General features: G+C 48.7%; 2 protein-coding genes across 2 annotated transcripts; both read left to right on the forward strand.

The window, feature by feature from the left end:
* Positions 1 to 1,530: 1,530 nt before the first annotated feature.
* On the forward strand, positions 1,531 to 11,719 carry PRRT4 (proline rich transmembrane protein 4). Its single transcript, XM_007946731.1, has 4 exons — positions 1,531 to 2,173; positions 2,256 to 2,360; positions 2,987 to 3,112; positions 9,888 to 11,719. Exons 1-4 carry the CDS (start codon positions 1,531 to 1,533, stop codon positions 11,717 to 11,719), a joined length of 2,706 nt encoding a protein of 901 aa, XP_007944922.1.
* Positions 11,720 to 18,271: 6,552 nt separating this feature from the next.
* RBM28 (RNA binding motif protein 28) lies at positions 18,272 to 46,409 on the forward strand. The gene is made up of 19 exons (XM_042781776.1): positions 18,272 to 18,389; positions 22,444 to 22,613; positions 22,929 to 23,012; positions 23,482 to 23,557; positions 24,197 to 24,289; positions 25,061 to 25,132; positions 26,300 to 26,492; positions 26,813 to 26,955; positions 28,340 to 28,415; positions 30,745 to 30,854; positions 33,875 to 33,948; positions 34,750 to 34,885; positions 35,770 to 35,834; positions 37,464 to 37,622; positions 39,422 to 39,571; positions 39,870 to 39,944; positions 41,295 to 41,551; positions 42,086 to 42,185; positions 46,275 to 46,409. Exons 1-19 carry the CDS (start codon positions 18,272 to 18,274, stop codon positions 46,407 to 46,409), a joined length of 2,286 nt encoding a protein of 761 aa, XP_042637710.1.
* The last annotated feature ends 13,193 nt before the right edge of the window (positions 46,410 to 59,602 follow it).

The raw sequence follows: 59,602 nt of genomic DNA on the forward strand, positions 1-59,602 counted from the left end.
CGAGCCGAGGGGCGTCGGGGGCTGCGATCTGCAGTTGGGGTGCCAGAGAGGACAGTGAGACTCGGCGAAGCGTTGCCCACCCGGGTGCTGGGGCCGCCTTGGCCGCGCCTCCTCGGGGGACTCGGCCGAGGAGCCTGCAGGAGGGCTCAGTGGAGCAGGTCGGCGGGTCCGGGCTGGGGGGCGTGTGTGTGGGGGTGCGCGAGAGGTGGGGTTCGTGCAGGGTTGACAGCGTGTGATGTGTGTCTGTACAGAGTGTGAATGTGTGTAGGGGGTGTGTGTGCCTCTGTACATGCTGCATGTGTCTGCTGTGAGGCGTGTGTGTGTGTGTGTGTGTGTGTGTGTGTGTGTGTGTGTGAGAGAGAGAGAGAGAGACAGACAGAGAGAGAGAGGACGCTGGGAGCCACAAGCTTGGATCTGAACCCATGTAGGAGGGAGAACAGAATATGTGTGTGTTGCGTGTGCGTGTGTACGTGCATGTGTGTGTGGTCATGTTTGTGTGCAGGGGGTTGTGAAGGGTGAGTGGGTGAGCATGTCATGGGTGCTAGGTGTGGCCTTGTGTGTGATGTAAGTGTGCCGGGTGCACGTGTGTCCCTGGCTCAACCCTCCCCTTCCCCCCACCAGATGTTAGTGCTGTGGGGAATGCTGGGGGTTGTTGGGACTCTACCCCACAGCCCCTGCTGTGCCTGCCTGCCTGGCCTTCCTCACCAGGAAGCCTGAGACCTCCCAGCCACCCCTCCCCAAATACTCCTAGGGTCCGAGGAAGGGAGCCCTGCTTGCCTGGGGCACTTGGCTTCTCTGGTCAGAGCCTGGGCTGCCCTCCCAGCTCTGCAGTCCTTCAGCCCTCTCTTCTGTCCCTCCTAGGACCTGTGCCCAGAGCCATCCCCAGGCCAGGTCTCACAGTGGAGTGGGGTGGGAATGGGGGGTGGGAACAGGTTGAACCCCATCAGGGAGGATTTGCTTGTTCACAGTTGTAGTTTACATGGGGTGCAGGGCATACTAAGTCATTGCTGTCGAATCCATCCCGACTCATAGTGACCCCTCCTTGGGTTTCCAAAGCAGTATCTCTACAGAAGTAGATTGCCCAACCTTCCTTCCGAGGAGTGGCTGGTGGGTAAAGGTTTGAAGGGAGTTCCAGTCCATCCTGTCCGCCATAAGTTGGGTGAAAAGGGGAGCTGAGTGCAGTCAGCCCCCAGCCCTCAGCTGGGCAAGGTTGGGGCAGGGGTTTACAGAGAGGGTACCTGAATGAGGAGCTGCTGGGAAGAGGTCTGTCTGTGCTGGGGCCTGAATATAGACTCAGTGTGTCACCCTGTCCTTGGATGGAACTTTGCATCCTGCCCCCCTCCCCATGCCCCAAGGCTCTCTGGCATCGGAAGCCCTTCCCCAGGGCATTGCATCCTGAAAAGGGATGAGCGCAGCGGCCAGGGCTCATGAGGCCTCTCCTCTCTCCAGGACCCTCGCACTCAAAGGTGCTGAAGACCTGAGCCCCCTGCCCACCGAGGCCGGGATTAGCTCCTGCAGGAGGTGTGGGCCATGGCAGGCTGTGGCTGTCTGGGGCTGGGGCTCTTCTGCTGGGCCCTGCTGGCTGTCCCTGTGGGCCCCCAGCTTGCTTCTCCTGTCCCTCTCACCACCTTGGGCCCCCCACCTCAGAGTGAGGCCTCGATGCTGTCACTCAACTTGGGACTTAACTTCAAATTCCACCTTCGGGGACCTGCTGCTGCCTGGGGGAGCCCTGTCACAGAGACCCAGCGGCTGTCCCCGGGGCTGGGCCGGGAGCCAGAGGAAGAGGTGGCCAGTGGGCTGAGGACGGACCCTCTTTGGGAACTGCTGGTGGGCTCCCTCGGGAACTCTCCCCCTGAATGGGGTTCGGCTGAAGGCAGCTCTGTGCCCTGGGCTTCCTCCCTGCCGCTGGCATCCACGTCCCCCCTCTCTGGGCCCACAACTCAGCCCACGGCTCCCTATCAGCCTCGGATGGGCACTGTGACCTGGGGCACTGCCCTGACAGCCACGGGGCCTCCATTCAGTGCCCCCAGGCCTCACCAGAGCGAGCTGGAGCTGAAGTTGGGCGTGGCACTGAGAGCGGGTGCAGCCCCCACACTCGGCCACCGAACGCTGCCCCTGCTGCCCAGCCTGCGGGCCAGCCTGGCCGAGATTGCTGGGCGTCTGGGCCCCTTTGGTGAGTAGCAGCCCCTTCTGAGGGGAGCTTTGCTGCTTGGCCCTGGCAGCAGGCGACAGCTTCAGCAAGGCACCTTTTACAGGGTTCTTTGGCACTACTCTGACACCACTCCTGAACTTCTCAGGCCCGAGCCCCCGGGGCACAACTTTACCACCAAGCTCTGTCTCCGGAGTTTCAGAATCTCCAGGTGAGTGTTCATTTCAACACACGTCTGTGGGGCACTTCCACGTGCCGGGAGGGCAGTGGTGGGTTAGTGGTAGAGTCCCTTCACTTCAGTACAGGAGATCTGGGTTTGCTTCCTAGCCAGTGCACCTCCTGCACAGCCATCTGTCAGTTGCTATGATGCTGAATAGGTTTCAGCAGAGTCTCCAGATTCAGACAGACTAGGGAGAAAGGCCTGGTGGTCTACCTCTGAAGATTAGCCGGTAAAAACCCCACGGATCATGATGGTCTGTTCCTGCTGTACATGCAGTCTCCCAACTAGACAGCAACCAACAATAAGTACTACATGCCAGGCCCTGTGCTCAGATCCTAACCATCATCTTCCTTTCCTCCTTAACTCAGCAGAGGCCTGCATGGCTCTCCCAGGCTCTGGGACATGGGCCGCTGCTTCCATGGAGAAAGGTTCTTTCTGCCGTGTTCGCTCTAGTTTATTCCTTCCTGGCTTAGATCATGGTGTGCATGTGGCTACCATTCCTGGGACAGTGGCTTCCTTGGGACCAGCTTTTGGCAAGGACAGGATGTTCTCCAAAGCCCCAGAGGCCCAGCCTGGCTTGAAGGATGGCACTCAAGCCTCATGTGCTCCCTTTGCAGGGTTCTTTGGTACCACTCCGTCCCCATCCCCGTCCCCAAACCCCTTGGAGAGGAAGCTGTCAAGGCCACGTCTGCTGGACCCTGCTGCTTCCCTGAGCTCTGCTGTAATTGCAACAGAATCGCTAGGTAAGTGTTCACTTCATTTGCACTCAACAGTTACGTATTGAGCACATATTACTACATGCTAGCCCATGATTGGTGTTCTGGGACTCGTTGCCCCCATAACAATAATCACCATTATCTTCTTCCTCACCATGGAGATGTATATTCATAGTCTGAGAACAAGTGTGGTTGGGAGAGAGTTAAGTCATGGTCCTCTGGGAGTTTTGCAGTCACAGGCAGAACAGGATGCAGAAAATGAGTCTTGGCCAGAAGCAACAGCAGTAGCCTCACTGTCACTCCAGTTGGCCTGGCCTGCCTCTCCACTCCCTCCCCAACCTGGGCACTCTCTCCTTTGCCTCTGATCTGACATGACATGCTATCAGCTATGGGCATAGCTGGGCCCCTCACTGGGAAGATGTTGAAGAGGAGACCTTGAGCAGACAAGTGCCACCCTTGATCAAGGAAGTCTTCCAAAACATTCACATAGACAAGCCGGTGGAGCAGAAGAGGCTCTGGGCTCTGGAATCTTGCAAACCTGGCTTTGAATCTTAGTAGCTGAGTGGCCTTAGGTAGGTTATTTAACCTCTGTGAGCTCAAGTCTTTTCATCTCTAAAGTAACCCCAGTGCCATCAAGTTGATTCCAACTCATGGCAGCCCCATGTGTGTCAGAGCAGAACTGTGTTCCACGGAGTTTTCAACAGTTTGTTGTTTGGAAGCAGATCACCAGGCCTTTCTTCTGAGGTGCTTCTAGGCAAACTTGAACTGCCAACCTTTCTGTTAGCATCCAAGTGTGTTAACCCAGGGACTCCTTCTATACAATAGGGTTTAATCATAGTAGCTATTTTGGTGCTATTTGGTGTGGAAAGCTTCCAGATAACGTAAGCAAACTGCTGGCCTGATGCTGGACACAAATTAGAAACCTAGTGTTAACCTCGTTTTTTGTCTCGCTGCATCCAAATACACTTCCAGACCCCACCTGTCAGAATCCCAGCCCTGGGCCCCAGGATGCAGTGGGACATCTTGTCCACTCCAGAATGCAACCGTGGGGCAGAGGGCACAGCTGCTGTGAGAGAGCTTCTGACAGGTGAAGCCGAGGGAGCCATACCAAGGGACTCCAGGCCCCACTTTGCTTCTGCGAAAGGTTGACTGGTGGGAATCCCTTGGGCACCCCATACTTGGAGCTGGCTCAGAGAAGAAACCACTGGCATCCCAGCTTCAGACTTAATACCCAACACTTTCACTGCCAGAGCGTGGTCCGCGCAGTCCCTCTGCGTGTGGCCAAGGAGCCTGCAGTTCCTGTGTAGCCCCAGTGTGTGGCAGTGGTGGGTCTGCTGTGGGATGGAGGGCAGGCGCTGTGCCTCAGGGGAAGGATGCTGGAGGCCGTCTGTCAACCTGGGTGACAGCACTGGTCAGGCAGGTTTAATGAGTCTGGACACTGTCAGAGGCAGTCCAGCTCAACAGGCTGGCAGCCCTGCCCTTCCTCCCCTCTTCCCTGGCGGCTGCAGGACCCAGTCTCTTCCTGCCTGCTCCCCTTGGGTAAACCCAGGAAGGCTTTGCTCAGCCAGCAGTATGCATGTGGGGAGGCGGAGATGTGCCAAGCAGTTGGGGGTTTAAGGAAGTCTGTTGGCGTCTCCTCTAGATCGTTCTGCATAGGTGATGTTAACCTTTGGCCCCTGGGGTTTCTCCTGCATTAGGTCCCCTTCTCCAAGTGCCTGTGGCCAGAGCTTGGATTCAGCCAGTACACACTAGGATGGCATCCAGGTTGTTAACATGTTGAAAGATTCCCAGATCAGCTGATGAACATCCATTGCCCCTGGCACTCCCACACCCCCCCTGCACTTGACTACCACCCTGGCTGGCGTGTGTTTTGATTGGCTGATGTCTGTGACATTCCAGTTGTTAATTATTTTAAACGTTCCCCTGTATAAAGAGTATCAATCTCAATGACATGGAGGTGGGCGTATGGAAAGGATGGAGCCAAGCCACAAGTCAGGCAGCCATTTTCAGCATCCAGAGCAGATCTGGGATTCTCCAGCCCTGTGATCCAGGCAGCTAGTGCATCACAAGGCCTGGCGTTTTTCATGAAGTGAGCCTCCCTTCAACACCTCCTCCCTAGCCAGCTCCGGCCTCACTGATTAGATTACTCACACTGACATCCCATCTCCACTACCTTCACCCATGAGGTCAACAGAGGCTTCAGGGCCAGAGAGGGGGCACCTTGGAGGGAAGACCTGCTCAGGAGAGGGATCCTTCTGGGAAGATTTGAATGGGGAGACGGAAGACAGATCACGTGTCCATACCCACACCTGGCCCAATCCTGAGTACTTGGGGTCTTGCTCTAAGCCCTGGAAGTAGGGCTCCTTATTCAGAATGCCCTTCTCTGAGGCCTGGGCTGTGCCAGAGTTTTGTCTGGAGTCCCTGGGTGATGCGAATGGTTAAGCACTTGGCCACTAACTGAAAGGCTGGTGGTTTGGATCGACTCAGAGGTGCCTCACAAGGAAGACCTATGATCTGCTTCCAGGTCACACCCTTGGAAACTCTGTTGCTATTGTTGTTATATGCCTGTCGAGCCGGCCCAGCTCATAGCGACCCCTCCTTGGGTTTCCAAGGCAGTATCACTACGGAAGTAGATTGCCCAACCTTCCTTCAAAAGAGTGGCTGGTGGGTTTGAACCGCCAGCCTTCTGGTTAGCAGTCAAATGCCTTAGGCACTACACCACCAGAGCTCCTGTTGTTATTGTGTTGTTGTTAATGCCTGTCGAGCCGGCCCAGCTCATAGCGACCCCTCCTTGGGTTTCCAAGGCAGTATCACTACGGAAGTAGATTGCCCAACCTTCCTTCCAAAGAGTGGCTGGTGAGTTTGAACCGCCAGCCTTCTGGTTGGCAGTCAAGTGCCTTAGGCACTGTGCTACCCGAGCTCCAGGTCACACCCTTGGAAACTCTACAGGGTACATTTCTACTCTGCAACACATTTCTCTGCACTCTGGTTCTGTTTCATTTCCTGGCTTTCTGTGACTGTTGGAATTTGCTTTAGTTGCCACAGTGCTTTGGGACAGAGATGAGGGATGGGGTTCCCTATGGGCCACTGGTGAGAAGTGGAGCTGGAAGAGGACGAGATGGACCAGACCTCTGCCTCTGAGAACTACCCTTGTCTGTACCGTGAGATGAGGCGGGGGGGAAGGGGAGGTGACGATCGGCTAATGCCGATCGTGAGGCTCCTGGTCAGGGTCTCCTTGCCTCTCTGCAAAGCCCACATCCGCCCAGGAAAGGCCAAGCAAATTCTCCCACTTCACCACAGACATGGTTTGGAGATGGCAACTGAGACCCAGGAATGGGGGGTGAGGAAGATGTGTGTGTCTGATCCTGCTATTATCAGACCAGTGCCCACCCTTAGTCAGCAAGCTGTTTGTTCCCAACTGAGTGGTTCCCATGAACTGGTAGCTGGCATCTTCGTTAGTTGATTAGAGTTGGTTAGTCCATCATAATGATGTTCTTTTAAATGCAGCTCAAAAAGTGAGACAATGTGTTGGTGTTCACTCATTTGGCTAATTTTGTCTTTCTAAGCAAGTTTCAGAAATGCTGAGAGCTTTTAGGGGCATTGGTGGTTCAGCAGTACAATTCTTGCCTTCCTGGGTTTGATTACTTCCGGCCAGCGCACCTCATACACGGCCACAACCCATCCGTCATGGGAGGTTTGCATGCTGTTAGGATGCTGAACAGGTTTCATCAGAGCTTCCAGAGTAAGATGGGGTAGGAAGACAGGCCTGATAATCTACCTCTGATAACCAACCAATGGAAACTCTGTACATCACAACAGTTCAATCCACAACCCAAAATCAACCAATGGAAACCCTGCACATCACAATGGTTCTATCCACAACCCAAAATCAACCAATGAAAACCCTATAGCTCACAATGGTTTGGTCTGCAGCCCATCATGGGGATGGCACAGAACCTGGCAGCATTTTGTTCCATTGTGCATGGGGTTGCCATGAGGTGGGGTGACTAGACTGCAGCTAACAACAATGAAGGGGTTTTACCATAGACTTTAGTTAAATCAAGAACGAGTTTGAGGCCAGACATGCTCACACTCATGCAAACACAAACTGGTAATTGATTTGTCGGTGATGAACATCAGCCAATAATAACTATGCTAATAACAATCATATATTGATTATTTATCATGCACCAGACACTCTCCCCCACTTGACTGTCAGCTTGTTGACTGTGGTGGCTTGCGTGTTGCATGACGCTGGAAGCTATGCCACTGGTACTTCAAATACCAGCACGGTCACCCATGGTGGACAGATTTCAGTGGAGCTTCCAGACTGACAGACTAGGAAAAAGGATGTGACCACGTCCACTTCTGGAATAATAATAATAAATTAGCCACTGGAAACCTTATGAATAGCAATGGAACACTGACACAGTGGCTGCAATGATGGGCTCAGCCATGGCAATGATTCTGAGGATGACACAGGACCAGGCAGTGTTTCATTCTGTTGGACACCGGATTGCTATGAGTGGAAGCTGACTCAACAGCACCTAACAACAACAGGCCTCCAAAGAGCTTTTCTCATGTCCTCTCATTTATTCTCCTAACAGCCCTGGGCAGTAGGTCTCCTGCGCATTTCAGACTTGAAGAATGTGATGGAATTGGAACCGTTTTTGTGCAGTCGGCAGTGGGCTGTATTTAGTTTTTTGACACCATCCTCTCTGCCCTCCTCATGTGTCCAATTCCTTCATCCCCACCTCTTGCTCCAGTGCTCCTTGTTCTCAGGACTGCTCGCCTGGGCATGTCCCCAGCATGAGCTGGCCCTGCCTGGGGTGGGGGGTGTTCCTAGAGCCTTCCTGCGTCCAACTGAGGCATGGCCAGCAGGAGTGTGGTGGTCAGACCTTCCCTCCATCAATTCACATGTGCCTCTGGTCCACCTTGTCACCCCCGAGGCTGTCCCCATCCTTCTCCACCTCTATTTCTCCCTCCATTCTTGCCTGCAGTCTGCTGAGCCTGCTAGATGGGATAGGGAGAGATTCAGCCTCCAGCATCTTCCCTGGCTGCCTGGCCAGGGGGGAACTCTTGGGTCTAACTCTCTCTCTCTCCTCTTGTTCCAAGAGAGTAGAATCAGGGCTCTTATTCCTCACCCTGTCTTTGTTGACTCCCATTTCCCCAAGGGAAGATGTTGGAGCAAAAGGTGGGGCTGAAGGCCTCAGTTAGTACCTGAGGGGCTCACTCAGGTGGCGTTTTATCCCACTGTGAACTCCCCAATTGCTCCTTCCTGGGGAGCTCTGGTGGCATAACACCTTAGGCATTTGACGGCTAACAGAAGGCTGGCGATTCAAACCCACCAGCCACTCTTCAGAAGGAAGACTGGGCAATCTACTTCCGTAGTGATACAGCCTCAGAAACTGAAAGAAGGGTCACTATGAGTTGGGATTGACTTGATGGCATTGAGTTTGGTTTTTTGGGGTTCAAGGGCAGCCTCTTGCAGGGGCTGTATTCAGCCCAGGGAAGTTCATCTCAATGTCACCTTTTGTAAAAGGGCCTAAGAACCCAACCCAACCCCATCAAGTTGATTCAGACTCTTAGTGACCCCTATTGGGTTTCCAAGGTGGTAATCTTTATGGAAGCAGATTGCCCTGTCTTCTGTGGAGAGCCTGGTGGGTTTGAACTGCCAACTTTCTGGTTAGCAGTCAAATGCCTCAGGCACTGTGCCACCAGAGCTCCTTAAGAACCCCCTCCTCCCCCCAAAAAAAAAATCTCTGCCATTGAGTCAATTCCAATGCACAGCGACCCCCATTGGGTTTCCAAGGCGGTAAATCTTTATGGAAGTAGATTGCCCTGTCTTTCTTCTGAGAAGTGGCTGGTGGGTTTGAACTGCCAATCTTCCAGTTAGCAGTCAAATGCTTTAGACACTGCACCACAGAGAACCAAAGGAGAACCTATGTAAACAACCTTTGACAAATGTCCAGATGGAGTCCACAGCCATGGGTAAAGCAAACCCCTTGAGGTTGAGAGTGTAGCAGGCAGGAAGGCCAGTGAATGACAGTCTGTGCCTTCCAGGAGCTTGGGAGAGTGGCTTCCTCACCCCTTGCTAAGTGTGTGTGTGTGTGCGTGTGTGTGTGTATACAGGGGCTCTTCCTGGAAGAGACTGGGAGAAGAGGGAACAGTTGAAAAGGGCAGCAGAAGTGTGTCCTAGTGCAAGGGTTGGGAATGAGGGGTGAACAGAGCTATGCCAACTAGTGTGAAAAGGTTTTGGAATTGTGGGAAGGGATTCGGACTGGTGCTCAAGTCTGGATTCTAGTTGTGGCTCTACCAGTCTGTGACCCTGGACAAGTCATTTTGCCTACTGGAGCCCCAATATCTTCATGTGGCAAATAAGAAGATTCATTTATTCAATAAGTACCTGCTGAAGGCACCATTTTAGTCACAGATTCAGAAGTGAGATAAATAAACACAAACCCATGTTCTCATGAAGCTTTTCTTCTGGGAGGGGGATCGCAGTAGAAGGGGCGTCTACAGTTCCTTCCAGTTCTGGAATTCTTTGGCTTCTTCAGAAAAACCCTTTTTAGCAGAATCACAGTGATGAGGAGACACGAATCACACAGGGAGCTGAAGGGAGGCGGGTGGGTGCTCAACCTGCAGCAGGAGAGTTCTGGATGGTGAGTCCAGAGATGGGCTGCGTCAGATTAGAAAAAGGCTGCAGGAGCCAGAGGCTCCCCTTCCCTGGCTTACAGGCCGACTGGCAGGGGTGGGCATGGGGAGGGGTACACAATTGCCTCAGATTCTTCTTTGTCCACAGACCCCAAAGTCCTCACCTCTGGCCCAGATGACCCCTCTCCTGCCAGCCCAGGGAACCCTTCTATGCGGCCAGAATGTGGGCTGGAGTCCTGTGGCGTTGGCATCAGAGAACTGCCTGACCTGGGTGGGCAGCCCCCTGCGGCGCCGCTGCCCCTCTTCTTCCTGACCCTGGAGGCTGACTGGGCAGAAGCCAGGGCTCGCTGGGGGCTGGCCTGGGAGGCCCACGTGTACGGTGTGGGTGCGCTCTTCGGCCTGGTGGCCCTGCTGGCGTTGTTGGCTCTGGTTCTCTTGCCCTGGCGCTGCCCGCCAGGCGCACCCTGCCTGGCACTCCTCGACCTGCTCCTGCTCTCGGCGGGGACCACGCGGGCCTTCCCTCTCTTCTACGACGCCTACGGGCACCGCGCCCGGCTGCCGGCGCTCGCCTGGCTGCTCCTGCAGGACCTCCCGCTGCCCTGCCTGGCCGCGGGTCTGGGGCTGGCCTGCCTGCTCATGGCCCGGCCGCGCCCGCCGCGGTGCCCTGGCGGCCTGGCCGCGCTGCTGCTCATGGGGCTGGGACTGGCCGTCGCCGCCGCGCTGGGGAGCGCCGCGCACCGCCCGCTAAGGCCCCTGAGGCTCGCCGCCCGCGGCCTGCATGCCTTCCTGGCCGCCCTGCTCTCGGGGCTCCTGCTGGCGCTCTCCTGCTGGCGGGGCCGGCGGCGGCGGGCTGGGGCGCCCCTGGGAGGATCCGGCTTCAAGGGCGCCACTCCGCTCCGACAGGCGCGCAGCCCTTTCGCCCCTCGGGAGTCGTGGCGGCGCGCAGCGCGCACAGCGCCGGTGGCAGGCACCTTCGGACTGTTGAGCGGAGCCCTGCAGGGCTACGAGGTGCTGCACGCCCTGGGCTACGGCGGCCAGCCGGGTTTGGAGGGGCCGTGGCCCTGGTGGGCCTTCCAGCTGGGCTTGCGCCTCGGCGAGGTGGGCGTCGCGCTGCCCTTGGCGCTGCTGGGCCTGTACCCCGCGCTCTGCAACCCCCGCGTGCCTCCGCGCTGCTGGGCCAAGCTCTTCCGTCTGTCCCCGGGCCACGCGGCTCCGCTGCTGCCCGGGGGCTGGGGCACCGGGCTCCGGGAGAAGGAGCCCCCGGCCAGAACCGTAGCCCGAGGCGAGGCAGAGCTGCTGCAGCTGTGCGCTCTAGCGAGCCCGGGTCCCGACCTTCTCCTCCAGGGAGGCGGCTGCAAGGGCTTCGAGGGCGAGGCCGCGCTTCCGGCCTCTTCGCCCGCCTCCTCCCCCTGCAGCGATTGCACTGTGGACTTCCGGCCGCCCTCCCCGATCAACCTGCGGCGCAGCATCGAGGAGGCGCTCTGCAGCGAGACTCTGCTGGCTCCCAGCCTCTTCCAAGGCCCTGCCTTCGGGGAAGCCTTGCCTGGACTCGGCCTCTATCGCACCATCTCGCTGGGAACCAAGACAGGGACCGCGTCCAGTGAAAGGCCGGAGGAGGCCCCTGGGTCCCCCGCGTCCCCAGAGCCGCCCTCCCCCGGGGCCTGGCCCGCGGGCAGCAGTGCCTCTTCCGGCTCCCTGTATGGACTCTCGCGGGACAGCTCGTCCATGCTGCTCTGCTCCAGCCCGGACAGGCCCCCGCGCTGTCCGCTGGTCTGCGTCCTCAGCCCCTCGCGGCCCTTGGCAAGCAGCCCCAGTCTCCCGGCCTCAGGGTCTTACCATGCCCTCACCCCCCCGTCCCGCGACTCCCCGGAGCCTGCTCCTGGGCTGCGGGCTGAGGAGGCCTTACTGCAGGAGCAATTCCTGGACGCCTGCCGCCAGATTGACGAGCTGAGCGTGGGAAGCGACACGGTAGACCTGTGAAAGGGCGTCCCCCCCTGGCGCCGCCCAGCTCAAGACCTGCACACTGTAACCGCCCCCCTCCCCCCCAATCCCGCCTGGCTGAGATGCTGTCCTGGCTTCTTTCCCTATCCAGGGGCTCCTGGGTGGGAGGAGGGGTCAGCAGCCAAGCTCTGATGATTGGGGACTAGTGCCACCTTCTCTGGAGCCCTGGGCATGGATGCCCGCAGCTGCAATTCTGGACTGGCAAAGGGTCCTACTGCCCTTGGCACTCACCAGCAATAAAGGTCCAAGGTGCTCCACTCTTGATCACCACTCCCCACTCTGGTGCTGAGCAAGAGGGGCTGTCTTCAGAAGACCTCCTGACCTGCCTCGGTCCCCTTACCCACCTCCATTTGTGTGAGTGAGACTCCCTGTCCAAGTGGCCCCTCCCCACAGAGGGGCTCATGGCCCACCTAGGAGATGTTAGAACAGTTGAGTGGGAGGGGAGCGCTTTCAGAGTTAATTTATCAATAAAATATTTTCCGAAGACAAAGGTCTGACCTTCTTGGAAAGGCTTACATGAGGTAACAGAGCTGGAGGTGGAAGAGGAGCCACTGTCAGGTGGATGGGTCCACATCAGACCCCAGCAACCTTAACTCCTGACAGGTCAGAGGAGTCTTGTCCTGTGGCTGTGATTAGTGACGGTCCTGGGAGCAGCCCTTAAAGACTTTCTGGGAAGCGGCTGTTTATAAAGGTGGAACACAGCCCTTGAGAGGCTAGGCAGAGACTACAGTCCACAGTGGAAATGCCTGAATTCACGAGAGCCTGGCTGCAGTTCCTGGTGGGCAGCTGGCTGGGGACTAACCAGTTGTCGTGGAGTTGACTCTGACACGTGGCAACCCTATCCCCGTGTGTCAGAGTAGAACTGTGCTCCGTAGAGTTCACAATGGCTGTTTACAGAAGTAGGGCTCCAGGCCTTCTGAGGTGCCTGTGCATGGACTCGAACCTCCAGGCTTTCAGTCAGCAGCCACATGCTTTAACTATACTCCCACCTTCCTGGCCAGAGATGAGTTAGTTCTTAACAGAGATGCTGATCCACACAGAAAAGGGCCTGATGGCTTTGAGTGGGGATCCAAAGCACCCCCCTGCCAGCTTCCCGCAGTTTGGGATTCATAAAGGGAAAACTGCCTTCTTCTCCACCAACAGGGTCTCTTCAAGGTGGGGCTCCCCACCCCTGCCACCCCCACACACGTACACAGAGCATCATCTCCTGTGGGTTCAGGTCCTTCCTGGAGAAAGCCTGTTTTCCCCAGCTGCCTGCCCACCCCCCACCTGCCAGTTCCGAAAACAGAACTCAACCCAGAGACCCGTGAACAAATCAGCCACCGGGCACTCTATCACCCCTCCATTGCCCAGAGCATTTGGCTCTGAGCTCTGCGCGCGAGAGTTGAAAAGGAAAGCCCAACAGTGTTTTGGCAGGTGTCCTGCACATGACAGGGAGCCCTGCAGGGCTCACACACTAGGCCTGAAGTGCAAAGACACGAACTTGAGTGGGTTTTCTTTCAACTCTGATGCGTGGCAACTCCATCAGCTTGTCAGGCTCTAGGAGGGGGGCTGGGGAGCTGGGGGAGCAGTCTGGGAGGCCTGGAGGGGGTGGGACCTGTGCCAGACCCAGTCCTAGGCTGACACCGGTGGAAAAATGAAGACCCTGCTCTCCTGGAGGAAGAAGCTTTGCCTTGGCTGAGAGTGTGTGGTCAGGAGTGTCCTTGGCTGGAGGGGAATGGGAGGAGAGAGAGTCGGTCACATTTGGGAGAGAACAAGGGTGGAAATAGGGAAGAAAAACGAGAGGGGGTGGTGCAGGTGCTGGCGTGGCTCAGGGACGGGGCTGTGGCTTCCTCCGTCCCCTAGCTCAGCTTCCCTCAGAAATTCTTGCTGCGTCGTCACTCTGGGCTGAGGCCCAGAGAACTGCCAGCCTCCTAATTATGGGTATATCTCACTGGTGTCATAGTGGTGTGGCTGGCTGCCTCAGTGCTGCTTCATGTCATGGACAGAGGGCTGGCTGCTCTGAAAACATCACTCCCTTTCTTCACCGCTTACCCTTCCATCTGCCTCATCCCCCCTCCTCATACTTGACTCCTCTCTGTCATCTTGTCCTCATCCAGACCCTTGTCAGCTGTTCTCTCATACACTCTCCCGATAAGGGTCCTTGATTCACAGGTACACTTCTCTCGACAGACAAGGCAGTTCAAGCCCCACACCTCTCCGAGGGGTGTCTCTCTGCTCACACGCGCGCACACACACCCACACACACACACTTTTTTCTGGAAGCTGTGGATGGGGCTGGTTAGGGGTGTGTACGTGTGTGATTACAGCTCCTTGTTTGCCAGCCCCAACACTTCTTTTGAGTTGAGCTCTGATTTTCCTCTGTGTTTTGGTTACTTCGTGCTGCTCTAACAATAAATACCATAAGTGAGTGGCTTTAACAAACGGGTTTATTCTCTTACAGTTCTGGAGGCTAGAAGTCTGAGTTCAAAGTGCCAAGCTCTAGGGGCTGGGTGAAAGCCCCTTGGCCTTGGGCTTCAGCTCTGCCTCTTGCTCCCAGACCAGTGGAACTAGCGGCATCTTCGCTCAGGCAGCTGCTGGCTGCCGAGGCTGACAAGCTCCAAGTTGACAAATAAAATGGCACAGTCCCAATATTACCAAACAACATGGCAGGCCACTAATTGAAGTCCAGAGATAGTTCCAAGATCAGCAGGAAACATGGCAGGCTGCTAAATGAAGACTCGACTACATGCAGGGTCCAAGTATGTGCCAAAAAGCTGCAGAGACCTTTCTCAAAACTTCTCCTATATGCTGGAAGCAGACCACATCCTTAAGGCAGCTACTGAGCTGCTCCAGTAGATTCCACCATGGAGTTGATTACCCGTCTCCTCATGGGGAATAACTACATCCAGCTGCCCAGCCACTCAAAACCAGTTCCCGACAAGTTGACACATAACCTTAACTATCATACTCTGCGAGAATTACCTTAACCCTTTAACTTCATGAAGAGGCCAAGACTTTGGCTAAACAACCCTCCCCTTTTGTCTCTTGCCTCATCCCATACCCAAAGCAGGTTCCTAGGAAGCCATCCATGTAGATTCTACTGCCATTCTTAGATTCTGTCTCAACTCTTAGCACTGCAGGGGACTGAGAGACAAAAAAAAAAAAATTCATTCATTCAATTTCTTAAAAAAATATTCGAATGCTTACAGTGTGCTAGGTGCTGAAGATAGAGAGGCCAACGCCAGTGCCAAACTTAGGAAATTGAAACGACTAATCACATGAATAATTAATTATAATAGCACAAGTGATTAATTAAGGAACTCTGGTGGTATACAACCTAAGGCATTTGACTGCTAGCTAGAGGGTTGGTGGTTTAAACGCACCAGCCACTCCAAGGAGGGAAGTTGGGGCAAGCAACTTCTGCAAAGATTTACCACTTGGGAAACCCAAGGGGGGTCGCTATGAGTCACGATCAACTTGATGGCAGTAGTTTTTTCTTTTTCTTTTTTTTTAAGTAATTAATTAAGGTTGTGAGAAGTGCTGATGATGGGAAGTATGTGGTGTTCTAAGAAGTCTTAGCTTGCAAACGGACGGGGCCTGGGAGAGGCTGGCTGCAAAGAGCCCGGGCTTCCTTCCCCAGCTCCTGCACAGTGATGGATGAAGGGTGGCGGCAGTTTATTTCCCCAGGAAGCCACGTAGCTGGTGTGGGGCAGGGTTTCGTGGCTCCTGCTATTTAATAAAGAACGCAGCATGTGTCCTGGGTAGATGGATGAGCAAATATTCCTGATTGAAGAACCACGTGTCCTCTTGGAATATGGGCGGATGGGAAAGGGTGGAGCTGAGGTTGAGTCTGGGAGATTCCACGGGGGAGGCAGGCGTGAATCTGGAGGGAAGGGTCAGTTACATAGTGGTCCTCCCTAGAAGCCGGAACTCAGCATGGTGGGTAGCTACTGCCCCCTGATGGGCATAGAGACACAGTTTGGTTTTGTCCTTAAGGAAAATTTGGGTCCAAGGCATTTAAAGCCTAGCATTGTATGTAGGTGGGGGGAAGGAGGTTGCAAAAGGGGTGTGGAAGGGGTTCTTTTCCCTGAACACACTGCTCCAGAACTGGGCAGGCCTCACCCCAGCTAGGGCACTGCTGATTGCAGCTTAGCCTTGGGGGATGAAATTTTGATTCCTAAGGGGGGGGTGGGGGGAATGAGGAGAGGAGAAAAAAGAGGGAGGAATGTGGAATCCCAAACCAACTTTATTCACGTGACCCATTCCATTTCCTTTGTCTATTTGTCTCTTTATCCTTCATAGGATTAACCCAGTAGCCTTAAAAATCTGTTTTGTATTTCAATGCTTCTTCTCTTGGGTTATACTTTTAAAAATAAAAAGAACTATGTTACTTTCCCAGAGCTAGGTATTTATAAATCTGGTGTTTTGTGCTCCCACCCCACATCATTATCAATCAGGCATCCAGCCATACAAAATGACTTGAATTGGATGGGGTTTGGGGAGAAAGAGAAACTTACGTTTCACTGTACCTTTCATGCTTTTTGAATTTCCTACCCACCATGTGCTCACGTAACTACCATTTATAAGTAATTATTTTAGAAAGGCATTGAGTCCTTTTGTCAGCAAGGCATTCTGTGAGGTTTGGTGGTCTCCCACACAGAACATTTCCTGAGCCTGATGTGATAGCAGACACACTGTGTGCCAGTACTGTGAACACCCAGATTCTGGCCAGGGGGACCCTTCAGTTTTGAGTCTGATAAACTGACCTCGGGGAACCCCTGTTCCCCAAGAGGACTTGGATTCTAGGTCTGTGTATGTGTATAACAACCAAAACCACTAGCCTTCTGGTTAGCAGTCAAATGCCTTTAGGCACTGCGCCACCAGGGCACCTTCCTATAGGTGTAGAAGCTGGATATTATGTCTGCTTTGGGCGTGTCAGCTGTGAAACCCTCTGTGATTTATTTGTAAGATCCTTTTGGTTAACTCCTATCTCCTCCACTGGATTATTCTTCATGATGGCAGAGAGCAGTTTTAGCTCGCCAGTTTTCTCCCTCAATGCCTGGCACATAGTAGGAGTAAGTATTTACTGGAAGGATAATTGTGTCTGATCTATGATTATGTGTACTTCACATGCCTTAGGCACTACGCCACCAGAGCTCCCATGTATACTTTAGTGTCTGTAAATTTTTTCTGTGAACTGGTACAGACTGAGTGTTACAGATGCCCCATATTCTCTGAGAATAGACTGGTCTGAATGATTTATCTGGTATGTTTGTATCTACGGCTGTACATTCTGGCTGTTTTTTTTGTGCATGGAATCTGGGAATTGGAGTTCTCTGGTGGTGCAAATGGTCAGCTGCTAACGTAAGGGTTGGCGGTTCAAGTCCACCCAGAGACATCTCAGAAAAAAGGCCCGGTGAAATACTTGCTCTGGTGGCGTAGCGTCTAAGGCATTTGGCTGCTAACAGGAAGGCTGGTGGTTCAAACCCACGAGCCACTCCTTGGAAGAAAGTTTGGCCATCTGCTTCTGTAGAGATACTGCCTCAGAAACCCAAGGAGGGGTTGCTATGAGTCAGGTCTGACTGGACAGCACTGCGTTTGCAAGGTCCCTGGGTGGTGCAAGTAGTTTGTGCTAGACTATTAACCTAGTGTTGGCAGTTTGAACCCACCCAGTGGTGGAAGAAAGGCCTGGAGACCTACTTCTGTAAAGATTGGAGCCAAGAAAACCCTGTAGAGCAATTCTATTCTGGAGCCCGTGGTTGCCATTAATCAGAATGGGTTTTGGTTCAATCTGGGAATCTATGAGGACACTTCAGAAGCTTTTTATTGAATTTTTGTATTTATGTAGTTATTATAGCCCAGTTATTATAACCCACCAGCCACTCCTCTGAAGGAAGGCTGGGCAATCTACTTCCGTAGTGATACTGCCTCGGCAACCCTATGAGTCGGGTCCGACTTGACGGCATATAACAACTACAACATAGCCCAGGAAATGCGCTGTGTGGGAGACCACTGAGCCCTGCAGAACGCCTAGCTGATAAAAGTACCCAGTGCATTTCTAAAATAATTGCTTTTAAATGGTAATTGCGTGGGTACATGGTGGGTAGAAAATTCAAAAATCACGAAAGGGACAATAAAACGTATTTATTTGTTTATTTAAATAAATAAGAAAGATTTTTATTTATTTAAAGTTTTATTCAAGTCGTTAATAAACGACTTTCCCTGCCCGCCTTGGTTCTGAATTAGTTGTGAGGTGACTTGTTAAGCAGGTTACGAACCAGCGAAGCCAAGTTTCCCCTGGGAGACAGAGGTGGTACTGGGACTGGAAGTGAGGCCAGTTTCAAGAAACTCCGCCCCCAGAGCGACTTCGGCTTTTCGTTCCGGAACGATTTTTCCGCACCCCACTACACTTTCCTCCGGACCATTTTGAGCAACGAACACTTGCACTTCCGGTGTCTTCCGGCACCTTGGCGTGGTTGTTCTGTTCCTTCACTTGGGTGCGCGGGCCTGTTCTCTTGCGGCTTCGCGCACCTCGGGTTTCCCAGTCTCATGGCGGGCTTGACCCTGTTTGTGGGCCGCCTCCCGCCCTCTGCCCGCAGTGAGCAGCTGGAGGAGCTGTTCAGTCAGGTGGGGCCAGTGAAGCAGTGCTTCGTGGTGACTGAGAAAGGTAGGGGGCGGCGGGGAGGCGGTCCAGGATAGGGCTGGGGTATCCTGGAAACGGGACAAGGGAGTTGACATTCTCCGAAACTTAAGGGAGCCGTATAATTGTTTACCTGCCCCTGAGAGAAGGGACTGGGAATTGAGTTTCTTTTTCAAACGGACTCTGCTGTAGATGTGCCCATAGAGTCAAAGCATTGCCTTGCGTTTCTAAAACGCGTTCATCATTAGCATCTTACTTGGTAACAATGATAATGGCTAACTTTTAATAAAGCCCCAGTAAGGTTTATTGCCTTCGACGAGATGGATTGACACGGTGGCTCCGACAATGGGCTCAAGTATAGCAAAGATCACCGCGCCAGCGGGATCGGGCGGTGTTTCGTTCTGCTGTGCATGGGGGTCGCTATGAGTCGGAAATGACTCGATGGCACATAACAACAAGAGTCAACTGATTGCCAGGCACAATGCTGACTTTTACATGGGTTAATCTCCTGTAATTTTCTCAAGAATCTTGCAAGGCGGGGCTTCTAAATCCCACTTTCCAGGCCAGGAAGCTGGGTCTTAGAGAACTTTAGTAGTTTCTCTTTTAGCTCAGTCTCTTACAGCTGGTAAGTTGTGGATCTTGAATCAGTGTGTTAGTCATTCATACAGTTACTTACTCTGCTTTTGGGTGCCTGCTGTGTGTCAGAGACTATTCTAGGTCCTGGGAATATAGCAACAAACCAAACCAAACAGCATTGCTCTTGTGTTTTCAGGGAGCTCTGGTGGCGTTACCCAGACTGTTTGTTACCCAGAAGGCTGGTGGTTCAAACCCACCAGCCACTTCTTGGAAGGAAAATTGGGCAACTGCTTCCTTAGAGATACCGCCTGGGAAACCCAAGGGGGAGGTTACTATGAGTTGGGTACAATTCCGCAACAGTGAGTTTGGTTTTCCGGAGCCCTGGTGGCGTAGTTCCTAAGGCATTTGACTGCTAACCAGAAGGCTGGCAGTTCAAACCCACCAGCCACTCCTCAGAGGGAAGGTCGGCTGACTACTTCCGTAGTGATACCGCCTCAGAAACCCAAGGAGGGGCCGCCATGAATCGAATCTGACTTGACAGCAGTGAGTTTGGTTTGGGTTTTATGTTTTCAAGAAGGGATTAATGGAAATAGATAGTGATAATGGTGATAATTGCTAAGGAGAAGGACCAGGGAAGAAGGCAAGTAGTCTGTGCACTTGTCTGTTGGGGTGGGAGGGGGCTGGGTTGCCTTACCCATTGGGTGTCCAGGGAGGACCTGCTGGGGTGAGAGTGAGGATGTGGCTCTCAAAGGGAGAAGCAGTCCAGGCAGAGGAAACTACAAGTTCAAGGATGTTGAAATAGGCATATGCCTGTGTGTTGGAGGGATAGCAAGAAGGCCAGGCTGATTGGATTGAGGTGAGTGAAGGGAAGAGAATTAGGAGAGGAGATCAGAGAAGTAATAGGGTACCTGATCACGGAGGACCTATAAGCCATTGCAAGTACTTTGGCTTTTACTGAGTTGGGAAACCACTGGATGGTTTTGAGCAGAGAGTGATATGATCTAACTTACATTCTGGAAGATTCTCTCTGGCTGCTGTGATGCAGATAGATTCCTGGAGAAGAGGGCAGAAGCAGGGAGATGGTTAGGCTGTTGCAGTAATCCAGGTGAGAGATCACATTGGCTTGGACCAGGACGATAGCAGTGGAGGTGGTAAGAAGTGGTCAGAATACGGATAGTTTTGAGGGTAGAGCTGAGAGGATTTGCTGATGGATGAGATGTGGGGTATAAGGGAAAAAGAGAAGTCAGGTTTTTGTCTTGAGCCACTGGAGAGATTTGTTGACTCGCAGAATATCCCTGTATGCTTCATGTTCTGTGTGACCCTCATCACCGCGGGGCAGGGTTGGTGTTGATTAGAGGAGAGGACGATCAGAAGGGTGTTAGTTGTGGAAGTGTTCTTTCCTCTTCCCTGGACTATCATGAGGCACCTGAGGTAGGGACCTGGCCTTATCCAGACCATGCATGTGGCCCTTTTCCAAGTCATCAGCTTGTCTCTAGGTAGTTGCCCCTTTGCCTCTCAGCAGAACAACTGTGGGCACTGGCATCTCTTAGACTCCCTCCACCCCCTGGATCTGAGTGTGTGAGTAGGCAGCCTAACCCCCAAAACAAAATCCACTGCTGGCAAGTTGAGTCTGACTCAGTGACCCTGTGGGGCAGGGTAGAACTACCCCATGGATTTTCCAAGGCTATAATCTTCCCGGAAACAAAAGGCTGCCACATCTCCCTCATGTGCCTGGTGGTTTCAAACCACCAACATTTTGGTTAGTAGCTGAGCGCTTAACCACTGCACAACCAGGGCTCTGGCAGGCTAACAATATGCTAATAATTGACCCATCCTTAGATTCTATTTTGTTAATAACAGAAGTTATAGTTAGGATTGCCACCGTGGCTCTGATTGCTGCACAAGCCATGGCAGCTGCCTGGTTCTTTGTCGTTTTAAGTAGATAAGGGTGAAAGGGAGTGGGAATGCCTTGGTCATGCGTGGGACATGACTAGAATTCTTTTTTTAATGAGCTAGAATAGACTAGAAGGAGTATATCCATGTATGGTAAGAGACTAGTATTCACAAAACTTCTATTTCCATTTTGTATAGAGGATGTACGAGCTCTGGTGGCATAGAAATCCAAGTTTAAGGAAACTTCCTTGTCAGAGTGAAGATATTGGGCTGGAGGTACTAAATGGATGAGATTAAGACGCTGGGCTCCTTTGCATTCCAGCTGCTCTGTGTCTCGGTTCTTCTGCTCAGGTGGCCCTTGTTTGTATTTTCTTGTTTCTGAAGGATGAGTGGGCAGGCTTTTGTAAGAAAACCACGTCCAGATACCAGTATGCTTTCATGGGGCCAGGGGGTGGCTTTAATCCGTTTCCGGGATCGGTGTCATGTGTTAAAAGGCTTGCCATGACACAAGTTCGAGGACGGTTGAAAAAGCAGCAGTGCAATCTGCCCTTTTCCTTTTTGATGAATAAGTTACTTCAGATTTTACTACATAAAAATGTTAAACTCAAAAAGCCTATCGAAAAAGAGCAATGCATTCAGTGGATTACGGTTGGTCTTTGTAACTATTCGTCAGCTGGTTTCTGTTTATTTTTGTCTGTGGCCATTATATTTGTGGGGCCATGGGGAAAGAGCAAAGGAGCCCTGGTGGCTCACTGGTCAAGTGCTTGGCTGCTAACTAAAAGGATGGGTGTTCAAATTCACCAGCTGCTCAGCAGGAGAAAGACATGGCAGTCAGCTTCCATAAGATTACAGCCTAGAAAACCCTGTGGGGCAGTTCTCCTCTGTCCTATGCAGGACTGCTGTGAGTCAGAATCAACGTGATGGCAAGGAGTGTTTCTTTGGGGGGGTGGGGGGTTGATTTTGGAAAGGTTTGATTTGATCTTGTATTGGACAGTACTATGGTCACAGCGTCCTTGAACTCCTGAAGAAGTGTTTATTATTGGCTGTTCTTTGGTCAGGGCCTCAAACATTCATTGCTTAACTTTCCTCCCTGTTTGCTTTGATGTGGAATCCTTTGGGGGCCTAATGTGTGTATGGATCCTCCATAGTCTTGACGTTATCAGGCAAGGGAAAGCAGGTGCTGACAGCAGAGACACTGGATTGGAAGAGAGAGGAAGCCAGTGGTTTCTGAGCACAGTGAGGCCGGGGCCTTGCAGCCTTCCCTCCTAAGGATTCTGGCAGACCGGTGGCAGGATGGCCTGTAGCACAGGATGGTTTGTTCTGTTCGCTGCCGTGAGTTGGGCCTTTGTGAGCTGTAGGGTTTTCAGGGTCTGATCTTTCAGAAGTAGGTCACCAGGCCTTTTTCCCTAGTCTGCTTTGTTCCAGAAACTGGTTCAATATCATAGCAGCACACTAGCCTCTGCTGACAGACAGGTGGTGGCCGTGTCTGAGGTTATTGGCTGGGAACTGAGTCCATGACTGCCAGTTTAGGCTTCGTGAATTTATTGCTTTGGGACTCTTGGTTTAGAGGCTCTCTCCTTCTCCCCACCCACTCTCTTCCACGCTGTTCCAGGGAGTAAGGCATGCCGAGGCTTTGGCTATGTCACTTTTTCGATGCTGGAGGATGTTCAGAGAGCCCTCAAGGAGATTACCACCTTCCAAGGCTGCAAGATCAACGTGACCGTCGCCAAGAGAAAACTGAAGAACAAGTCCAAGGAAAGGGGGAAAGATGGTGAGTTTCTAGTAGCTGAAGGGGTTTCCACCCCTGGTGAGGAGGGGCATTGGCGATGATGATGATGATGAAGAAGAAGAAAGAGAATGGCATAGCAGTCGCTTCTAGAACTTACAGCTTCCTAAATTTCTTTTTGCTGTCCTGAGTCTTACACTGTATTTTGTTACTCATGTAAGTCTGGAAAATCTGGTGTTCCTGGGTGTTGCCACACTTAACCCCGTGGTCAATGTCATCTGTAGCTGGAGCTTCTCGCCAGCGGAGGGTGGTTTGGGAACACAGACTTACTCCATTGCACACATTTATTTATTTATTTATTAAATCCAGAGTCCCCAGAGAAGGCACTGAAGCCTAAGAAAGCCAAAACAGCAGACAAGAAAGCCCGATTAATTATCCGGAACCTGAGCTTTAAGGTAAGTGGCGGAAGAAAACCAGCAGTGTGTGTCCTGAAGGCTGCTGGAGCCTTGGCGCGCTGCTTAGTGGACTCCTCACCAGGACGGTGTAATTAGGCTTAATTCCTTCGCAGTGTGAACCTTAGCCCTGTTGAAGCCAGCAAATGGACCCGTATAAATAAGACTTTATTAAGGACACTAAGTGTAAAAATGCATTCCTTTTTTTTTTTTTCCTCTTTAAAAATGCATTCCTTTTGAGAGGATGATTTTGGAGAAACGGAGGGGAGAAGAAGCTTTCTGACTTCCGTTCTTTATGTGTCTTAGATACAAAGTAAGATGTTCTCTGTTCAGACGTGGTGTCCTCGTCTCAAAAGCCAAAAAGGAGTAAAAATAGTTGGGCTCTTCCTGCTGAGCTACCTTGCTGGTTGGTGGTTCATGTGTGTTGGCTGTAACTGTATGTATCTGTCTCTTTCTTCACCTTCGGCTTCAGTGTTCAGAAGATGACATGAAGAAAGCCTTCGCTCAGTTTGGAGCTGTGCTAGAAGTGAACATTCCTAGGAAACCAGGTATGGGCAAACTTCCATTCAGTCTTGGTTGGATTGAGACTTTAACATACCTTTTCCATATGACCCTTGACCTAAACACCATGTGAAATGGAAATACAAGTTTAAGGAGACTTCCTTGTCAGAGTGAGGATATTGGGCTGGAGATATTAAATGGCTGAGATTAAGATTATTTAACATTACAGTGCTCTCGAACTAAGCACCATTTGAAATAGAAATACAAGGCCTGTGCCGCTGTCCTTGGGAGCCCAAGGTGACACGATGTATACAAAGTAGCTGGCACAGCGCTTAACAAGCGATAAAAGCGCAAGTAATGGTGCTTATTTCCCTGTGGGTCACTGTGAGTCGGGATTGACTTGACGGCAGTGAGTTTGGTTTTTTTATTCCTCTATGGTAGTTTTAGTTAGATCAGAAGTCGTCTTAGAAGAAGAGTTGTAGTTTGAAGAAATGCATTCGTCTTCCCAGACTTGAGTCAGGGTGTGCTCAGCAGGAGGACCTAACCTATTTGCTTTAGTGAAGAGCTGGCTGGTTGACAGGACTCAGGCTATCTTGCCGATCTGAGTTACTGTAATTTCCGTCTTAGTATTCTGTTGACCCCCTACCTGCTGACTCTGACTTCTTTGTATGCATGTCTGCACACAGATGGAAAGATGCGTGGCTTTGCTTTTGTTCAGTTCAAGAACCTCCTAGAAGCAGGAAAAGCTCTCAAAGGCATGAACATGAAAGAGATAAAAGGTAAGCTTTCTATACCCATACCATTGACCCAGATATCTCTGGTGTTTGAGTGAATTGGCACAGTGACCCACTTTGTACATTTTCAAAAGGTAAATAGTTACACTGTTAAGTGTCTTACTGCTAATATTGAGGCTGTTGTGGTGAAATGTTCCTGGTGGATCTTAGGGTTAGACTGGAAAGAACCCATCCCGCTATTCTCTTTCCTTTTGTGATTGATGAAAACTGTCCTGGAACAGTCACTGATGATGCCCGTGAGCGTTGAAGGGATGTGGGATTGCAGGTCTCTCCTGCTTCGTTCTGCTCACTATTCAGCATCCGTGGGCTAGTGTGTTGCCTGTGAGACTAATCTAGGTATTGATTTACCAGGTACCACTGTGCCTGATCATCTAATTAAGACATTAGCTTAGAGCCTTCTAACTTCTGCATGGGGTGCAGATTATTCCAGAATCCCTGCTTTGTTTCTTGATAGTGTAATTGACAATATCTAATCTAACTGGAAACTCTGTTCTAGCTCTTTTATTTTTTCTTTACTCCCTCTGTCCTGGTTGTTATGGCTGTGTAGAAAGGCACTGTTTTTGTTTGTTAATAAAGAGGTTAAGGATTAAAGGGATAAGCAGCTTCTGGGTGTTTTATTTAAGGACTAGCATCCCCTGAGTTGCCACTTTCTTTATCTCCACTGGTTCCATTACTGTGTTTGGTGACTAGAAAGTCATTGCGGGAGATAGGGATATTGGAAGGAAAGCCTTTCTGAGGCCGCTTTTCTGTTGACAGGGCGGACAGTGGCTGTGGATTGGGCTGTGGCGAAAGATAAGTACAAAGATACTCAGCCTGTGTCTGCCTCAGGTAAGATGGGGTGTTGGCAGGAGAGGCTGGGTTCTGGGGGAGGTTATGGAATGTGTGGACACAGCTCTTGTGTCTGGGATAAAAGTGTAAGGGAGCTTGCTTGTCAGAGTGAGGCTCTTGGATTGGAGATGTCGGAAGCACCAGCTTAACCAAAAGAATGACACTCAGGAGGAAGAGCTTGGAAATGAGCCTGAGCTGTTCGTCAGCTTATGTGATGCTCTCTGGTCTCCAGCCCCAGAATGTAGGATCATCTGCATCTCGGCCCACTTCTCAGTGCAGGTGTGATGAGGAGTAGGGTCTGATTTCATTGTCCCATCAACTTCCTGTTCTTTCCCAGTATTTTGTAATAGGGAGTGATGAAACCTTAAAAAAAAAAAACAAACCAAAACCAGACTCACTGCCTTCGAATCAGTTCTTACTCATAGTGACCCTTCCTTGGGTTTCCAAGGTGCTATCTCTATGAAAGTAGATTGCCCAGTGTTCCTTCTGAGGAGTGGCTGGTGGGTTTGAACCGCCAGCCTTCTGGGTAGTAGTTAAATCCCTTAGGCACTGTGCCACCAGAGCTCCTGATGAAACCTTCCAGACCAAACTCACTGCCATTGAGTTGATCCCAACTCATAGCAACCCCTCCTTGGGTTTATGAGGCGGTATTTCTAAGGAAGTAGATTGCTGCATCGTCCTTCTGAGGAGTGGCTAGTGGGTTAGAACTGCCAGTCTTCTGGTTGGCAGTCAGATGCCTTAAGCACTATGCCACCAGAGGAAATCTAAAACTTCAGTTTCATTTAGAGACTCTTTGGCTTTTAAGTCACCAGGATCTCCGAGAACACCTCACTGAGATTGAAGATCATGGCTGGGCTCCAGGGAGCGTGGTGTACAAGCTGTGGCTGGTGGGGAGGTGTAGTTGCTGCTCCTCCCATTCTGAGCCAGATTAACTTTCAGACTCCAATGAATAGGATCGATGCCAAAAGGATCTGAAGGACGAGGGGCCTCGGTGTTTCGTTTTTGCTTTTTTCCCTTGTAATTATGCCTATCATATGTAGTGAGAGAAATGTGTAAGATTCTATAAAACCAGAGGAGCTAGGAACTTGAGGTATTCGTTTCTCTTCTTCAAATAACCTTATTTTGGATAGTAAGAGAGCTCTTAACTTTCTTTACCTCTTTCCTTAGTTAAGGCGAAGAGCCCTGAACCTAAACAGCAGGGATCAGGTAAAGAGAAGGGGAAGGAGGAAGAGGATGATGATCATGAAGACGAAGATGATGGTGAGGAGGAGGAGGAGGAGGAAGAGGATGAAGATGAAGAAGATGAGGAGGAAGAAGAGGAAGGAAAATCGAAAGTGACGAAGCTTGTGCAGATTCAGAAGTAAGTAGCTCAGTCTGTCCTGAAGCAACAGGGGAGGATTCAGGATCATCTCTGAGAGGGAGAATGACGACATCTTTTCCCTGCTGCCTCTAGTGCAGAAGTGGCACTTGTACCCTAGGTTTTTGCATCTAATGCACCCATGGAAATAGAGTGCACGAGTGTATCATGTGTATACAGCTCCTAGGAACTGATGTGTGAGAGGGCTGCATGGTTTGCAAAAACTGGATAACTGGTGTGTTACTTGTATAAAAATGGGGCAATGAAGTTGAATAGGCCCCTCTGTCAGCCTTGGTCCTTAGCTGTGAACTGTGCCATTCCAGAGCTGACAAGAGGGCAGTAGCTGCAGAGAGCAGTGAAGAGGATCAGTCCGACGAGGACAGCGACCTGGAGCAGAGAGACGGTGCTGCTGACGGAGAGGAGCTGTCTCACAGTGATGTGGATGCCGAGGAGCCGGGGGATGAAGGTTTGCCGGTGGTCCCTGAAACTTCTTTACTTGTGTTGGGAGAGTGGGCGTCCGTTCAGCCCAAGCCTAAGGGGCTCTACCAAATTTATGTTTAAATGCTGAAAATGACACTGTCCTATTCCTTTCTTCTAAAGGTGTTTTGTTTTGTTTTTAAAATAACTTTGGAGTGGTGTTGGAGGGTTAAGATCCTTTCTTAGGAAAGTTGAAACCCCGTTAAAAGCTAAGCCACTGCCTGCCTCTTGATTTTCCAAGTTGAGTGAATAACTGGATAGACAGGATAGTGTGTCTTAATGGCAAGGTGTATTTTAAACATTTTTTTTTTTTTAAGTTGGGATGGGGATGAAGGACCTATTAGGGTATTTTGTGGAACTGTAACCAATTCCTATAGCTATCTGAGCTCTGGTAGCATAGTGCCTAAAGCACTTGACTGCTAACCAGAAGGCTGGCGGTTCAAACCCACCAGCCACTCCTCGGAAGGAAGATGGGGCAATCTATCTTCTGTAGCGATACTGCCTCGGAAACCCAAGGAAGGGTCGCTGTGAGTCGGGTCCAACTCGATGGCACATAACAACGACAACAACAACAACAACATCTTTAACAAGAATGTTAGGGGTAAACCCAGCTCATTTACTGAGAAAGACAGGTCATTGCAGACCAAAGGATGGCCAATAACTGGCCTTTTAGTTTGAGTGGACATTTTTACTCGGCTCTCAGGCTGGTTGCTGCTTCCAGTTTTGTAAGACTGGCACGTACGAAATCTGAGGAAATGAAAGTGTGCAGTGGAGAGGAAATGATCTGCACCGTGGGACTGAAGGAGCTGTGCACTGAGGGGATGCTGCGACCCGCACTCTACAGCCCAGATTCAGTTGTCTCTTAACTGTTCCTTCACTTACAGAAACCCTAGGACTAATACATGGTGATGAGAGAGAAAATTAATAAAAAGAAAAAGAGTGTTGAAGAGTATTCCTCACTAGTCCCCCCGACAGCCTCCCAAGGTCACTTTGTTTCTTATACATTCTTCCAGGAATTATCTAGGTGTCTATGTACATATATACATATATGTCTCTTCTTAAAAAGAAACAAATCTCCCTTATACCCGCTGGTCCCCTCAGCAAAGACAACCAGTGTTACAAGTTCCTTATACACACACACACGTGTATACAATGTAGTATGTTTTGAATGAATGAATGTGTCCCATTTCCTGTGCTTTTCTTTAATCATGAGTGAGTTTGGCCTCTCTTCATATACTTGTTGCGTATCCTTTGTCCATTAAAATTTTTTTTCCTTACTGATTTAAGGAAGATCTTTAGAGATTTAGGAAGTTAGCCCTTTGTCATATGGCTTGCATTCTTTTAGTTTCTTCAGTTTCTTGTTTTTACTTTAGATGGACAAATCTCAAAGAGAAAGAAGAGGCGGAAATTGCCCTCTGATGTGAATGAAGGGAAAACTGTCTTTATCAGGTACGTGTCTGTACCCCGAGAGGACTGCTGTCTGTGGTGCCCATGTGTGCTGCTTCTTCTCCCTCTTCTGTTTGGGTCCTGTTCTTGTGACCTAGGCCAGAAAGACAGATGCCTCTATGACCATCAGCACATCGGATCCCAGGAACATTCCAAAGAACGGAAGTATAAGAGATTCAAAACTAACAGAAGAGAGGATTAGCAGGGAGTCTGGAGACGGTGCTCTCATTTAGATTTCACTCTTTGGAACTGGGTGACATCATTTGGGACAAACTGAGCCTTCATCTGTAAGAAACATTTTACTTCTGTCCGTAGTTTTAGGGGCATGCTGAAGAGTGACACCACTTACCTCAGACAGTTTCTCTCTTCACACCAGCTTACCTTTTGTCATCTAGAGCAGTGCCCAGGATGAAGTAAGGCGTCGCTTCTCTTTCCAGGAAAGCTGGGGGTGGGAGTACGGGTGGAGATAGGTTTAATTTCATGCTGCCATTGCTGTGTCAGTCTGCTGACTTCCAGAGATTGGTATTTTCGTCAGTTCAGGACATGTCAAGCATACTTGCTTCTCCGTGTCCTCATGATCAGTGTGCTAGGGCCTTGGGGCTCTTACTGTAGAGGCTGTTTTACCCTCTTCTGAGGTAAAACTAAGATTGTTGTTACCATACAAGTAATTTTTGTTCGTTGTAGAAAATTTAGAAAATAAATGAGCAAAGAGACAAACTAAAATTACCCTTGGTCACTGCTCAGAGGACACTCACACCAGGCTCAGTTCATAAATACTTACAGGGGTGAGTTTAGACTGTGTGCTGTACTACAGCCCTTTCCCTCAATAGCTTATCTTTTCCTGATTGTCATACCATGTTATTTGGAACTGGCATATAAATAATTTTGTATTCATAGAGGATTCTGTCTAATAGGAAGGAAGAAACATCACACTCAGAAGCCTGTGACCTCAATAGCAGGGATGCCATTCATTGTACATCTTTATACAAAGAAGGAACATAGGGAAGTAAAGGAATGGGAGAGAGGAAGCTATGTACCGTGTAGCTAGGAAGTCTCTTACTGCAGAAATCCTTTTTCATCTGGGTCACTCTGAGTTATTTGTGAGGGTGTTAATTGAGTAAAAACTGAAAGCCAAGCTCATTGCTGTTGACTCAATCCCGATTCATAACAACCTCTCCTTGGGTTTCCAAGGTGGTATCTCTTGGAAGTAGATTGCCCAATCTGTGTTCCAAGGAGTGGCTGGTGGGTTTGAACCGCCAGCCTCCCGGTTAGCAGTCAAATGCCTTAGGCACAACACCACCAGAGCTCCCTTTAATTGAGTAAAGGGGAAGTAAAATTATAGACCTAGGGGACTGTTTTTCTTACTTCTGTAAGGATGGGTGCAGCTGGGGAAATAAGGAATTTTGACATCGTGTTGAAATTTAGAAGGACAAAATTTCCTTCCAACATTTCTTCATCCCATTGAGAGAAATACATGATTTCTTTTCTTTTTTGTATGTAGCTGGTAAACTACCATTTTGCCTTTGACTTTTTATTTTGAAGGATTTTCTGACTTTTGTATATTTTTAACTGAATTGTAGATTTCTGAACAACACAAAGAAAAAAGAGCTAGTCCTGAGAGAGGGAGAAAGGCTGGCAGACACGTTTGACTTTTCTCACTAACCTACTGTGAGTCTGTCGCTTATAGTAAAGGAAACTGCTTTTGGCTAACTTAATGAAAAAAGAGGGTTTGTTGGATGAACACTGAGGTTCCTCACAGAATCAAAGGAACTGTCAAAGAACAATCTTCAAGAAGGGGATGAGAGGCTGGGCAGTTTTGGGACCCCAATGTAGGCAGTTGTGGGTCTTTTTTATAGAGGGGCACCACTTTCTAAATTTTTCTTGGAAGTATAACCTGTGTGGTGTAAAGTCATTTATCTGAGTGTATAGCTCAGTGAGATTTTTCCTATGTGTGTACCCACATAGTCCCCCCAAATCAAGATGCAGAACAACATTTCCAGCACCTCACAAGTATCCTCAGATGGGCAGTGCTCTTTTGAAGTGAATCTGCATCCACAGCTTCTGGTCTTGATATATGTCTGAGTTTCAGGTGCCTGGGAGAGAGACTGGTTGACAAGGGCAAGCCAGTCACATGTGGCCCTGGGGCAGAGTCACGTAGCAGAGGCCTGGCCGCTGGCAGCCACCCGATGTATCGGTGCTGTCCCTGAGCAGCTGGGGGTGGTTGTGAGCAAGAGGGCCACCCAGGGATGTCTAACTCACCTAGCTTGTACCAGAATGCAGGATCTCACTTTGTGCATTGACCTTTCTTGTGGCCTTTTGTTGTCTTCCATAGAAACCTGTCCTTTGACTCAGAGGAAGAAGATCTAGGGGAGCTGCTCCAGCAGTTCGGGGATCTCAAATACGTGCGCATTGTCCTGCATCCAGACACAGAGCATTCTAAAGGTATCAGCTGTTAGCTGGTCAGGCCCTAAAATGGTAGGGGTCACTGCCATGGGCATTGATAAGGCTATATGAGCATGTACTGTGCCCTTCCTAGGGGCCCACAGTCCATCTAGCACAGGTCTCTGTTCTGTAGATGTGCCAAGGACATTCTGAGGTTGTCTTCCATGGTGCCAGACTCAGCATCTGTAATGGTGCTGCCAGCCCTCATTTTGTCTAAGCTCTGTGAGCTCTTGCTCATTTACAATCTAGGGTAATGAATTCCATTTGTTGTTCTTCTTTGGGTTTCAAATGTGATGGCGTCTCATGGGTATTAATTATTCCACATTGCTTGAAATTACTGGGATCTTTTCAGCTGCTCTTGGTAGAGGTGGAAGCTGACAGAGAAGTTTTGGTGCAGTGGCAGTAGTCAGGAGGCATGCCAGGTAGCAGGAATGCTGCTTTGGATTCCCCCTCTCCCAAGGCTCTTTCTTTTAAGCTCCAGGGGTTGACCATTCCTCACTCTAGTGTACTGTTACTATTAGCTAAGCATCTTGCAACCCATTCATAGTCTTGATTTCGTCACCTGCAGCTGTTCTCCTGAAGTGGTGAATTCTTGATTGTTCTGATTCTTGATTCCTTTGAGATTTAGCAAAAGCTGTGAGCCCTCTCCCTGAAAGAATGCCACTTTGGAGTGTTTGTGGGTCTCTGGAGCCTTTCCATGGATTAAGAACCTTCACTCTGAACCTTCTTATTTTCCATGTGTTGAGCCCTAGTCCTTTTGGTGTCCCCCTCTGCTGACAAGGTTGTAAGTAATGCACCGTGATGGATGAGCACTGAACTGCTTCCCGGGGACAGGTCTAGTCCGGCCGTGCCGCAGACCTCCGTTTCTTATCAGTGAAATGAGCGATTCAACAAGGGTAATCGCCTCAGGGCCTTGGGCTCTCATATTCAGTGTATTTTTTGGGCTTTCTCTGTTTTTGTTATGTTTTTCTAAAAATGGACAACTTGATTTGCATAGACTCCCCACATACTGGTCATCTGCTGCTTTTCTTGATGATCCCCACCCACACCTCTGTCCGTTTTTGGGTGCTGTGGTGAGTTGGGTTGATTGACCTGCTACATCTCTTTCTTGGATTCTTCACGTTAGCTGAGAGTTAATGATCTTAATAAGCGTAGTTTTAATTATTCATTCTTAATGCATTGTCCTTTTCCTAGCCCACGAAATTTTTCTGACATCTTTTCTGCCTACTCACATAGCCTTGGGCTCCGCCTACCGTTTGCCCCTGTCATGGTGCCATTTCAGTGCCTGGAAGAGCTAAATGCCATCTGTAACACTTAGGGAAGTGCTAAGACTGTACCCAGTACTGACCCTGGAAATTCCAATGATAGAATTCTTACTCATTCAAGAGAAGTACCTGTTCCCTTCATATTAGATGAATAGTCTAGTTGGACTGTTAGAAATATCTTCCTACTAAGTTAAATGCCAGGCACTATGTTAGGTGCTAGGAGTACAGAAACAACCAAGAAACAAGGTCCTTATTCCTGAGGTGCACAGTCTGTTGGGGAAGATGTCTCCTGACTGGTTGGTGCTATGATGGAGCTGTGACCAGAGGACCAGGGGACACACAGACTTAGGAACACTCAGGCCTGACAAGGAGGGAAGGTCACACAAGGTGGTGCCCCTTGGGGCGCCCCTGCCACGATGTGTTCTTTCAGTTGGTCTGCATTCTTCTTGGGGCAGAAGAATGATGCCCCGGTAGCTCTATATTCTCGTGTTGGAGACAATATTAAAGTTTAAAGAGATGCTGATGACATAGGGAACTTGGAGTTCTTATTTTGGAGTCTATTGTAAGGTGAACCTCAAAATTGATGTTTTTTTGTTTTAAATAGCTGCTTTATCTCAGAAGCAGAGTTAGGATGGGCTGGTGGGTCCTGCGTCTCACCAGCAGGGAGGGGAGCCCTGTGGAGAGTCCAGAACATGAGCCACGCACTGAGCTGCTGGCTCTCTGGTCCCTGCTGTGTTTGTGTGATGGAGTCCAGGGACTTCACCCTGAGAGGCCGAGCTGCCCTGCTCTGATGCCTCCCCGGTGACTGATGACAGTGAGGTCTGTATTTAATTTCAGGGTTCCGTGGTTCCTGGCGCATTTCCAGTCCCCAGTAGACATTCAGTAAATGATACTGCATTAAGTACAGGCCTGTAATTTCGTTACCATTTCCTTTTATTAAGGAGGGAGATGGTGTCTTAGTTCTCTAGTGCTGCTATATCAGAAAACCACAAGCGGACGGCTTTAACGAGCAGAAGTATATTTTCGCACAGTTTAGAAAGCTCAAGTCCGAATTCAGGACACTGGCTCTAGGGGAAGGGGCTCTCTATCAGCTCTGAAGGAGGGTTCTGTCTCTTCAGCTTCTTCCTTTGCATCTTCATGTGTCTTGGTATCTGTCTTCCCCCATTTCTCCCTGATTGTTGCTTGCTTAACGTGTTCTTTTATATCTCAAATGAGGTGGACGTAAGACATGCCCTACCTTAGTACTGCTTCATTATAACAAAGAAAACCCATTCCCAAGTGGGGTTATAACCACAGGTAGAGTAGAATTTACAACACATATTTTTTGTGGGGAGGGCACAATTTAATCCATAACAGATGGTGAGACCAAAGTTCTAAGAAGCATTAGAAAAGATGAAGGAAGTAGTGACAGTTCATGGAGAGTGGGTATAATACCTTATATATCTTTGAATCTTCAGTGCCTAATGTAGTGCCTATCCCATTGGCCTGAATAAAAGGAGTCTGCCACTCCACTCTGTGTCAGGTGGCCATCATTTGTAGTGTTGTCTTTGGCTTTCTGGTGGGTCAGGGAGTTCAGGATCTCATGTACTGTATTTTTACACACCTAACACACATTGTACATTTTTTGTAAACTGCACAGCACTCCCTTGCCAATTAGTTTCTTGCGTGCACCATGCACGTTCATGTTTGGGTGCATTGTTTGTAATGGGCACGTTATATGTGTGAAATATACAGTGTTTTTGTCTCTCTGTGCAGGATGTGCATTTGCCCAGTTCCTGACTCAGGAAGCAGCTCAAAAATGCCTTGCAGCTGCTTCTCCAGAGACTGAGGTAAGGAAGACGTTCAGCCTACAGCTTAGATGGGAATGGCTCCTGGAGGCAGCATCTGATGTTTACACAGTGCTTGACTGTTACCATTGCCAGTAATAGTAATAAAGCTAACACTTAGTGAGCTCTTACCGCGTTAGGCACCGAGCTAAGTGCTTTACATGCATTACTGTGTGTAATCCTTATATCAGCCTGTGAGGCTGTGGCAATTGTCCCTGTCTGTAGATAAAGAAACAGGTGTAACAATAATAATCTGATAGTTGTTGATGGTTATCTGTGTGTCTGCTCCTGTTGTGGGCTGATGAGATGAAAGACCAGACAGGAAGGAATTAGGCCAATGCTGAAGTGAAGTAAATGTTTGAGAAAAAGTGTGTGGGAGAGGGGAATTTTTCGGTACATTGTCTAAAAGAAAATATAAATCGTTGTAGAATAATACGTATCCTTGTTGTTGTTGTTTACACTCTCAAGTCGGCACTCACCATCTCATCGGCTTTCTGTAGAATGCTAAAAACTTTCCTGTTCACAGATGGTTTTCCAGATTTTGGGCCTGTTTGGGCACTAATCGGTTTCCATACAATAAATTATTTACTGCTGACCACGGTAGGTACATGTGTGGTTGTTCTCACAGCTCTCCTAAATACTGTGAGGCTCAGTGGCCCGCCTGTAGCCAGCTGGGCTGAAACATCCTGGGGCTTGAGTCCTTGGTAAAATAAGGGTTCGCTCTGTTGTCCTTGATGTTCTTTGTCAGGGCCTTAGTTCCTGCTTGTTACATATCTTGACAGATGGGGTTGCAATCTTTTGCAGGGTGGTGGGCTTAAACTGGATGGCCGTCAGCTCAGGGTCGACTTGGCAGTGACCCGTGATGAGGCCGCGAAGCTTCAGACGAAGAAGGTGAAGAAGCCAACGGGGACCCGCAACCTCTATCTGGCCAGAGAAGGCTGTAAGTGGCTGTGGGTGAAGGGGCTGGCTTCTCAGCTGCTGGTGCAGTGTCCTCTTCCACAGTGCTGTGTTGTCTGGCCACATTAGCAGAGGTGACTTGCTGTTAGAGAACCCTCACCTGGTTTGTGGGTTAACCCATCCTGATTTATGTTTGCTGCTTGCCTTCAGGCCTCATTAGTGGATTGGCAGTGCAAAGAGGGAGGCCAATTATCTTTGCATGTCATCATTTCTAATAAGAGGTTTTCTGAAGGAGTTGAAAATTATGACTAAAATTACTCTTTGGATTATTCATGGATTAAAATACGCACCCAGCCTCTTTCCCTTAATGTCAGAAAGATAATCAGAAATTAGCTTTAAGTACCCAAAAAAAGGCCCCATCTCCTAGATCACACAGTGTTTATCAGCCCACCTCTGCACAGCTGCACTGGCTTTTGGTGCTAGGCCTCTATACGGGGGTCTGATTGTTTTCTAGACTGGCTTCTCTCGCCACTTAGTGATGGCCCCCAGGTACAGGACAAACAGCTACATGTCAAGGGCAGGTTATAGGTAGAGCTGTTTGCTCTCCAAATGCCTGAGATGCCCTAATTTTCTGAACTTACTCTAGGCCTTTCCTTCTGACTCTGGGGATGTGCATGAAGTTTCTTTGAGGAAGAACAGGAGCAAAATCACAAAATGTTCAGAGCTGTAGTCCTTCAGCAGCTCTGAGGCCAGACCTTAGCCCAGCCCTGTAACCTATTTCTGGGTCTCCCCAAATGCCAGTACGTCTTGGCCAACAGAGTCCTTTGGGCCCTGTACAGAGAGTTTGCATCATTCAAATCACATTGCTCCTGTTGCTCAGTGAGAATTCCCTGGATGATGTCTTGGCCTTTTTCCCGCTTTCTGCAGTGATTCGTGCCGGGTCGAAGGCTGCAGAGGGTGTGAGCGCTGCTGATATGGCCAAAAGAGAGCGGGTGAGTGGGTTAGGGCTCAGCCTTTGGTTTCTTGATGACTTGTTATTATGAGCTGATCAGAAGTAGTTCCTGCATGTGGGGTGCCCTAGGGGTGGTGTATGGGTCATAACGCCTACTTACGGTCTTGTTAGAAAAACACACAGGTGCTGAAACAGATAATCTAGCATGCTATGTAATGTATCTGTGTTTCATGCCGTTTTAAGAACGGGGTCTTACTCTTTATTTTCCTGATGCTCAGCAGTAAGTGTTTGCTGAAGAGCATCTGGTAGATCGTGCAGTAAAGACTGGAGATGAGTGAGGGCTGTGTGAGGTCAGGGGTCAGTACAGATGCAGAACATCGGAAAGATGGGCCGCAGTTATTAGGGAAGGAAGTCAACTTGGGCCTTGGAAGGTCGCTGACGTGTCAGGGTTGGGTGAAGGGGCAGGAGATGGCATCTCTGGATTATAGGATCATTTTAGAAAAACTTCTTATAGAAGCTTTTAATTCATGCTGTCCAACTGGAGTTTTTACTGTTAGCTGATTACCATTAAGTTTTTTTGCTGTTTGGTAATGTTCTCAGTGATTTTTATTTTTACCCATGTAGCTTAACTTCACAGCCAGTCTAGAATGGTAAAAATGCATAACCACTCACAGAATGAGCTGTGGAACTTAGAGTACCAAAGATGCTGAACAGAGATGAGACCGTAATGACAGCCAGGGGCCATACTTCCTTTTTCTGTGCACAGGTTGTAAGTGAGTATTGTCAGCGCTCCTGTGCACAGATTCTAGATATGTGTTCTCAGCTGTTTTGGTAGTGACTATCTAGAAGTCATGGTTCTCGAGGGGCGTTGCCTGCCCTTTCTGACCACAATGACATGGTGACATATTTCTTTTTATGTAGCAATAGTTTTTCTAGCCAGAGCTTAGTAGATAGTAAATTTACAGCAGGCACAGACTTCCTGTGGGGAGAAGTCAGACTTGAACTTAGACGTGACGATCTCTTCAGATTTCTCTTTAATGTTCATTTCCAGAGGATTCGTTTGTTTTGTGATTTGTTACTACTTTTACCAAACAAGCAGCAGCAGGAATAAGATGAACTGATAAAAGAAAAAAAAAAATTAAGACTTTTTCTATCAGCCTTTTATTTAAAAACAAATCAGGAGACAAATGCCAGCCTTCCGTGGATTGCCCAGGACAGGGCTTTTGTGGCAGCATAGCTCCAGGAGCAGAGTGCCATTCTGTGTCATGGACGTCCCGTGTCATGGACGTCCCTTTGCCTCAGGGTGGCAGAGTTGAGACGAAACCGTATTCTCTCAAATATACTTTAAAGAAACTCCATTTCCTTCTGGAGGGACTAGGTTGTTGCTTAGAGGTGGTGGGTAAATACGGGCTTGGACATAGCTGTTAACTACAGAATTAGTTCCTCTTTGCTCAGGGCTGGGTTCAGAGCTTGGGATTTCCTGTATGTTACTTCATTTAGGTTTCACATCAGTGCCGACAGATTGACATTAATTATACTTGGATCTACAGTTCTAGTTTGCAAATGAAAAAAATTGAGGCGTTACTTCGCAGTTAGGGCTAGATTTCTCATTCAGGGCTGATTCCTGAGCCCCTGACCACCCCACCTACCCCATGTGTTGTTCTTTCAGTTTGAGCTCCTGAAGCATCAGAAACTCAAGGACCAGAATATCTTTGTCTCTCAGACGAGGCTCTGCCTGCACAATCTGCCAAAAGCCGTGGATGACCAGCAGCTCAGGAAGCTGCTGCTGAGTGCCATGGGAGGGCAGAAGGGGGTGCGCATCAAGGAGGTGAGTCCTGCCGCTCGGATCTCACGCGCCACCCTGGTGCCGCTGAGTCTTGGTTCCAGCCTGCGGAGCCAGCCTAGCGCCAGCACACTGACAGTCAGCTGTTCCGACCACTGTCAGTGTGAACGGCTGACTTCGGCGTTTTTCACCTTTTTTGCTTCTTCATTTTAAGAACTACCTTACACATCTGACCAGATTGCAGCAGGATGGGATGGAGTCTCTGCCCTTTGTGAATTAATTAGCAGGTGTTTAGGAAACGCCTGCTGTGTGCTCAGCAGTGTGCTAGGTGCTACAACGTTAATTTTCTTATAGAGAAAATAATCTTTGTGCCCTGTTCTGTTGAAGAGCATTGTACCACCAATTAGGCTCTTACCCTAGAGAAGGGCTCATCAGGCCCTGGGGGTGCACAAGGGCCACCGTGCTCAGCAGTTACATCAGGAAAGCACTGGATCCGTGCCAGGAGTCAGCTAGGCATCGTGAGTGCACAGAGGTCGCTCCCTGCCCCCTGCGCCCTCTTGCACACCTCCATCTAGTACTTCTGGTGCACTGTCTGTCTGTCATTCCTCCCAGCCACAGGGAGCTTTTTGAGGGCAGGTGTTGTCTACCCAGTGCTCGGCATCCATCTCTGGATCAGTATTTATTGAGGAAGTCCCAGCCAGTACTGTGGGTCAGCTTTGCCCTGTCTCACCACCACCACCGTTTCCCAATCCCTGTAGCCTCCTCAGAATGCATGGTATTGATACTTGGGGAATGATGTCAGAGCATGTGAGCATAGTAGCACGTATCTGGCACTGAGTAAACTGCCCAGAATGTTACTGGCATAAGGATCAGTTGTGTCATTTATTGTGTCAACATCCACGATCTTACTCAGCGGCTGCACCATAAAAACCTCTTGTAATTTAGAGAAGTGTGTGTGTGTGTGTTCTACGGTGTTTGCGTTGTATTGATTCTACAGCGTTTGCATTGTATTGCACTTTCTCTAGTAATTTCATCGCTGTAGGATTAGCGTCTCAGCAGGAGGCAGGCGCCTCCCTTCATATGCTCTTGATTCCCTCTCAGTGTGTGACACAGTCCCAGACCCAGAGCAGATCCCACCTGCACCAAATGCCACATCCCCGTAGCCCTGGTCTTGGCTTCTCCATTACGTGGGAACAGCAGCTTCCTGGGATAATAGCCTATAAATGATCAGTTCTCCCAAAATATCCTGCCTTGGGGCCCCAGGATGCATGTTACATTGGGCTGAAGGACGTACAATCTGAGGAAGACAGCTGAAACGCCTTCTTATGTGTCTGAGGCTGTGTGTTGTACAGCCTCTTCCCTATACCAGAAATGTCCTTCTTATCTAAAGGCATTAAGCCTCTTTCCTTTCTCAGCCTTTCTTCTGTGGGGTGTGTCTTCAGTGAGAAGATCCGTGGAGAGTACTCCATCCTCACACTTTGTTGTACAGTGTAAGATACCACACGCCTCATGGCCTATATGTATGTGAAAAGGTAGCGGTTATCCTTTTCCCTTGGGATGTTAATTTACCTTGCATGCTTATTTGTAGGTCTGTGTTGGTGTCTGTTTTAGAATGTAAACTCTTTGAAAGCAAGACGGTATCTATTCAGTATGGACGGCGTGCTCAGCATTTTCCAGTGGACAAGCACGTGTCCAGTGTCATTCCAGTACATTTCTGGTGGTGATGATGTGGGTGGAGATCCTGCTTCAGTAACCTGATTTCTTATTGAGGCTGCTGAAGCAGTTCATGCCCAACCAGGCTTCTCCTTCTGCAATGACTGGCTCTTTTCTTTTTCTGCTCACAGTGTAGGGTAATGCGAGACCTGAAGGGTACTCACGGGAACGTGAAGGGCCAGTCCCTGGGCTATGCCTTTGCAGAGTTCCAGGCACACGAGCATGCCCTGGCAGCCCTGCGGCACATCAACAACAATCCTGACATCTTTGGGCCCCAGAAGGTGAGCCTCTTCCTGGGGGAGGGACTGTTCTGGGAGGGCAGCTTGCAGGAAACCACTTGCCTTCCTGCCCACCTCTGACGAATGAGTGGTGGGGGGAGGAGGAGAATCCAGGTCTGTGGAGGGAAGGAGCAGGTGATTCCAGGTGATAGGTGGTTAGGGGAGACTTTAGACTAGACAGATGGCTTCCTGCAGGGAGAGGAAGTGAAGGGAGTGGCAGCCACTGACTTGTAAAAGCAGGCAGTGTGGGGGGCAGCTTGGCTCACTGTCTAATGACTGACATTCTGTCTCCATCTGACAGAGACCAATAGTAGAATTCTCTCTGGAAGATCGAAGGAAGCTGAAAACGAAGGAGCTAAGGATCCAGCGTAGCCTGGTATGGAACTAGCGTTGCGGTTTCTAAAGAGCGTGTCTAGGCCCTTCTCTTCCGCACAGTGTGTGGCCCCGCCCCCTCGGAGTAGAGCCCCACCTCACTAGGGTCATGGTTGCCCATTACTCTCAGTTCCCTAGGAAGCTCTGGGACTCTCATTTGGGTGCACATCTTGTGATAGCTGCACAGGAGAAGGCACAGGAAGGAGTGAGGGGACTCAGACCCCAGTATTCCCATCAGTGGTTCTCGTGCAGTGTTTGGCGTGGTGCACGCCAGAATTGACGGCCAAGATTACATTCCCTATTGATTGCAGCTGTCCGTTCTCTACCTCTCTCTTCACATTGGATTGCTTTAGAAGTGTGGTGCCTCGTGGTTTTAGCACTGTTTCTAATCCAGTGTTGTGTAGCAGAAATAGTAAGGGCTTTGGGAACAGGCGTACTGTGTTCACAGTCTGGCTCTGCCCCTGTCTCACAGCATGTTCTCTGGCAAGTTATTACCTCTCTGTGCTTCAGGTCCTTGTGTTTCCAAGGGGGCTAACAACGTCTGCCGCACGTGCTTGACGTGACGATTAAGTAACACGTGCAAGGTCCATAATGCACTGTGTGGTCAGCAGGAGTAAATACTTTTTTTTTTTTAACCCATGTACCCCAGGACATGTGTCGTTGTTGGGTGCCATTGAGTCGCTTCTGACTCGGCGACCCCACATACAACAGAGTGAAGTACTGCCTGGCTCTGCACCGTCCTGCTCGTCGCTGTGCTTTGCCTCACTGTTGTAGGCTCTGTGTCAGTCCAGCTCCTTGAGGGTCTTGCTCTTTTTTGCTGACCCTCTTCTTTACCAAGCATGATGTCCTTCTCCAGGGACTGGTCCCTCCTGGTAACGGGACCAAAGTGCAGGAGATGAGCAGAGCTGGGTTAGTGCCATATAGCTCTTGTATTTGTGGCTCTTGTTGGCGTTAGACCTTCACTCTTGTGTATACCTTCACTCTTGTGTATACCAACCTTCTGTGGCGTGTGCTGTGAGCGTGACCAGCAGAAGAGCAGCGTCAGTGGTTTGTACGGTGGCTCTGGGCTGAAGAACCTGGATGTGGTCCTTGTTCAGGGCAACTTTATTGCACTAGATGTTGAATCGTTGCTGCCTTGAATCATTGCTTCAGAGATGATTCTGAAGCTACTGTTTGTGTTTGTGTTGTGACTGCCCGTTACCCCAGCACGGCTGTGAATTGCTTGTAGTCACTTTGCTGCGTGGGAGAAGGCTCCTTCTCCTTTCTCCAGGCTCTTCTAAATCTCCTCTTTGCTGTGTGTGTCCATCAAGAACCCTCATCCAGAAACCAGATGGCATTCTCTTGTTTCATGCAGCAAAAAATGAGATCTAAGTCTGCATCCGGTGAGCCCCCAGGGGAGCGACCCAAGCCTGGAAAAGACCAGCAACAGAAGGCAGCTCGAAATGGCACCCAGGGCCGGAGCCAGGCCTCTCCAGAGCCGAAGGGGAAGGCGGCCTTGACCTCATGGGCAGGGTTCCAGACCAGGGCAGAGGTGGAGCAGGTGGAGCTGCCTGATGGGAAGAAGAGAAGGAAGGTCCTGGTGCTGCCCTCACACCGTGGCCCCAAGATCAGGTGAGCTGTTGTAGGGCAGCTTAGTGCAGTGGGGGCTTCTGAGCGGGCGCTTAGCTTAGTTCCTCTCCTCAGCGTGGCGTTCCTTCAGTGCCGTTCCCACACGAAGGGTTAATGCGTAGCTGTCTGTACCCCAGCAGAGCTTGCACGTTCCAATGGAGGAGGGGCAGGAGAGGCAAGGGGCCTCTGAGGAGCCTGCCAGGGCCGCTTTCAGCCACCTTCTCTTAGGGGAGCTGCTTCTTGTCAGATGGCCTCTGTCAGCTGAGTCCCTCCCACTCGAGGTTTCCCCGCAGTTTCTGTTTGGGACAGCAGACTCGGACTGTGTCTAAAAGTAGAATATTTGTTAAATAAATGAGATTCCCTGGAGGTTTCAAGCTGGAAAACAAGGGTCCAAAGGTTGAGCCCTATGATGGCCTGTTACAGAGTCTCTCTTTAGTACTTAGCTTCTCACAGACTTAGAGCCAGTGTGATGGAAGGATTTTACCTTTTGGGTTGAGAGAACCTCAGGGTTAGTGCTTACTGACTACTTTGTTTCAGGTTGCGGGACAGAGGCAAAGTGAAGCCGCTCCCTCCCAGTAAGCCAAAGTCCCAGATAAAGCAGAGGAAGCAAGAGAAACAAAAGTTACCTTCCACACAGGTGAGTTCTGTAGGACCCATGCTTTGGGTCTAACAAGGCTCCGCTGGGGCTGGCTGTCGCCTCTGTGCCTTGGTTAGTTGAGCACCAAGAAAGCCCTGGGTTGCAGCTGCGTACAGCGCTGCAGTGTTTCACAGGATGCCATGGTCACAGTCGTAAGGTAAGAGAAACTGGCATAATGAACCCACACATACCTACCACTGTGCTTCAGCAGTTACCTTGTTTTACCTACATCTCATACGTGCTTCCTCCCACTTCACATGTAAGTGCCACAGGATGCCAGTCTAACTGATCAGGCCTCGAAGATAACCACTGTGCCACCGTCGTATTTACAGAAATTGGTAATTTGAGTCGCTTACTATCATCATCTGATGCACAGTCCATATTGAATTTTCCCCGGGACCTCAAACTTTTTTTAAAGTTCGTTAGTATAAGTCAGGATTCAGACAAAGACCACATATTACATGTGATTGTTGTTGCTCTCTTCTTTTTTCACTTTTATTGTGGTTACAACATACACAACAAAGCATTCGCCAACATGACGGCTTCCCCATTCATAGCTCCGGGACATTGATGACAGTTTTCATGTTGTGCCACCATTATTGCTATTCTTTTCCAAAATGATTGTCCTCTCTCTTAAACCATGTTGTATTCTGTACTATTTTCCTTCCTCCCCACTCCCCCCATATTTCCCTTCTTTAATTTGTTAGAGAAGCCAAGTTGCTTACCGTTTAGAATATTGCATTTTCTTTTTTTTTTTTTTTAAAGATTAATCATAATTTTTTGAAAATTGCTGTTAGTAATAAGAAGGAACTCTGGTAGCACAGTGGTTAAGTGATGGGCTGCTAAAGAAAAGGTTGGCAGTTCAAACCCATCAGCTGCTCAATGGGAGAAATGTGTGGCAGTCTGCTTTTGTAAAGACTTACAGCCTTGGAAACCCTGTGAGGCAGTTATAATCTGTCCTACAGAGTCACTATGTGTCAGGATCAACTTAATAGCAGTGTTGTTGGTTGCTGTTGAGTTGGCTCCGACTCACAGTGACTCTGTGTACAACAGAATGAAACATTGCCTGGTCCTGTGCCGTCCTCGTAATCCTTGGAATCCTTGAGTCCATCATTGCAGCCACTGTGTCAGTCCATCTTATTGAGAGTCTTGCCCTTCTTCGCTGACCCTCCACCTTACCAAGCGTGATATCCTTCTCCAGGGAATGGTTCTTGTGACAACATGATAGGGCATTACGTTTTCCGTTGGCTGCTTGCTTCCTCATGGGTGATGTAACTTGTTCCCGTAACACCCCACACCACCTGCATCTCATCACACTGCTTGGTTAGACTCAAGTTCAGCTTTCTCAGCAAAAATATCTCACAGGTGGTGCTGGGGCTTTCTATTGCATCACGGCCCGAGGCCCTCGATGCCTCGTCACCCGGGGTCTAGCAGTGCTGAGCTGACCAGGAGGCCAGGGCTTCTTCCCCTTATCCCTCCATTTGTAACGTCCCATCAGCTTTTTACCTGATGGTCTTGCCCACCATTATGACTGTTACCTAGATCCCTTATTGCATTATAGGTTGCAGAATAATGGTTTGTCATTCCTTTTGCATTTTTTAGTAGAATTCTAGGAAGAATTTTCCCTTGTCAGATGTTTGGTTACCATGAAATAGCTTTTTTATAGGAAAGGCAAGATGCATGCTTGATCCTTTTCCCTCATTGGTTTTCAGATCTTTGGCTGCCAAGAGCCCTTCAGGCTGGCCTCTGAGTCTTCTGACTGGACCGTATTTGTCTTTGAAAGTGTCCTTGCTTTCTGGTCCCACAGGATGTACTGAAGTGGCTCATCTTAAAATATTTATCCCCAGCCCTGGGATCAACCATGTTTCTGAGGAGCCCTGGTTCTTTTCAGTAGAAAGTGGTGGTCCTGCCTTCTTTACCCTTTGAGATCAAGCTTGCTTTTCCCTTCCTTAGGGCCTGTCTTTGAAAGGTCAAAGAAGCATTAGCCTCCCATCCTGTTCACAGAGTCTGTGTCTCTGGAAAGTTTCCGACCTCCACCGTGCTGTGTCCATGGCGCTCTCTGGAACCCCGTAGTGGTGTGCTTGGTGAGGGAATGGGCAACCGAGAGTGTCCAGACTCTGGCTGACCAGGCTGCTGCTGAGGCTGCCGTGAGCATCTGGCAGGTGCGGGGGAGGCCTCTGGACACCCTGCCAGTGTCCCCCTGGGGCTCCTCTTCCCGTGCGTTCCGGTCCAGCTTCTCGCCAGTGGATAATTCCTCTTGAGTTTTTCTCTTTTTTTCCCACTTTAAATATGTGCAGTTTATTGTACTTCAATTATACCTCAAAAAATCTGTTAAAAAGGAGCGGACGCATTCTGGTAGTCAAGGGGTTGTTTGCTTCATGGCTTTTAGTTCAAAAAATGACACTCCCTTAACTGGAACTGCAGCTGCAAACAGGTATAGCCTTCCTTACGTTTCATTTGAAGAATTTCTTTCTTTTCACTCATTGGGTAGTTAGTTCCATCCTTTATTTATTTATGTTGTGATTTGAGTGAAAGTTTACAGAGCAAATTCATTTTCCATAGAGCAGTTCATGCACATTTTGTTTTATGACAGTGTAACAGCTCTCTTCCCACTTCCTCCCTGTCTCCTTCTTTCCTGTGCATTCCTGCCCTCTGAGCTATCTCCCTGTGCACATACTGCCCTTCTGTTCTCCCATGATGTTGGCATAACATATTACACAGAATACCGTTGATCGTTCTAAGGAGTGTATCTACCTGATGTAAATGTTCACCCTATATGCCTGTTGTTTGGCTGGAGGTCACGGGAGTGAGTTCAATTCCAGACCTGAAGGGTAACTAGGGGTCATAGTTTTGGGGGTCTCACCAGGCTCTATCAGACTAGTATATCTGGTCTTTTTTTATGATTTTGAGTTTTGTTCCACATTGTTCTCGCACTCTGTCCGGGAACTCCTGCACTGATCCCTGTCTGAGTGGTTGACCGTGGTAGCTGGGCACCATCTAGGTTTCCTGGTCTCGTGATCATGTAGGCTGAGGTTCACATGGTCCACTAGTCCCTTGGACTAATTGTGTCCATGCATCTTCTGTTGTCTTCATTTTTCTTGGCTCTGCGTGAGAAGAGACCCATTGTTGAGTGTAGACAGCCGCTTGCAAGCTTTTAAGACCCAGTTGCTACTCACCAAAGTAGGATGTAGAACAGTGTTTTAGTGTAGTATGTTATGCCAGTTGAGCTTGATGTCCTCTGTGACCATGGTCCCAAGCCCACTGGTCCAGCAGTTCCATCGGGGTGGTTGACTGTACCTAAGAAGTTATCATAACTTTGTCCCCTGTTGGTTCTATTTATATGGAGATTCTTACAGAACATACATACACGTATGTAGAAATATTGGCTGCCAGCCTTAGATGTGGTCATGGTATATTCTGTTTTGCCTAGATAAACCTGATCATTCAGCCTATCTACCCATCTATTTACCCATAGGTTAATGTTTGTTGTCACTGATAATACGGTATTGTATGTGTAAAAGAGTTTCTCTTTGTTGTCTGTACCTCTTATGCACCTCTTTGTGTCTTCCTTTTCCTTAGTGTTATTGTTTTGGTCACTCACTTTTGGTATATTGCCTTTCCCTTCACCCAATTCAATACTTGTCTCTACCTGTCTAGCACTGTTCGCTCCTAGCCCTCCCTGGTAATACACAAAGAAAGTTTCTGTCCATTGTAAACCTTTGACTTTTTACAGTAATGAACTAATAAAATATTTGTCCTTCTGTGATTGACTTACTTCGCTCATCATAATGTCCTCCAAGTTTATCCATGCTATGTGGTGTTTCGTACATTCTGCATTATTCTTTAATGTTGCATAGTATTCCATTGTGTGTATGTACAGTAGTTTGGTTATCCATTCTCCTCTTGATGGGCACTTAGGTTGTTTCCATCTTTTTGCTATTGTGAATAGCATTGCCAGCATTTTTGAGTTTTTCTTTTAAGAATCATTTCTGGAAGTCTACCTCTTCCCAGTGGAAAGGTCTCTGTATCTCCTTATAGGTAAGGTGGTATTTAGAGCTTGGGATTGATTGCCTTCTGTTTCATTTGTAGGTGCCTAAGAAAAAAGCTAAGGGGAATAAGACAGAAATCCACTTCAACCAGCTGGTCGAACAGTATAAGCAGAAACTGTTGGGACCTTCCAGAGGGGCTCCTCTTGCAAAGAGGAGCAAATGGTTTGATAGTTGATGACGCCAGCGGATGGGATCGTGTGCTTCCTGGTCAAGCCTCCAGCCGGTTCCCCTCCTTGTCTCTGACTGCGGGGAAGAAGTCCCTCAGTGCACGGCCACTTTGTACATCCCTGAACTGCCACCCTCCCTCTAGCGTGTGGTTGGTTAATCACAGAGATGCCAGAGGAAGCCAGGGTCCTTCTTGTGTAGATCCAGTTGATGGTGTGGAGGTGTGTGTATCAGCCCATTTTATCCTTTTACTCTCATGTGGAAACAATTGTGAAAACACATTCTTGAGGCAGAATTTTTAAGTTGTGTATTTTGATAAGCACCTTCTCTAAGGGAAATACTTTATGGCTTTTTGAATAACAGATGTGTCTCATCTCTGATATATGTGAACCTTTGTTATTTACAAATGTTTTTGACATTCCTAATTCTGATCAGGTTACATAGTCTCATATACTGCAGGAGCTGACTGAGTAAGAACCAAGAGCAATGATTTCCAGCCTCATCTGCGGGAGTGGGAGGCATGGAAATAATGGCGGTCACTGGAGCCTGGCCGAGAGGAGCGCCTGATGATCTCGGAGGACGTGGGTGGAGGCTGCAGCAGACCCAGCAGGGAGCCCGGTGCCTGGCCTCCAGCCTGACCGGCCGTGGCCTTGGTGTCCTCCAGAGCTTCAAACCAGTCATTCTTGTTCAGCTCACTGCTGAGAATGTGCATCTCCCCAGATGCACTGAATCCGAATCGGCGTTCTAACAAGCCGGTTATATATGGGGTTCTGTAGGACTCGCCTGAGAACCTGGTTAAAATTCTAGCCTGGAGGAGTGGGCTGAGTCTGACAAGATGAAAACTACTGGGGACCAGTATAAATTCCTGCACCTGGATTTAAAACCCTGCTCCACAGTGTGTGTGTTAACCGATTTCACACTATGAAGCAACAGGCTGGCCGCCACCAGTGTAACAGCCCTGTTAGGCTGTAAGTGTGCAACCTGCTCTGACTTGGAGCTGGCAGACATCACCTGTAAGATAAATGAGGTGACCAGGTGGGTAAAGGAAACCGGAACCATGTCAGCAGACACAGAGCTGGTCGTGAATTGCTCATTGTTGAAGCTAGTCTTTGTCACGTTATACTCTTCTTTTGTGAATAGATGGAGTGTTCCATAATAAAATGAGAAAGAGGAGTCAGATGAATAACTACAGTTACTTGGCGCTGACTTGCCTGAGAAGGGACTTCTTGGGCTGTAACAGCTATTGGTAGAACCCAGAAGGGTATGTAGAGGCAGGTGATAAAGCACATGGAGTCAGGTTTGGCTCAGTGAAAGAAAGGACTTGTGAGTGTGACTGCCAGGCAGGCACGAGTCCCACTTTGGGGTCGTCCAAGCATGGGTGTGGTGAGTCCATGGTGTTACCCAGGGGTTTCTGTGCCAGGGGTTGGGCTGGAGGAGGTTTGCCAGCTCATCAATACTTGGGCCCCAAGGTATCTTGAAGTTGTGCCTCATATCCCACCCCAGTCCCTGGGCCCTTTCCTGGAGAATATCTGACTGTGCAGTGACCTTCATGAGGTCAGGCCCTTGGTTGAGATGGCTTAGATCTCAAAACCCTGCAGTGGGTTCTCCCACTTTGATTACAGTCTTAGCTCCTTGCCCATAACATGCAGTGTCCTAGTATCCCCAGCCCTCGCCCCTTCTCCTACCTTAGCCGCACCCACTCTGCCCTTCATTTTGGACACATAGAGCTTCCTTCAGTTCTGATACTCGACCACCTCAGAGCCTTTCAGTCTGTTCCCTCTGCCCAGAGAGCTTTTCCCTCGGACCTACTCGCCGTGAGCTCCTCGGTGAGCTGCCATGAGCTCTTGCAGCTCTTCCCGCGGTCTGGAGGGGGCATCTCTTCCTCCCCTGGCTGCCCCATCACAGCCTGTTACCCTGCTCCTTTTCCTTGTGGCACCACTGTCTACCCACAATGATTTGTCTCCCCCAGTTAGAATTAAGCTGTGAGAAGGACCTCATCTCTCTCATTGCATCCATAGACCTAGTACCTCGAGCCCCAAAGTAAATATTTGTTGATTGAAAAAAATAAGATAGAAATGAGAGAAGCAGTGAATGCTTAAAAATGCCCTCAGCACAGCCACCACCCATCTCTCAGTGGAGGCCTACATATTGCTATAATGCTGAAGAGTTTTCAGCAGAGCTTCCGGACAAAGACGGACTAGAAAGAATAGCCTTGTGATCTACTTTTGAAAATTAGCCAGTAAAAACCCTATGGATAACAATAGTTTGATTCACAGTTGATTACGAGGATGGTAGTGTTTAATTCCATTGTGCATGGGGTTGTCAAGAGTGAAGAGTCAACTCACTGTAGCCAGCAACAATTATTTCGTTTTAACCACTGAAAATTTATCATCAGAACTGAAATGTGCTATAAAGAGTAAAATACACACTAGATTTTAAAGACTTGGTACTTAGATAAAGGGAAAGTAGTTTCTCATTAATAATTTGTTTATATTGATTATATGTTGAAATGAAAATGTTTTGGATTGTTTTTGTTGTTGTTAACATTAAGTCAGCTCCAATTCATAGCGACATTATGTACAACAGAAAATAAAAACTGCCCAGTCCTTAAAAAAAAAAAAAAAAAATGCCCTTGGTCAGTTTTGAAATGAAGGAACAACCATGAGAACATTTGAACCTTTTGGAGAGAACTGAGGGCAGGGAGGGAGTGTGACTTGGGGGAGTTTCAGACATTCTTGCGGTAGCCAGCAACATATCTGCCCTGCACGGCCTGTACAGGGTGAGGGAGGACTTGAGAGACTCCATTAAGGGTGACAGAATGTCCACAGCCTGCCTGTCACTTGATCTCTTTTTCCCTTGGCCAGCTCTGCTCACCAGACATGTCTTTTCCTAGTCTGGACGTTTGATTGAACACTCAAACAATCAACATTCAGGATAGATAATAGTTGCTGTTCACTCTGATCGCTTTGCCACAGTCTCGTAGATGTTTTATTTCTTCTGACAGCTCTAGCAGCCCGGGTGTTGGGACAGGGTTCTGTGGCTTGCACAGTCACTGCCCCTTCTTTAAAAGAGTGCTGTGAGGGTGAATTGTCCTCTTTCTCAACAACCAGATTACAGATGTGGTGTCTTCTGTTGGGACAGCTATGGCAGGTGCTGTATTGTAACGAGGGTCGTGCTTACTTCAGAGCCTCTTGTTCCATGAAATGAGGTTTTCTGGATTAACATGAATTTTGAGATACACTCTGCTGGGTTAAAAAAAGAAAAAAGGACTGTTAACATCCAAGACAGAAGGCCATCAGTCCAAACTCTCCAGTGGCATTTTCCCACAGGTTGCATGGTAGCCTAGCTTGGAGCTCATTCCTTTAAAGAAAGAATACTGAGATTGTGTACTGGCTGTCTTCTGTGTGCTTTTCTTGGCTGCCTGCTGCCTGTGAAGCGCCTGCTTGGATCCAAGATGTGCAGTCCCATCTTGAGTCAGCAGCAGGGTTTATGCTGCAACTGCCCTGAACTTAGCACCATGGCCTCCTTTGTTGCAAAGGTAGGGCCTGGGAATTCATCCTTCTAAATACTTCCAGGGGTCCTGTGGTTATGTTTTTGTTGGGAAAAGAGGCTTCGCAACTGAAAATCCAGAGCCCAGGACCTCAAGGCTCCAGAGAGCCCCTTCTCATCGTGTATTCAGCCTTCCGTGGCTGAGAGGCAGGAGGCCGAACATGCTGCTGTGAGTGCCGGGCGTGCGGGACCTGCGGTCTTCAGCTTTCCAGCTGACCGAGTAGTCAGTGCTGGGAGTGACTGACAGGCGTGGCCAGCTCTGCCCATGCAACTTGGACGGTTCCTGAAAGAGGCTGCAGACTGCTCTCTCTTTGAAGGCCACACCTTCAGATGTGACGGTGCCCAGGGTGAGTTTGTAGTTCACCTTGTCTCCAGCGGTTCTCAACGCCTGCTTCGTCTCACTCAGCTTTACCTGGCTCTTTCAGGGCCGGGAGGAGGTGGTATCTCTCTTAGGCAAAATAAATATTTCCAAACCTTCCTTTGCTCCAGGTTGACCAAGTCAGAAGACATCCCTGGGTGTTGCTTTTTTATGGTGCTTTTGTTTTTGCCCTGGCACTTCTTCCTCTCCAGTGGTATTTGCAGAGTCAGAGCCCTCATTCCTTGGAGCATTAGTGACCAGACATGGAGTGAGTTCCAAGTATAGTTTGCAATTCCTTTGGCTGCTGATTCCAGACTGGGCAGCAAGATAGCCACCAGTTCCAGGACTACCTGAAGTTGGCCTGCCCTCACCATAACGCTACCTAGCAGCCCACCTCCTCAAAAACCCAACCCACAACCCAGCAGGTAGGACAAACCCCAGTGACTTCGTGATGGCGAGTTGTTTGGCAAAGGACTGGCCCAGGGCAGGCGGTGGGTTCCAGAGGGCTGGCACTCCCCTTGGAGCAAGCATGGTGTGGGCACTGAGCACATGGCTGCTCACCTGTGGTGTGCTGGAGCAAGTGATGGTAGCTCACGAGAGCCAATTGCTATGTCTTTAGGAACTGTGCAAGCGGTTGTTAAACACAGCCATAATATATAATTAAACTATAGAAACGTATAATCAAATCAGTTACATTAAAAACAAAGGTAATAAGTACTCATTGCTTCCTAAAAATAACTCTGATTTACTGTTGTCAATGCCTTGAGGTTACGTCTGTTGTGTCTCCATGATGAAACACTGTACAGTGGCGTGCGCTATACATCTCTCCTCAAGTCACTTTGATAGGTTGAAAGCAGCCACCAAACCAAAAACCAAATGCACTGCCGTCGAGTCGGATCCAACTCATAGCAACCCCTCTTGGGTTTCTGAGGCAGTATCACTACAAAAATAGATTGCCCAGCCTTCACTCTGAGGAGTGACTGGTGGGTTTGAACCACCAGCCTTCTGGTTGGCAGTCAAATGCCTTAGGCACTATGCCACCGCAGAAATTGGTAAACAATACAAATTGGGACTTACTTATTTTGTTAATTGTCCAGACTCAGGATAACTTCTTAGCCGCAACCAAGCACCTTGAAGGAGTGAGTCATTGGGCCTGTGGGCTCAGTACCATAGTTGTGGGGGACATCAAGCTCAGTTGGTACAATATAGTACACAAAGACATTGTTCTTCATCCTACTTTGGTGAGTAGCAGCTGGGGTCTTAAAAACTTGTGAGTGGCCAACTGTGGCAACTATTGGTCTCTCCTTGTCCAGAGCAAAGAGAGTGAAGAAAATCAAAGACACGTGGAACGAATTGTCCAGAGTACTAATGGACCATGAGAACCTCAGCCTACATGATCCTGAGACCAGAAAAACTAAATGGTGCCTGGCTACCAATGCCAACCACTCAGGGATCAAAATTAGAGATCCTGAATGGAGTGGGAGAAAAAATATGGAACAAAATTTAAGAAGATCAGGCTTACTCTGGAGAAGGATGTTATGCTTAGTAAAGTGGAGGGTCAATGAAAGAGGGGAAGGCCCTCAACAAGATTGATTGACACGGTGGCTGCAGCAATGGACTCAGGTATAGTAGGGATCATGAGGCTGGCACAGGACTGGACAGTGTTTTGTTCTGTTGTACATAAGGTCGCTATAAGTTGGAGACAACTCAATAGCGCATAACAACACAATAGAGACTGGCGATACCCCTACTTACCTTTGGGCCTGGAATTGGACTCGTTCCAGTGGCGTAGCTCTCAGCCAAACAATAGATAGGGCTATGGGCTGAAAGAAATATACCAGGGAGACGCACTCCTTAGAAAAGTCAACCATGGTGATCAGTAAGGCAGCATTTGCATGGGGAGAAAGCTAGAAAGGCGAGAATGCATAGGCAGGAAGGGTATAGGGAAAGGGTAAACCACAGGGAGGAAGTGGGAAGTGAGCTGTTACATTGTGGGGAGTGTTATTTGTGACATAAAAACAAAGTGAAGAAAATGTTAGCAGTGGAAATTAAACTTAAACATGACATACCTGTAACATGTTATGGATAGAAAAGAAAAATGAGGAAATACCCTTTCAGAATTCAGATGCTCTTACCCAGTTTTGCCAAGAAGTTGCTCATAATCATTGATGAGCAAGTGAAGTTGTGACATGGCTTTGTTGTCTTGCTTCTTAAGTAAATGAAAATGTCAGCCAGCGTCCATGTCAGAACCTCACTCATTTGTCAATGACGTGAGCAACTTCTTTGCTGAGTCAGATAGCGATCAAACACATGTATTCATGATTTCCCGATCGTGGTTGGATTGCAACCATTATATCAGTGTCCCTATCGGTACAAAAATCAACAAGAGCATTCTGTAAAAGTCAATTGGCTATATAGCACTATAATAAACGATATCGTATATTGTTATTTGTAACTAAGGGCTTCATTTTTATTGGTAACATAATAAACTCAGTACACGGATGCATATATGTTGTTACATGTCATTGAGTCTCTTTTTCATCCCATAGCAACTCCATAGACAGAGAACTGTCCATAGGGTTTCTTGGCTGTAATCTTCATGGTGGAAGCAGATTGGCAGGTCTTTCTCCCACGGAGCCACTGAATGGGTTCAAACTGCTCATCTTTTGATTCGCAGCCAACCTCTTAATGATTTGTGCCACCAGGACCTGCATACAAAGTGCTCTGGTGGTGCAGTGGTCCAGTCATTCAGCTGCCAGCCAAAAGGTTGTCTCTTCAAACCTACCAGCCCCTCTGTGTGAGAAAGATGTGGCAGTCTGAAAAGTGTCAGTTGACCTGGAGACTTGAGTTCAGCCATGTGGGCAGCCAATCAGTCATGCCTATTTAGTGGAGCCGCAGTGAAGTATCTGAACAGAGACTCAGATGTGCTTCTCTGATTAGCAGTACTCCTCCATACATAGAGTCCTACATCAATTCTGGAAGGGTAATGCATCCTGACTGCATGGAGAGAAGACAACAGAAGTTCACACGTCTCTTCTTTTGGCTAATTTTAATCTGTATCCTTTCTCTACAATAAATCATAACTATAATAGTTTTCAGTGAAAAAAAATAAAAAAGACGTGGCAGTCTGCTCCTGTAAAGATTGACAGCATTGGAAACCTTTTGGGGCAATTCTACTCTGTCCAAGGGTCACTATGAGTCTGAATTGACTCAGTGGCAGTGGGTTTTTGGTTTTGGGCTTAAATACATTTTTTTTTTTTTTATCCCAGAGAGCTGGTTGTTGAACAATGACCCGCATAGTCCCACCACAAGCTCTTAGCCTCCTGCTCACACAACCTTTGGCTGACAAAACCTTTTAAAACTGCCTTTCCACTATCAGTAATGCCCATTTTTCTGATAGATTATAATTCAGAAATTAGTCCCTTTGCTTGCCTGGCTCCTTTCTTTCCTGCCTCAGAGCAAAAGAAATCGGTCATCACACTTTGTACTTTTTTTCCTTCCCTGTCTTCTGTGCTCCTGGAAGCCAAATGCCTCCATCTACATAAAACTAAATGAAAAGAGACTTTGAGCAGCAAATATATTTATTCTGTGATTCTCTTGGCAGTAGCCAGGCTCGCTACCTTGGATTTGCGTTGGGGTTGCCAACACCAAATGGGTGTATTGGCTCCACTCGGTTTAATAACAGCCTTCCCCAGGATCCTACAGACGTCTTCATTCCTCTGGAGGTCAGATAATGGCTTCTTATTTTCCACAGGCATGAAAACCCCTGGGGAGAGTCATGACAATCTGATGGGGACTGTTAAAAGGAGAACGGATTGAAGTGGCTGCTCAGTAAACCATACAGGGTCCGCTGTGTGCAAGGACAGCTGCCAGCAGGGGCAACCGCAGCCGGGCTCTGCTGCCCTGAGCCAGCCGAATGGGTGCAGCCAGTGCCCACTCACTGGAGCTGTGAGCATGGGGAAGGCATCGTCGTTACCTGGGGGTGCTGTAAAAGTGCCCCAAGTGGATGATTTTTTTTTTTTTTTTTCTAAATTGTGGTTTGGATGAAAGTTAACAGAACAAATTCATTCTCCATACAGCAGTTCATATCCGTTTTTTTCTCAGGACATTGACTGCATCCCAGAATGCAACAGCTCTCCTCTCACTCCTCCCCATAGTTGCCTCTTCCCTGTGTCCTTCCCTCCCATGCACTCCTGCCCCTGAGAGTCTCCGTGTACATACGCTGCCCTTCAGTTCTCTCATGACTGTTCTCTTCAAAGAATGTATCTACCTGATGTAAATGTTCAGCCCATATACCTGGCTTTTATTTGTCTGGAAGCCACAGGTGTGGGTTCAATTCTAGACTCAAAAGGCAGCTAGGAGCCATAGTCTCGGTTCCACCAGGCTGTATCAGACCAGCAAACCTGGTCCTTTATTTTTTTTATGATTTTGAGTTTTGTTCCACATTGTTCTCCCCAAATGGATGACTTTAACAAACAAATTTATTTTCTCAGTGTAGAAGACTAGAAGTCTTAATTCACGGTGCCAGCTCTAGCAGAAGGCTTTCTCTGTCGGTTCCAGGGGAAGCGCTTTGCCTCTCTGAGTATCTTCATGTGGCTTGACATCTCTTTTCCCCATCTCTGCTCTGTTTGCTTCACATCTTTTGTATCTCAAAAGAGATTGACTCACGATACACCCTGTACTCATCCTGCCTCGTTAACATAACAAAGGCAAGCTGTTCCCAAATGGGATCATAACCACAGGCTTAGAGCTTAGAGCACACACACACACATATATATACATGCATGTGTATATATATATATATATATATTATTGTGATTCGGATGAAAGTTTACAGAGCAAATTCACTTTCTATATAGCAGTTCACATATACTTTGTCTCATGACATTGACTACAATTTACCCCAATGCAACAGCTGCCCCATAGTTATCTCTTCTCTGTGTCCATCCCTCCATGCACTCCTGCCCCCTGAGCTGTCTCCCTGTGCATAAACAGCCCTTCTTTCTCCCATGATTGTTCTCTCCAAGGAGTGTATCTACCTCGGTTGAATGTTCAACTCAGATGCCTGTCTTTTGTTTGGCTGGAAGCCACAGATGTGGGTTCAATTCCAGACCTGAAGGGCAGCTAGGGGCCATAGTCTTAGGGGTTCCACCAGGCCCCATCAGACCAGCAAACCTGGTCCCCTCCCCTTTTTTTTCTCCAAATGATTTTGAGTTTTGTTCCACATTGTTCTCCCTCTCTATCCAGGATCTCCTACTTAGATCCCACTCCGAGTGGTTGACAGTGGTAGCCGGGCACCATTTAGTTCTTCTAGTCTCATAGTTGTATAGACTGCAGATTACATGGTGTACCCATCACTTGGACTATTGTTTCCATGAATCTTTGGTTTTCTTCATTCTTTTTTGCTCTGGACGAGGAGAGACCCATCGTTGCATCTTGATGGCTGCTTGCAAGCTCTTAAGATCCCAGTCGCTACTCACCAAAGTAGGAAGTGGAACAATGTTTTGTGTAGTAGATTGTACCAGTTGAGCTTGATGTCCCTCCCCTGAGACTATGGTCCCGAGCCCACAGGTCCAACTACTTGGTCCCTCTGGGTAGCTGGGTGTGGCCAAGAAGTGACTACAACCTTGTTCCTTGTCAGCTCTACTATATGCCTGGGAATTCTTACAGAACATACAGATACACTTGTAGAATCATTGTCTGCCAACCCTATACATGGTCTTTGGTACACTCCCCACTGCATAGATATACCTAATAGTTCAGCCTGTCCACCCACCTATCCACCCGTATACCCGTGTTTGCCTTCACTGACAACGCAGTACGGTATGAGCAGCACATATTTTTGAGGGAACACAGTTCCATCCACAATGTTCAGCTCTTTGGGCACCCCCACACACCATGTCCTTGCCACATGTAAAACATGTTCATCCCATCCCATCACCTCAAAAGTCTTACATCAACTCCAAGTTCAAAATCTCATTTTCTGAATCATCTAAATAAAATATTGTTGAGACTTTAGGCATATTCCATCCCAGGGCAAAATTCCTCTTCACCTGTGAACCTGTGAAATCTAGAATACAAGTTATCTGTTTGCAAAGTACAATGGTGGCACAGGCACATTTCCATTACAAATGGGAGAAATTGGAGGGAGAGAAGGAACCAAGCAAGTCCAAAACTCAGCAGAACAATTTACAGGAGCTTTCAAGGCTTGAAAATAATCCTCTGTTCTCTGAGACCATCTAGCCAATGGCCCTCCAGACAGGGCTTCAGACTAGTTAGGTCATGGCTAAGGAATTGACACTGGAACAGACTCAAATATTTAAAATTTGGGTGATCCAGAATGTTAACTGAAATGGGAAAAATTACATGTTGAAGCCCTGGAATGAGAAACTCAGAAGAGGTGTAGGAAGCCCTTTCAGGAACTTGAGGCATGACATTGGATTATTGCCAGGACTGTAGAGAGCAACACAGGTCCAAAAGAGGTGCCCTTAGCTGCCATCTTTGAGCCAGGCACTGTGTTGCCAATGCAGCTGGTCAAGAGATTTGGTTGCTATGCAACGTGCACACTGCCTTTGTTTTCTAAGAGGGAGATTCAGTTTCTAGTGAGGCTTTGACCTGTAATTTTTCTAGTTCCAGTTAATGTTCCAGTTCATATACATTTTAAAATTTTAGGTCCATTCCAGTGTCACTTTGTTGACCATGACTAAACCAGGCTGAACTGATTTGAAGTCCTGCCTCCAGACTCTGGGTGTTGGTCATGCTTTGGATTCTAGGTGGAAACCCCTTGGCCCTGGCGTTCAGCCCCGCCTTCCTGGCCCACTGGGACAGCAGCTCTGCTTCTTCAACTTTGGGTGGCCCCATTCTCCTAGTCCATCTGAGTGAGCATTCCTCCTTGCTTCCAGCAGGCCCCGTTCTTCTGCCCCTTGAGCATGGAAGCCCTGCCCCCTCAGCTTTGGATGGTGGTTCCGTCCCCCAGCACACCTTAACAGCAGCCCCACATTCCAAGTTCATGACCGCAGTAATGAAGATCTAACTCTTTGAAACCTACTTGACTGTGGCCCCACCCTTTGAGATCTGGGAAACCGTGACCCTACCCTTTGAAACCAGGAAGGACCTGCTTCCCATGCTCCTTCCAACAGTTCTACTGATCTCTGAGCTGCTCTAGGGATGCTCTTTTTTTAGAGGACAACTGATGTAGCTCTTTTGGCCTATTTCCTGTCTGTAGAATTCCAAGAGCTATACAGCATTCTTTCCTTTTGTTTTTTCTCCGTCTCCTTCAGTCTGAGCTGATGAGTTTTCTGCTGTGGTAGTTGGTTAGATCCATCAGTCACAAAAGATTGTGAAGCCACATCCTTGGTGAATATTCTAGGACATATGTCCTTAGTTTGTATGGCAGAATTTTCTCAGTCTTTAAGTTCTGTTTTCATTCTGCACAGTTCATCTTTAAGTCCATCTCTTTCCTGTCTTATTTTATTATAAGTGGCAATGAGAAGCCATGAGGCCTCTTGAAGATCTTGCTTAGAAATCTCATCAGCCAGCTATCCAAGTTCATCATTTACAAGTTCTACCTTCCACCAAACAGTTGGACATAACTCAGACAAGTTCTTTGCCACTGCATAAAAACAGTGCCCTTCCTCCATTGTCCAGTCACATGTTGTTCTGGTTACTTAGTGCCACTCTGACAAGAATACACCACAGATGGAATGGCCTTAACAAACAGGAGTTTATTCTCTCACACTTTGGAGGCTTTAAGTCCAGGTTCAAAGTGCCAGGCTCTAGGGGTTGTGTGAAAGCCCCTCAACCTTAGGGTTCAGCTCTGCCTCCTGCTCCTGGTCCGCTGGAGCTGGAGGTTTTTCTTTACTCAGACAGCTACTGGCTGCTGAGACTGACAAGCCCAAGGTCGACAAGTAAAATGGCACAGTCCCGATCATTTCTTTGAAACCCAGGAGGCTATGGTCGTTCCACCTTCAAAGGCCATGGTCCTACCCTTTGCACCTGAGGCAGCTCTGCTTCCTTAGTCTCTCCGCTTCTGCCAATTAATGCCCAGAGGCAACCTACTCCACCGGAAATCTTCCTGCCAAAGGACACTTAGCTTTCTTGCTCCATGGGCCGCCGGCCAACATGCTACTCCATTTTATGCCAGTCTCTTCACCAATTAATGCCTGAAGGCAACCCACTCCACCAGGAAACCACCTACCCAATGGCACCTGGCTTTCTCCTCCATGGGCTGTTGCTGTTTAATGCTGGTCTCTGGGCTCTGCTCCTGCCATCTCTCACGATGTATGCCAGGGTCTCTCTGCCAGGGTCTTGGGTCAAGGACACACTCCACTCCTATTTCCACATTTTAGGTATCTGTCAGAGCAGCACCAGACTCTCTCAGTACCATATTCTATTCTGGTTACTTAGTGCCACTCTGACAAGAATATACCACGAATGGGATGGCCTTAACAAACAGGAGTTTATTCTCTCACAGTTTGGAAGCTTTAAGTCCAAGTTCAAAGTGCCAGGCTCTAGGGGCTGGGTGAAAGCCGCTCAACCTTGGGGTCCAACTCTGCCTCCTGCTCCTGGCCCACTGGAGCTAGAGGCTTTTCTTCACTCAGACAGCTACTGGCTGCGGAGATTGACAAACCCACGGTTGACAAGTAAAAAGACATAGTCCTGATGTTACCAAACCACACAGCAGGCCATTAATTCAAGTCTATTGTAAGTCCCAAGGTCAGCAGAGCATGGGAGGCTACTGAACAGTGACATGGCTACATGTGGGGTCCAAGCATGCCATAAGCTAGAGACTATCCCCAAGGCTTCTCCTTATGTACACATCCCAAAGGCAGCTACTCAGTTGCTTGTGGTAGATCCCACCATGGAGTTGATTGCCAGTCTCGTCATGGGGAATAACTACCACCTGCTGCCCAGCCACTCAACCAAGCCCAGCCAAGTTGACACACAAAGAAACTACCACGCACGTTTACCATTTTCTTTTAAAACTTCAACAGAAGCACATTTACTATTCACATTTCTAGCAACATTCTGTTGCTGGCACTATATGTATCCCCTAAGATGATAGAGACTTTCTCTATAGCCTTCCTCACTCTCTTCTGAGCTGGCACCAGAATTGCCTTTGACATCCATAATTCTACCAACAGTCTCTTCTAGGCAATCTAGGCTTTTACTGTTGGCACCCAAAAACTCTTCTAGCCTCTACCCATTACCCAATTCTAAAACTGCTTCCACATTTTAGGTATCTGTTAGAGCAGCACCCCACTCTTTTGGCACCAAAATCTGTCTTAGTTATTTAG

Source organism: Orycteropus afer, unplaced genomic scaffold (genome assembly GCF_000298275.1).
Source record: "Orycteropus afer afer isolate SDZICR_OR568_19922 unplaced genomic scaffold, OryAfe1.0 scaffold00170, whole genome shotgun sequence".
In the NCBI taxonomy this organism is placed as follows: domain Eukaryota; kingdom Metazoa; phylum Chordata; class Mammalia; order Tubulidentata; family Orycteropodidae; genus Orycteropus; species Orycteropus afer.

Coding starts and splice junctions, on each gene's coding strand:
- PRRT4 (XM_007946731.1), top strand. CDS start 1,531: ATGGCAGGCTGTGGCTGTCTGGGGCTGGGGCTCTTCTGCTGGGCCCTG. Junction 2,174..2,255: donor TGGGCGTCTGGGCCCCTTTG/GTGAGTAGCAGC, acceptor CACCTTTTACAG/GGTTCTTTGGCACTACTCTG. Junction 2,361..2,986: donor CGGAGTTTCAGAATCTCCAG/GTGAGTGTTCAT, acceptor CTCCCTTTGCAG/GGTTCTTTGGTACCACTCCG.
- RBM28 (XM_042781776.1), top strand. CDS start 18,272: ATGGCGGGCTTGACCCTGTTTGTGGGCCGCCTCCCGCCCTCTGCCCGC. Junction 25,133..26,299: donor TCAGCCTGTGTCTGCCTCAG/GTAAGATGGGGT, acceptor CTCTTTCCTTAG/TTAAGGCGAAGAGCCCTGAA. Junction 39,945..41,294: donor TAAGGATCCAGCGTAGCCTG/GTATGGAACTAG, acceptor TGTTTCATGCAG/CAAAAAATGAGATCTAAGTC.